The sequence below is a fragment of the Equus caballus genome, chromosome 25 (assembly GCF_041296265.1).
Source record: "Equus caballus isolate H_3958 breed thoroughbred chromosome 25, TB-T2T, whole genome shotgun sequence".
Taxonomy (NCBI): Eukaryota; Metazoa; Chordata; class Mammalia; order Perissodactyla; family Equidae; genus Equus; species Equus caballus.
In genome coordinates, this window is record NC_091708.1 from 7,702,496 (window position 1) to 7,774,584 (window position 72,089).

The following is a 72,089-nucleotide window of genomic DNA, read 5'->3' on the forward strand; positions in this document are numbered from 1 at the left end:
AGAGCTAGATTTTTATTAGTTTTATTCAAGCTTTTTTAACTCATGCGCTTCTTAAATAAGTTAATTTTTTAATTTATAAATCTCAGAATTTTCAAATGACTTCAAAAATAACTTATAATAAGTTTAAGTGAAAAAGAAAAATCTAATGTCCAATGCATACTGTGGTTATGTTATGTTCATAATAATTAATCTGAAATATACAGATCATCAGATTTCCTGTCATTTCTTTTGTCCCAGGAATCATGTTTAAATCCACCCACTCTCCAGAATTGTATCCTTTAATAATTACACTAGCATATTACTTTGCACCCAAAATATATGTATATTGACCGTTTATTTCATTTGTTAATAAAGTTATAAGTGACGTTTGTCTACACAGACCTATCATTATAATGATCATTATATTGGTCCTATTCAATAACTTAACTATGCTACAATTTTTGTAAAATTTTCAAAAGTAAACTATAAAATGTCCCTGGAAATGCATCTCTTAATGGTATTGATTGAGATGAATTTCACTTTTTTATTTCAATTTAAAATTATCCATGGATAAGTATTTTTACTACTAAAATAATACAGATTTCAGTATACATAAATCTGATCATCTTACAAAAAGAAGGATGGGAACACAGTTGTGGTTTTTTGAGTAATAGGGCTGTCACTCTATATTTTTTAACATCACACACATATTAAGTCAAAAGACTTCTAAACCCTTATCATTAATGATCACTATAACAATTTACTAAATATAATTATATCCATTTCATTTGTCATTTAAGGTGCATCTGTTAATATTCTAGTTTTGAAATGGAATTGTGCACTCATTAGAGAAATTCACTTGTTTAGTTTCTCAGAAATTTATGAAAAAGCCTTTAGTATGATTTATTAAAGAACAATTTTTAAAAACATGTTACTGTTTCACTTGGTTGAATTTTTCTTAAGTCAATATTATTAGGCTTTTGGCTTAAGTGTAGGAGGTAGCAAGCCAGAAAGAGATTTGCTCTCAATATTACAGTACAAAAAGCTAGATATTCTGAAAATTGAAAACATTTTTGAAACCCATTGGATAGCTTGGGTCACTGTGCAACTAACCAACACAACCATAGAGTTACCAGTAATAGCATTCCATTGGTATGGGAGGGGGAAACATCAGGAGACAGAGCCTCTCTCTGGTATATGTGCAAAGAGAAGTCTTACAGCTTAAAGTTAATTAGATATTAAACATATCTTGTAGGCCAAGCCCCATCCTAAGTATAAGGTAACACTAGAGGAATTTGGATATTTTGGTACATTGAGGTACCCATTGTATCAACAACACTGAAGCCCAGCTCAACTCCCACACTTAATGTTATGCAAAAAGTGAGTTAATTTCCAGGCATAACTATCATTTACTTCAGTATCTATTGTTCTAAAAACCATATCCATTCTTAAGCAAAAATTATCTGGCACAGAAATAAGTGGAAGAAAATAACTCACTACAAAAAGACAAAGATATTAACAGAATTAGATTCAGCTATGACCTAGACATTAGAAGTAACAGACAGGCAATCTAAAATACATATGACTCCTGTGGGCTCTAGTGGAAAGGTAGACAACACGAATGGATAGACAGGGATTTCAGCAACATCATGGAACTATGAAACTGAATCAAATAAAGGTGCTAGAAAAAAATGAAAAATAACAGAGATAAAGGATATTTTTTAAAATTTTTATTGAGATTATGATAGTGTACAAGCTTGTGAAATTTCAGTTGTACATTATTGTTTGTCGGTCGTGTTTTAGGTGCACCATGTCACCCTTTGTGCTGATCCTGCACCTCTCTTTCCCCTGGTAACCACTTATCTGTTCTCTTTGTCTGCATGTTTAACTTCACTTATGAGTGGAGTCATACAGAGATTGTCTTTCTCTATCTGGCTTATTTCACTTAACATAAGACCCGTAAGGTCCATCCATGTTGTTGCAAATGGGACAATTTTATCCTTTTTCATGGCTGAGTAGTATTCCATTGTGTGCATATACCATATCTTCTTTATCCAATCGTCACTTGATGGGCACTTAGGTTGCTTCCATGACTAGGCTATTGTAAATAACACTGCAATGAACATAGGGGTGCATGGGACTTTTGGCATTGCTGATTTCAAGTTCTTTGGATAGATAACCAGTAGTGGGATGGCTGGGTCACATGGGATTTCTATTTTTAATTTTTTGAGAAATCTTCATAATGTTTTCCATCGTGGCTTCACGAGTTTGCATTCCCATCAGCAGTGTAGGAAGGTTCAATAAAGGGTATCTTTAAGGGGCACAAAAACTGCTTCAACCTAGATGAGGAAAGAACTAGTGAAATGAAAGCTAGAACAATAGAAAACACACAAAATTACATGCAAAGAATAAAAAGGATCAAAGAAAGCATCAAAGAGTTGGGCACCAATATCAAATAGTAAAAAATACTATAATTTGAAACTCAGAAGCAAAAGAGAAGGAGGTTAGGGAAGAGGGAATATGTGTAGAGATAATGGCTAAGAACATTCTGAAATTAAAATAGATACCCAAAACAAATCAAGAAAGCTCAGAAAATACAAAGCAAAAAGAAAACACACATACACACACAATAAAACACAAAAGAACAAAAGTAAAAGAAAAAATATTGACTACAAGAAGCATTATATATTGAACAGGGCTTTTCAACCTCAGGAATATTGGCATTTTGCACTGGGTGATTTTTGTTGTGAGGCACATTCCTGTGCATTGTATGCTGCTTCGCAGTGTCTGTGCCCTCTTCACCATAGATGCCAGCAGTACTCCCTTGCAGTTGGGAAAATTAAAGACATTCCATGTGTTGTCAAATGTCCTCTTTGTGCCTGTTGGGATGGGGAGGATGCAATTGGGTATAAAACCAATTCTATTTTAGAACAGCTGATCTAAAGGAAAAAGTTAAGCATTATAGCACATTTCATTGCAGAAAATGTGAAAGTCAGAATAAATGGACAGAAAGTTGAAAATGTTAAAGGGGAAACAACAAAAAATCAGTCACTCCAGAATGGTATACACGTGAAAATATCTTTCACAAATGGCAGACAAAACAACTTTTTTTCAGACTAACAGAAACTGACAGAATTTATTACCTGTAGGCATGTATTACTAGAAATATTAAAATAAGTTATTCAGGGAGAAGGAAAATACTACCAGACAGAAAATTCAAGCTACACAAGGAAATGAACACTGGTAATTGCACAATGAATAAATGTATTTTTTTCATATTTTTATTGCTCTAAAAGGCATCTGATTGTCTGAAGGGAAAAAGTAGCATAAAATGACATTTACAGAGTCTGTACAAGTAAAATATATAATAGTAGCATGATAAGAGAACCTGTAAGTTTACTGTTCTTTAAGTCCATAGAAGACCTACAATTTATTTTAAAAGGGTCTTTGTAAACTCTTAGAAAACCATTTTTATTTTAAAGAAATAAAAATATGAAGTCAATAGAGGAGGGAAAATAAGGGTAATCATAGAAAAATTCTTTCCAAAGAAGACAACAATGAAAGACACAGGATAGATTAAACACATAGAGATAAGGTATAAAGATGGTAGATTTAATTCAGCCATGTAAGTAATTACATTAACCATAATAGACTAGACACCCAATTTAAAGATGGAGGTTGTCATACTGGACACATAAAAACTCCGGACTATCTAAATAAATCTTCTTAATTGTAAAGACATATTGTGTTAAATATAAAAAGATATAAAATATATCATTCATGAATATATTAATATAAAACAAAGTAGACTTTAGAACAAGAAATATTACTAAGGATAAGGAGGGCATAAAATAAGGAAGAAGTCAATTCACCATTATTCATAGCAATCTTAAATGTATTGATTGAAAGAATACATATTGTTAAGATAGTAAGACTCCCTAAATTGATTAATAGATTCAATGAAATCCCAGCCAAGATCTCAATAAGACTTTTTTAATTAATTGACCAGCTGATTCATCATTTATATAGTCAAAACTAGAAAAAACAAACAATATTGAAATTCACGAAATCATTGAAAGAATCTCACTACCTGATTTCTTAATTCTTTTAAAGATTTTTTATTTTTATTTTTTTCTCCCCAAAGCCCCGTGGTACATAGTCGTATATCTTAGTTGCAGGTCCTTCTAGGTGTGGCATGTGGTACATCACCTTCATGTGGCCTGATGAGCAGTGCCATGTCTGCACCCAGAATGCGAACTGGCGACACCCTGGGCTGCCGAAGCAAAGGACACGAACTTAACCACTCAACCACGGGGCCGGTCCCTCACTACCTGATTTCTAAACTTACTATAAAACAAAGTAACTAAGGCAATGTGGTATTCAAAGTATAAACATATAGACCGATGGAACAGAGCAGAGGATCCAAATACAGACACATATCTAAATGATCAGATCATTTTCCACAGATGCAAAGTGTGTACAATGGAGAAAAGACAGTCTTTTAACAAAAGATGCTAGATCCCTTAAATATCCATGTGCAAAAGATGGGCTTCAGTTGGTAAATCATACCACATAAAATAATTAACTCAAATCGTCATATAACTAAATGTAAAATCAAATTTTAAAGCTTCCAGAAGAAAACATGAGAAAAATTCCTTGTAATTTTACATTAGACAAACATTTCTTAGATATAAATCCCAAATCATAATCGATAAAAGAAAAATGGTAAGTGAGATGACATCAAAATTAAAAACTTTGCTCCTCAAAAGCCACTGTTGAAAGAATGGAAAAGTTAGACATACAATAGAAGAACGTCTTTCCAAGCACACATCTGATAAAGAATTTGTATGCAGAATATAGACAAGACTCTCAAAATTAAACAACACACTTCTGTATAAGCCAAAGGTCAAACAAGAGAAATTGTAGAAAATTTTGAATTGAATGAAAATAAAAACACAATCCATAAAATTTTAAAAGATATTTCTAAAGTACTTAGAGGGAAATCTAGGTCTTAAATACCTATATTAGAAAAGAAGAAATATCTCAAAACTAGAACTTTAGCTTCCACATTTAGAAGCTAGAAAAAAGAATGATGAACTAAAAACAAACAAACAAAAAGGAAAAGGAAGCATATTATAAAGACTGGCACGCGCACCAATAATAGAAAGATGAAAAACAATGGAGAAAATCAGAGTTTGAACTTGAAAAGATCAGTAAAATTTATAAAATTTTATCTAGAATTTAACAAAACCAGATAAGATACAAATTAATATAATCAGGAAGCATATTGACCTTGTAGAAATTAAAACGACTATAGCAAATATTATAAACAACATATGCAAACACATTAGTCAACTTAGATGATAAGGACAAATTCCTAAAAGGAAAAATTACCAAAACTGACAAAAGAAGAAATAGAAATCTGAATAGACATATAAAAATAAATAAATTGAATTTGTAATTAAAATATTTTTCACTCCTACCAATATCTAGACACAGATAGCTTCACTACCTAAATTTGCTAAACATCTATATAAAAAATAATAGCAACTGTTGATTAACTCATGTAAGAGATCTTCTTTTCAATTTATTTATCAAGCCAGTATTACCCTGATAACAAAGTCAAAAAAGAAACATGAGGAAACAAAACACAATATGATATCTCTCACATTTGTAGATACAAATATTCTCAGCAAAAATATTAGCAAAATAAATCCAATAATGCGCTTAAAGAGTAATAAATCACAACCAAGTAAGATCTATCCCAGGAATGCAAGGTGGGTTTAACAAACGAAAAGCAATTACTGTAACACATCAATTCTGTAAAATAAAACACAAAAACCATATAGCCACCTCAATAATTGCAGAAAAAGTGTTTGAGACAATCCAACACCGATTTAAGATTAAAAAAATGTCTGAGCAAAGTAGAAATAGAGAAAGTTACTTCAATCTACCAAACATTCTTCTTGCAGCACACTTAATGTTTAAGGAGTGAGTGATTTCCCCTTGAAGTAAAAAAATAATGCTGGATGTCCACTCTCAGTACTGATGATAGATAGACAGATATTTAGAAAGGTAGATAGATGCATAGATGACATATAGATAGATGGATAGATAGATGATAGATTAATAAATCACCCAGTCATCTGAAGTTGAAGTAAAACTGATTTTATTCACAGACTTCATGATCTTATAAGTAGAAAATCGTAAGCATTCCACATACACACACAAAAACCACTAGAATAACTGAGTTCATCACAGTCACAAGATACAAAATCATTATACAAAAAACAATTTTATTTCTAAATAGTAGCAAAATAATATCTGAATGTGAAATTAAGAAAACTATGTGATTCATGATAACATAAAAATACTTAGAATTGAATTTAATGAAAGAACAGTACTTAATCCTGAAAATTACAAAACATGTTAATTGGTACTGGTATAACGTAGACAAATATATCAATGTAAAAAAATCAGTGATCCAATAATAAACACATAATGGCTGATTGCTTTTTGTCAAAGCTACCAAAGCTATTTATTAGGGAAGGATACTCTTCGCAATAAATAGTAAAAATTAATTGACTACTCACATGCAAAAAAGATGAACTAAAACCTATACTTCAGACCAAACACATCATTAACTCAAAATGGATCATAGACCTAAATTTACAAACAAAAAGTACAAATTATATATCTGATGATAGTTTCACATCAATAACATATAAAGAATACTTACAACTAAGGTACAGTCATTCACTGCATAGTGATGTTTCCTTCAATGATGGACCCCATATTCATTAGACAGTGGTCCCGTAAGATGAGTACCATGTAGCCTAGGTATGTAGCAGGCTGTACCATCTAGGTTTGTGTAAGTACACTCTATGATGTTTGCACAATGACCAATTGCCTAGTGATGCATTTCTCAGAATTTATCCCCTTCATTAAGTGTTGCATGACTGTATAGAAAAGCAAATGCAATCATTAAAATAGACAAACTACTTGAATACACATTTTAACAGAGAAGATACAATCTAAAAGGAATATTATGAGTTGGAAAGAGGCAGAATGACGTGCTATGAGTTTGAGGTTCCTCGTTTAAGGCATAAAAAACCAAAGCCTTAAGAACGAAAATATTCTAAGTTAAACCTTTTTATGATATTGATACGTTTCTAATCCTAATTTCTACATCCTGTCTAATTGTCACCCTAATGCTGAGAGTTGAATCAATATACCTGTGAGCTGATCCTGGGGAATCAAGACAGTGAATCATCTCTGCTCAGTATATAAGGTGATACTTTTGGATTTGTTTTGGGTTTACCATAAATTAGTTCTTCTTATCAGCCTAGAACAATAGGAAGAGAATTTTCCTGTTTTAACTATGAAGTAGGTAAATAACTCAGTTTTTTTTTGTTCTGGTCAGGTAATACAAAAACAGCAAGTTCAGGAAAGTGATATTTTGACTTAAAAATTAGTTCAAGAAATGGAGAAAACATCAGATTATGTTTCCAGTCTAGAATCTCTTCACTCAGTGTCATTGTATGTGAGTATGTGAAGGTGTGTTTATATTCCTCCTGATGTCCTGGAAGGAGGGCAGAAAATAAAATTCCTCAACTTCCATCTTCCTTTTCTTTAGGGACAGCCCTGAAAAGAAGACCCCACTTAGATGGAATACACAGCACAACCACTTTCTCCAACCAACAACTTGGGAAAAGTTTTCACTTACCTCCTTTTTATTCCCCTTTCATTCTGGCTTACCCCTCCAGTTTGAAAATCTGTGTTGCTGTCTCTCCAGGGTTTTAAACCACTCTGTCCTTGGATCTGTATTGTGAAAATAGAATTTTCTGGTATAGCTCTGGGAACTCTTCTTTTGAAAAACTACCTTCATGGACAACACACTGATTTAGACATAACTCTTCTTTTTCCTTTTTCACACTACTCTAGGCCTTGGGGAGCTAGACTAGACAGATGTTTGGTTCTAAAGCAATGTTTCTACCCACCACTGTACCTGTACTATTTTCATAATTATCATGTTAATCTAATTCCAGAATTGGCAAAATAAACAACTACTTTGAAAAAGTACTGTAAACTTTATGTGGTGCATAGTACCAATAGGTTTCACAACAATCACTTAATGTACATCTGAAAACAGTATTTAAAAGTTATGATTGGGGCTGGCCCCATAGCCAAGTGGTTAAGTTCATGCACTCTGCTTTGGCAACCCAGGGTTTTGCTAGTTCTGATCCTGGGCACAGACATGGCACCACTCATCAAGCCATCCTGAGGTGGTGTGTCACATAGCACAACCAGAGGCACTCACAACTAGAATGTACAACTATGTACTGGGGGGACTGGGGAGAAGAAGAAGGAAAAAAAGAGAAGAAGATTGGGAACAGATTATAGTGCAGGTGCCAATCTTTAAAAAAAATTACGATCGCTATCAATGGTAGATTGATTTAAAAATATTATAATGAAAAATGTAAGAGTCAGATAATTAACCACCTAAATGTTTAATTTATGCATCCAAATATCCAGACTACATATTAAGTCTGTTATCAAAGATACAAGTTCATAAGTGGTTGGCTTTTATTTTTCTCTTTTCATGGTGTTTTGTCTTCATGTAGACTTAAGGAAGGAGTTAAAAAATTAAAGATGAGTGCTATAAGTTAACTGATGTATGGTTAAGTGATGTGAAATAATTGGGTTGTTGGCAAGATCTGCTAATGCTGGTGAAATACCCTGAGGTCTAATTAGCCATAGCTAAGAAACTTCACAGAATTTACCTACTAATAGGATATATGTTAGCACTTGTAAGGCTGAAGAGAAGGATCGTATCCAGAGGTGCAATTTATAAATCAACTAAGATGCTTATTTTAGCTCAGCTATTTGGCATTTTATTTATTTATTTATTTTTAAAGATTGGCACCTGTGCTAACATCTGTTGCCAATCTTCTTTTTTTTTTAATTCTTCTCCCCAAAGCCTCCCAGTACATAGTTGTATACTCTAGTTGTGAGTGCCTCTGGTTTTGCTATGTGGAACGTGGCCTCAGCATGGCCTGATGAGCGGTGCCATGTCTACGCCCAGGATCCAAACCAGCAACAAAACACTCGGCCGCTGATGTGGAGTGTCCTAACTTAACCACTCAGCCATGGGGCCGGCCCCTAATTGGCATTTTAATCTTACAACTTTACTTTGTTCTTGGTGAAGTAACAGCTCCCTGGGGCCCTGGCCATGAAGCTACATCAAACAAGTTCATAGTGAGGTTATTTTTTCCAGGAGGTTATTTAATTATAGAATCTGAGATTTCAATGGATCTTACAAGTCATATAATTACCCCTCACCCCCACCAATCTGAGGTTTAAATCTCTTCTTCAGCATGTCAGGTATCAAGAAAGATAGAATAAATGACAGTACTACCAACTTAGGAGTAAAAATATTTTGAGGTCTTTTGTGCCTATTGATATATATTTAAAATAGTTAGAATCGTATTACCTATTCAAGTTTGCATCCAAGTTTTTCCCCACTTAATATTACAATATAAAAATTTTGCTGTGATATCTCATAATTTTTAAAAAATCTCTATTGAAAACTACATATTATTCAAATATATTCACTATATTTTACTTATCCATTTCTCTAATGTTGGAATTTCCATGTAGTTTCTCATTTTCCACAGCTTTTAATCATTGTATTTAAAATATTTATACATAATTTTTTTCTCTTTTAAAAATATTTTCCTTTAAGGTTTATTCCTAGAAAGGTTATTGTGGAGTCAAAGAAAAAGGAGAAAGTAATTTGTATTTCTTCATAGTTATTTCTAAATCACTTTTATTAATTATATCTTATTTTTAATTTATGTCACTATACTCTTTTCTGATCTGTTGGAGAGTTCACCTCAGAATAAGAAAATGCAGCAAAGCTATGCACTTTGTTCTCATATAAGTATAAGATCTCTATTTTGGATAATTAAATAGTAATGTTCTTTTCCACTATCTTTGAAAGGAAAAGAAACATTTTTGCAGAGTACAATTTCTTATATTTATGTTTCCTCTTTTCTTTCCTTTGGGAAATTTATGTCCCCAAAGCTCCTCATTCTATTAGTAAAGTGATTTCCTATAACCAGGAATGATGGATGATGGATGTTATGGAGGTTGGGAGAAGATGATGTGAGAATGCATATGGCAGACACACAAAGGAGTGAGAGGATCTCATGGATGGATGACCTGCTGCCATTTGTAATAAAATGTTGGGGGGGATTTCCAAAGGTATTTAACAGGAACACTTTTTAAGACTTTGTGTGGACATATATAGGTTAATATACATAGCAAGTGTCCAATAAATTGACTGAGTGGACATGTAATAGGTACTTATAGTAAGTAATAGATTTTAAATGTGTTTGTGTCTGTGTGTATATATGTAGAGAACTTTATTTAGCAGACTCTTTCTTTCTGTTCTCCACACTAAGTTTCTATTTTTACAGGTTTAAAAATAAGGGTGTCCTTTGCTTGATAGATCCTTATGTATTGAACACCTACCCAAGAATTTTTTTATCCCTGTCTACTGAAGCTGGAAATTTCCTGAATGCCACTATGTTAAATTGTATTTGGAACAGAATTTTGAAGAATAAAAACTATTAATTAACAAACACTATAGTTATCTTAAAAGTAAAATGACCCAATAACATACTCTTTCCTTAAGGCAATTAATATTTTCCTACTTACCCTATAAAGTGTGTCAGAAACTATTAAACTGGAAGGCAGCTTCCTTTCAAAAGTTTGTTTCTCATAAAGTAGAGAGTAGTGATAAATAGAGTGGGAGGATGATAAGGCTGGAATTCCTAGGTTTATAGCTGGGGAAGAATGCATATTTTTACAAATGAAGATGTAGGAAGTGTGATAATTCACCCAGCATTTATTCATTACCCAATAGGTGCCAGGCATTGCAGATGTTACGACAGGCACTGTGGTAGGCACAGCAAGAAAACACACGTGAATAGCATAGTGTTTTGGTAGGTACTAGGGAGTGTGTGTCACCCATGACTTATTTGTTTCCCTGATCTGTCTACTTCTGACAAATAGTTATTGACCACATCTTTCTTTCCACAGTTAGAGCCGTGGGTTCAAATGTAAATTCTCCTGGAAGTGGGAATGACTTTTACCTTATAAAATCTATCTGAGATTTGTGATTTGTAAGCTCACAGACACAGAGGAGGGTTTGGAAGCACAGCACATCAAAATAACTAAGCAAAGTCACAAAGTTGGAGGGGGCCAGTCCCATGGCCAAGTGGTTAAAATTCCACGCATTCTACTTTGGAGGCCTGGGTTCTCAGGTTCAGATCCCAAGTGCAGAGGTATTCCATTCATTTGCCATGCTCTGGAGGCACCCCACATACATAATAGAGGAAGATCAGCACAGACGTTAGCTCAGGGCTAATCTTCCTCAAGGGGAAAAAAAATAGAGGAGAATTCACAACAGATGTTAGCTCAGGGCAAAATCTCCTCACACAAAAAACGGTCATAGAGCTGGAACCAGGAGAATCTAGATGTCAGATATATAGCATTTTCTCAGTAAACCACATGTCAAATGTTTCCCTATAGAGGTTTTATAGCTGACAGGTACTAGGTGTCTGAATAGATTGAAAGCAACATGGAGGTAATGAGGAAGAAGTGAAACAGTTACTGGGGCAAAGAGTGCCAAGGACATGCTCCATGTTTACAGTGACTACTCTATTTTTGTACTGTGAAATACAGACTACAACCCCTTCATGATTATTAGGGATTTTTTTTCATCCCTTTGTAGGTAATGTAGGTGGTAGGAAGGTGTTACTTCCTGAGTGGATCATCTCACACCTCCCAACAATATGACTGAATTTATTCTCTTAGGACTCACACAGAATCCAGACTTGCAGAAAATACTCTTCATTGTCTTTTTGTTCATTTTTCTATTTACCGTGCTGGCCCATTTGCTCATTGTCATCACCATCTCCCTCAGCATCACACTTTCAGCTCCCATGTACTTCTCTCTTACTTACTTGTCCTTTATAGATGCCTCCTATCCCTCTGTCACCACTCCAAAGATGAACACCCACCGGCTGTGCCAGAGAAGAACCATTTTCATCAGGGGCTGCCTGATTCAGCTCTTTGTAGAGCACTTTCTTGGAGGATCAGAAATCCTCCTCCTCATTGTCGTGGTCTATGATAGCTATGTGGCCATCTGCAGGCCTCTGTACCATATGACCTCGTGCAACAGGGGCTGTGCCACCTCCTGGTGGTAGTGGCCTAGATCAGGGGGTTCCTGCACCCTACTGTGCAGATTCTTTTCATGCTTGACTTGCCCTTCTGTGGTCCCAATGTCATTGACCACTTCATGTGCAATCTCTTCCCGTTGCTGAAACTTGCCTGCAGGGACTCCTACAGGCTCGGAATGGTTGTGGTAACCAACAGTGGGGCAGTGTGCTTGCTTATTTTTTCCATGCTGCTCATCTCTTTCATAGCCATCCTGACCTCCCTCAGGTCCTATGGCTCCAAAGGATGAAACAAATACCTCCCACCTTGTGGCTCCCACTTTACTGTAGCTGTACTCTTTCTGTGCCTTGGATATTCACCTGCATGTGTCCTGTGGCCACATACCCTGTGGTCAAGTTAGTGACTGTATTCTTTGCAATCCTCATTCCCGTATTAAATCCTATCATTTAGAGAATGAGAAACACGGAGGTAAAACATGACATAAGGGGAGACAAGTACCATATGATTACACTCATTTGTGGAAGGTAATCAAACACATACATAACAAGAACAGACTATTGATTACTAGAGGAGTGGGGAATGAGGGAGGGTGAAAGTGGTAAAGGGGCACACATGTATGGTGATGTATAAAAACTAGACTATTGGTGGTGAATATGATGCAGCCAATAAAGAAAATGAAATATAATAATGTACACCTGTAACTTACATAATATTATAAGCCAATATATCCCCAACAAAATAAATTAAAAAAAAAAAAAGAGAGAGGCAAAGGGAGAATTGATGATAGAAGGAAAAAGCAATGTCACAACAGCAGCAGAAGGAGAACACGTGATGTGATGCTGGGCTATGAGCCAAGAATGCAGGTGGCCTTTAAAAGGTGGAAAAGGTAAGGAAAGGAATTCTTTCCCCGAGGCTTCAGAATAATCAGCTCTGTCAATGTCTTGGTTTTAGCCCCATAAGACTCATTTCTGATTTCTGAAGAGAACTATAAGAGAATAAATTTGTATTGTTTTAAGGCAAAAAGAAAAAAATGCCCCAAGGATTTTGTTGAAGATGAGAATAACTTAGGCTGTTCACCCCAAGAAGGTGATGATGTATATAAATAGGGAGGATTACATCTGTCATGAACTGTGCAAGAACATCAACAAATTTTAAAGATCACTGACAGAAAAAGAAGTCCCAGATACTAATGTTCATTGAGTAATTAATAGTGGCCAAGCCCTCTGACAGGTGCTTTAATGTACGTTACCATGGCACCAATGCTCATGTGCATAGGTTCAGGCGATGTAGCAGAAGAACAACCATAAACACATAGTGTGATGATCCTAGAGGATGCTTCCTCCAGGCTCGCTGCTCCTTTACTGAATGTTCACATGTATGTGACTGGGATGGAGTTGGCTTTTCCATAGAATCTTCATCTCAGAACTTCTTTTCTTTTGGCTTAGCCTTTGGTAAAGCAAAAAAGAGGATAGATATTCTTTGATAGATGTACAGGGACTGCTGGGAAGTGAAAGAATCACTGAAGATTTTTTTTGACACTATGAATTTATCAAAAGCAAAAAGAGGGCCACACAAAAGGAAGAAGGGTAATTTATAATGGATCTCTGCTATTTTTCCTTGGCACAAAAATTAAGCCAGAAATTTTGAAATTAATCTTAATTTGGTCTTATTTTCTTAAATATCCTTATGACTCACCGTTGTTCTTGAATATAAAAGTTTTTTTTTTTCCCCTTACCAAGACTTGAGAAGCCATTTGAAGGAACAAGGATAAACATTCTTTTACTTAATCTGAGCAAAAAGGCATATGGCCAGGATCCAAAGCTATTGCTTTGTAGATGTGATACATATATTTACATTAAATGAGCACTTTATTATCTATCAGGCATATTCACTTCATTTAGGTGACTTATCCCTGTAGTAAATTGGTAGTCCCATTATTACTGTCCCCATTTTACAGAGTAGCAAATTGAAGTCGAGAGAGATTTACTAATTTATTTGCCTCAAGTCACACATCCAGGAGTTTCAACTACAAAATTTGAATCCAAGTCTTCTAAATCTCAGTCCTACTTTCTTTCACATAAAGCACAGTTGTCTGTGGTATGTTGTTGTATATAGGAAAGGAACTTTTCTGCAGTCTTAATGATTCACTTTATCCTTCAAGAAAGATGGTGTAAAATTTGTTGTAGCCTTATGTCAAATGTAGCAATATCTTTAAGTGGTAATGCTGCTCTATGCATGTGGGACATATCAGGTCATTTTACATTAATATATAATATTTTATAAATCAAAGCTTCTATAACTATAAGAGTCAAACTTGTGTTAGTTCTCACAAATGTCCTTTTTTTCAAATTCACTAGTCATACGGAGCTATGTAATTTGACTATACAGTGATGCCAGAGCATGGTATACCTGTTCTTTGGGGTGATTGTGTGTTCTAACTTATACCTGACTGTCTAAAGTTCATAAGATATAGAACATTTTCTCACAAAGTCTAAGCCTGGAAGATAATATAAACAGCACTTAATCTATTAAAAATGATCAAGTTTGCAATCGCTGATGAAAATTAAACATTTCAACAGAACCTAGATTAAATGACATGGTTCATTTTGACTGTCAGGAGATGAATATAAGCCAGGTGTAAGGATAGGAAAAAGTGTCATTTCTACTCTAAGACAAAAGAGATGACTTGAAGAGAAAAACTAAGGCCAATGATTTGTCTTAGGGGTGACCGTGAGTGCTCAGTGGAGGCGTGACAAGATTAACAAGACACAGACTATAAATTGTCAAGGCAAACCCAGAAGGTGTAAGAACTGAATGAGGAAATGTGAGGCAGTTATATATTCTCAGTAGGTGGAATCTTGCTGGTTTGTGAACAATTTTAAGGAATGTTAAGATGTTTCTTTGCACTCATCATCAGGACTCTCTCATGAAAGCCAACTGCTATCTGATTTTTTTCTCATACTTAAAACAACACATGAGGAAATGAGTATATTTAATCCAAAAATAATAAGAAAAATTAAATTTAGATCTATTGTATAGGGATACTTTGGTTTTTATGACATTTTCATTCAATGAAAATATTAGGCATTAAGGGAGGGCAGTGAGCTAATGCTTGTTGAAGGCCAACTATGAGGTACACATTTTGATAGATTCTCTACATGCTTTAACTCTCTTAGTGTAGCAACAAGTTTTATTAGAAAGTAAAAGGCTTTACTTTCTTTATTAGAAAGGACTTTTCTCCATTTTATACAAGAAGAAAATGAGAGTTAATGAGGTTAAGCAACAATATCAAATCTTTTAGACTCTGCCTTGTCTACTCTTCTCACTTCGCAGTACTCCTTGCTAGCATGATGTGAAAATATCAAAACACAGAACCAATCCTTGACCACATTGTGCAGACTGCCCTTGAGGCATTATTTGCTCATTTTGGGGGCCACTTTCTTCCTTCATCCATACCTTGACCTCTGTTTCCTAGGTTACTTGCACTCTCTTGATTCTTCTTATGCCGGAGAAAAGCCATCTGATGATCTCATTTCCAAAGATATATTCCCTTTTATGTGCATCATGAAAAGTGTGATCCAATGAGCTAAAGAAATGAAATTCAAATGGGTGAATTTCAAAGAAAGCGACACATGAGTGAGAGAGATGTTTGGGGAAAGAATAAACAGCTCAGTCACTCAGGAGAGTGATACTCTGTTTGGGCAGGAGTGTAGCACCCTAAAGAGCTAAATGTTGTTTCTATAGGGCTTTTCCCATTGTTTTCCCATAGTGTTAATATTTATTACTTGAAAACTGGCTCCACAGTCATTTAAGTTCAGGAAATTTTCACTGATTTCTTTTATCCAAAAAATATTCTTCAATAACTACAATGTACTAGAGAGTTCTGGGGACTGGGAATACAATGTTGAATACTACAGACTAGTGTTGCATTTGTATGAAACTTAAATTCCAGTGGGGAATATGTGGATAATAAGGTGACAAATGAAAAATGTAATTGTGTTACTAATAAGAATGATAAACACGTTTTATCAAGGGGGTGATGCAGAAGAGAAGAATTGTGTAGTTGTTTGAAGTACAGCTAGAATTTTAGTTAGGCCCAAGTTTATATAACTTCATTGTGTACCCTCCTTTCTTTTTATGAGTAAATTACTCTAACACATGCATTTGCAATGGGGATGCTATCTCTCCCTGGTAGGTAAAAACAGTTTCTTGAGAGATGAAAATATCACACTTTTTAATATATAAATCACAGAAATACATTAAGTACATAAATAATATATCTATGATGTTAAAATTTTAGGGTGGGTGATTACAGGAATGAAGTGTCTAAAACAGAGGCTTAAGGGGGCAATAATGACAAGAAAAGATTGAGGAGAACTGCCTAGCCCATGGTTAGATAAGAACATGGAGTGATGTCAGCACGTTGGTAAAGACAATCCAAGCACAGATCTTGGACCTGTGAGGATCATATCTGGGAAAATCGAGAGGCTGTTTTCTTCTCAGGAGACTTCCCAGGTATATGGTCAAATACGTTAATGAAACAGTTATAATCTCCAAAGTACATTGCATATGTAGGATATTGATAATTTTACTATTAAAGGTGGAAAAAGAAATGAAGACTATAACCCCAACCGTTTCTGAATTGAAAACTAGTCATTTGAGAAAACTAATTGTTAAGGAATGAGAAAAAATTTTGTCCTTATTTTTTCTGGCTGAAGTGCACTTTTTAATACTTAGTAATAGCAACTGTCCTGCAGTTAGATGTGACACAATTTTAATAATAGTCTCAAAAGATGAAAGAGCTTGGGGCTGTCCCCGTGGCTGAGTGGTTAAGTTTGCTCGCTCCGCTTCCACGGCCGAGGGTTTCACTGGTTCGGATCCTGGTCACGGACATGGCGCTGCTCATCAGGCCGTGTGGAGGTGGTATCCCACATGCCATAACTAGAAGGACCCACAACTAAAAATGTACAACTATGTACTGGGGGGATTTGGTGAGACAAAAGAAGGGAAAAAAAAGAACATTGGCAACAGTTGTTAGTTCAGGTGCCAATCTTCAGGAAAAAAAAAAAAGATGAAAGGATCTCAGATTAGTTGATAGAAAAATTTGGACCTGCTACTTGTTAGGTGGCCAAGAATACATCCTATTGACTTTTCTTCATTTATATTATCAGGACAGTTGGGTCATTGTGTGGCCATTCTGTTATTGAAGGAGAGAGATTAGCTGTGGAGCAAATAATTGAATGGCATATACCATGATCTGGTTTTGTGTTTGTGGTGCAACACCTTGTCCAGGCTCCAGTGATGTTCTGTGCCTTGTAAAAGTGGATCATTGCAGGGGTAGATGGGAATTCACTGGTATGGTGATTAGCTCCTCAGTCAATAGAGACCAGCCTTAAAAAGATGCAGTTGGAATGATGCAAGTGATCAAAATGATGCACACTGAAATTCTGTGTCATTTGAAAATGGCACTCTGTCCTCTTTTGGCTCAGGTCTATTACCCAAAGGGGAATGCCTTATTATTTTTCTTCTAAAATGTGGATTGGAAAATGTTTACAAATTAAGCTCCAAGTGCAGCCAAATGGCAGAAACATTTCTGTAAATGATTTTGTGAACAGCTTAGTGGCTGTCTTTTTTAGCAACCTTTCTTATTTTGATGACATTTAAATTCCTTTGCCAACCACAAGTGTTGTTTTCTATTTAAGTCCTTGAATACTTAGAGAATGTGTTTTAAATCTTTCTGTAAAATCAATAGAAACTCTAGTCCTATTAAAATTACTTCCCAGTGACTGGTTGGATGATTTATTTCCAGTGCATGTCTTCTTGCATCCACACTTGGATTTGCTACATTGAAACTCTAATGTGTCATGATTTCCTGCTCTTTTGAAGATAAAAGTCTGTGTGAGTACATCCTGGATGGGGCCAGAGCTTTTGGTGACCCTGCTGATCCCAGAAACTGTACTTACACAATATCCACCTTCTACTTCCTGGGACCATCAGGTAACCGGCTTTTGGAGGTCACGGAGAAATCATCAGACTAAGTTTTGCAGGTGATTTTAAAAACTTGAGCATTAAACATGTTCTTTTAATTTAAACTACTATTTTGAAATCATTGAAATAACTGAATCACCTACATGTGAATAATTATATTATACCTAAAATATGTCAGTAGTTCACCTATTTTATCTATATACACAAATTATGCTCTCAGAATGGAGAGCTTTGAGCTAACAACAATTTTTAGCTTCTTTTCCTTTAATTTATTTTGATAAATTATCAAAATGTAGGTGTCTACCTTTTGGCCTCTCTCCAGATCATGAGATTTGCAAATAAAACAATGTGTTTATGTTTCAGAGATGTTCCCTTAGGACGGGGAGGAATGGGACTCACTGGCATGTCTAGGACAGTTTCAGGGAGATTTCTATTTCCCTTTTTTCATGCAACATTTTTGTGTGTGTGTTTATTATACAGATGCATTGCATCTATATGTTTCTGCTTTCCTCTTGTACTAGTTTCCTTTAACCTTTATTTTTCTACTAATCACTTTTGAGAAAAAAAGTATGTAGTATTTTCTCTCTGTTTTGATTAGTTAATGATACTTCATGTTTCCCCAGACAAAAGCACAAACATTATTTGTGCGTGGCTCTGCCCACAAGGATGGTTTTGGTGCTGGTGCTGAGGGTGATGCTGATGATTTGCTCAGGGAAGGGGAGGTGAAATCAAGAAAGGTTGCTCAGGGATTAAGCCCCCTCTCTCCAGAAGCATTCCAAGAAAACAATGATTTTTTTTTATCTACAATGATATAGTAATTTTGACCCTATAAAAGTGCTACTACAGATAATTCCGTATCCACATATTTCTCAAGGAAAGGCAAGTGAATTAGGAAGGCTACAAACATAAAAAGTCCTTTAAGTGCCTTTAATTAGAGATGTACACTACTGATGATGTGTGTGCCCAGGACACAGATCTTCTGAAGAGCACAGGGCCACTGATTGTTCATTAAAAACACTGACCCAGAGGAGCTCACTGGACACACTATCACGTCTTGTTATCCAGGATTTTATTGAGGAAATTATTTTGATCCATAAGAAATTCAGACACAAGAAACAGCTATCAGCTGTAAAGTCAGCTTCTTGGATTCAAATTCAGGTTCTATCACTTACTAACTGTATAGCCTTCAGATAATTAAATATTCTGCTTTTTCTCAGCCATAAAAGTTGTGCAAACATAGCCAGATGTGAAGATTAAATGAGAAAACATGTATAAAGTACTAATAAAGTTTCTGGTAGAGAGCATATACTAAATTATTTATTATTATTATTAGTGAGATATGGAAATCAATGCATAGGCCATATAGATATTACATTGCATGTAATTTAGCTTCATCGGATACTGATCATATCTTTATTGCTTATGTTGTCAATGAAACTATCGATGGAAATGAAACTGTTCAGGATTTTGAGAGACTAACGTTACAGAATCTATCAAAGTTAAACATAGACATGTCTTTTGACGTGATGGTGACATAAATTTCTCCAACAGAAATATTCAAACCAGTAAGTAAAGAGTCCGTAAGTGATGTTCATTGAAGCATTGTGCGAAAGGTAGAATATTAGAAATAATATAAATTTCAAGCAAAAATGGGCTGATTAAAGGAATTATGGTGTAACCATAAAATGGAGTAACATATAGAAATTAAAATGAAGGAAAATTCATAGATAACTGACACAATGCACATACAAACCAAGTTAAAATTCTAGTATATTATTGTACTTTTATATACTTTTATCTAGAGTAAAACAAATACAAGACTGTGCATACACAGCATACCTACCTACAGGTGCACATATGAAAACCATGCACTAACTTGTTATTGGAGGTCAAGTGAGTACTTGTTGTTGGGAGTGATCCTGTGACTTTAAACTTTCTATCACTCTATCTGCCTATACAGAATATTTTCCAAGGGCCATGTTTAACTTTTATAATTTATAAAAATAAATTATTTTTGTTTAAACTATTCTGTATTTGGTAAGAACTGCGGACTATTTTAGAAAATGGTTTTGGGAAACATTTCTTTTAATGTCAATGCAAAAACTTACATCCCGCCTAGTGTTGAGGAGTCCTTGAGCTGATTTCCTGCCACCCAACTGAGGATTTAATAGAAGCAAATGCAAACCCACATGTGTTGAAAATAAAAAGGCAGGTAATCTATTTTAAAATGATTTGTGGTCAGTATCATTCGCTTCATCCTGGGAAAGAAATGGGGATGCTCATCTAAGCCCTTTATGTTGTAAAATCCTTTAATCTTTACGACAAACCTTTGGGATGGGTAACATTGCTTTCCTCTTTTATAGAGGATGAAACTGAGGCACAGAAAGTTTGTCTGGCACGTTATAGGAACTCAGAAGGAACAATTAACTGTACATAGAAAATGAGGAATTTTATGTGTGTTTCTTTAATCTTGTAGCTCTTACAACTCAATTCCCAATTGAACTCCAGTCCACCTAATCACATATGTTCAAGGAACTTGTGCCTTGTGCTAGTCAGGGTAAATAAGTTTTATGAGGCACACAACCAAACCAAGCATTATAATGTTTACTAAACATTTAAACTATAATTTAAGTTAATATTTCTATCACATTTTAATGTTTATAAGTTTAAAAATTAAAATTTAAATTATAATGCTAGGAACTTAATATGTTTAATACAACAACTCTGCAAAAAGCACCTAAGATTTAGAGAGAATATATAACTTCTGGTTAATTACACCCCTGAAAGGTCCATAATAAAATCCGGTTTTGTAATGTCAAAGTCCATATATTTCACTCTGTAAACTATGTTTTTCTTTTCTTTCTTTAGGTCTTGCTCACGCTGATGTCATTCTTGTTCACTTTCTAAATTACAAGTTTATAAATTTAGAATTTTCTAAATTCTCATGTCAAGGACTAAGTCATTTCATCATCTTTGAAATCTATAGATCATACTATACTGATAGTTTCCCTCCAGAACTTATACCAACATGCACTGTTTCATGAGTGCTCATTCTTTCTCCCTCTTTATAGACAGGGTATTTCCTTGTATCCCTCAGACTAAGGGATACGCTATTACATGAGAAATATGTACTATCTAGGTAATAATTAGATAATTGAAGAAATGTAATTTCTCACTTCTTTATATGAACAATCTCTTGAGTGATGGTATTTCACAGGAATACTGGAAAGAAAAAGATACTATTACAAAAAGTATCTGATGGGAGTGATTCATACTGAACTGGAAGTCCAAGGTGTGGTTCAGCTCTTGGGTTTGGCTAAAGCATGTCTAGGAGTAGAAATGATAAAGATGAAGGATCGTAAATGGGATATTTGATCCTGAATGCCAAAGGAATAGCAGCCAGGCTCTGACAACAAAGTTCTCTCATTTCTGGAGGCGGAGACTGGCACCAGCATTGCTTGGTCCCCATGGTTCAATGCAGTTTTCTTTGGTTGAATTCAATATCATGGATTTAATTAAATTTAATTCAATGACAAGAGTGTACATAGCACACCATTAGAAATTTGGTGGAAAGAGAATAAATTAGCTATCCTTAAGCATCCACCTAAGGAGATAAAACCAACATAAAATTTTTAAAAAATTATAAGATGATTGAATTATTGCTGATATGCAACCTATTAAAATGTAGGGAACAAATATTCAGGATGGCAGTGGTGAAGGGAGCACTGGGGAGGAAGAGAGGTATGAAGGAGAAGTGGTAATGGATGTGTTGATATCAGACTACATAGACAGAGGTAGCAAAAAATCAGAAGCTTATAGGAATGGAAAATAAGCATGACGGATATTTGAATAGTACTCCCCAAACATTCTCCTGCCTGTTACTTCCCTTGATCCTCATGGAAGTGTTGTGAGGCAGGACATACAATTCTTAAAGGGGTTGTAGAACATGGTGGTTAAATATATGAACCACGGTGCCATTAACTCAATCACATACACACCAAAAGGCTTTGAGCAACTTGCACAAGGTCTCTAAACCTTATCCAATGCTTCAGAAAATCAGGATAATACTCGTTCCCCTCTCATATGGCTTTTGTTAGAATTATAAGAGAAAATCCTGCAGCTCTTAACATAGTACCCTCAAATAATAACTACTTGAAACATGTTGACTTTAATTTCTATTGTATTCTTTTATTTTTGCAGGATTTGAAGGTTATATAGTCAGTCAGTGGCCTGACTGAGATGGAGAACTAAAATTGCTCATTCTAAACCTATGGCCTTTCCCACTGTACTAAAGAGATTGAGATGTGTGTTCTGGCAGCAAGAGGTAGATTTGTCTGCAGTGGGAAGGAGATATAAAATTATGAAGTTTATTACATGGGGGACGGTCTCGAATATCAGATTGAGAAGTTGAGAAGTGTAGTAGTAGTCAAAAGAAATTTGTGAGGAATTCACAGATTTTAAGACAGAAGGGGATTATTATCCTTTCTAGTGCATTTGGTTTTGGAATATTTTAAGTCATGAGATGGTTCAAAGGAAATCTTACTTGGAAGTGTAAGCATTTAATCTAGATAAGAGCCATGTTGCTGTGTTTGAAAGGGAGAGAGTCCCTGATATGGCTTATTTGAAGCCCTAGCATTTTTCTCATTTATTACAACTGTCTCATTCTCCAGATGAGGAAACTGAGACCCAGAGTAGTGAGCAATGTAACAGCATATCCTGGCAGTTAGAGGGAAACCTGGAATAAAACCTAGTTACTTTGATATCTAAGAATGTGTTCCTTCTCCTTCATTAATGCTGTTAAAGAACTTTCGAAGTTCTTGGGCTGGAGATGGGAGAGAGGGTTAATCCATATGGTAGATTTGCAAAGAGTGTCAGGAAGCTGTAGACTTCACTTAGTAAGAAGGATAATTCTAAGAATGCGTCTTTGAATATTTAGGTGAGTCTTAGAGAATGCATAGTTTACATCCCCATTTGAAGTGGTAGTCTCTAATATATTCTCACCAAGGGACAGACAGCCTCTGCTTAAGTACCCTATGCTCCTGAAACAGTTCTTTTACCATATCATTTGGTGGCAGCAACAATTGTGTTTAGCTAGTGAACCCATTGTTCACATCTTCAGTGGTATAGTGTAATGGGTAAGAACTCATGTTATGAAATGAGATTACCTGGATTCCTAATCCTCAATTATTTTAGATGAGATGTTTAATGTCTCCAAGTCTCAGTTTCCTCATCCTCAAGATAGCATTTGTGATAGTACATATCTCATGTGATACAAAAAATAAATGCAATCATGCATGCAACATACCTAGCACTTTGATGGTACACGGTGTAAATTAACTGAGTTGTTTTATTGATATTTTGATTATTCTTTAGAATTCTTTATTTCATCTGTGAGCACCCCTTCACAAGGAAAAATGGAATAAATTATTGACTCTGATTCAGACTCATGTGCAGAGACTGTCAGATAAGTTGGATCTGGGTCTTCCTGGAGCAAAGAGACTTAAGGTTTTATTTACTTTAATCAGCATATATGAAAAATGATAGAACCTTGGAAGCTTAGTTAATGGTTGTAACTTCTAGTTTCAGATTGGATTTATATATGTGTATATATAACTGGAACATCCTCTTTATCGTGGAATTGTTCTTGAATTTTATTGTAGAGTTGTTTAGCGTAACAACCACAGAAAGTATAAATCTATCTCAAGGGATTGTTATAAAAACGAAATTGTCACGAGTCACAGTGGCTCTTTCACATTGAACACTAGATATTGTCAACAGAGAAGTAGTATAGTTTGTTATTGGTATTGAATCTGAATCAGAAAAAGCTGGATTTGAATTTGGCTTCAATGTTTACTAGTCGTGAGAACTTAGTGTCAGCTTGTTCATTCCTTTAAGTCTCAGGATCTTATCTCTAAAATAAAGAAAATGTCTCATAAGATAATCCACTGGCTGAGACAGTAGGGAGTTACTGAATATTAGCAATATGTAACAATAATAATAATCCAGCTTAAGAAGGAAGAGGAATAGATGGAAAGAGTACAGTTGTTAGTAAATGGAGAGTCCTTGGGACATGACCTGTCTTACAGGTTCTTCAACTAGCCAGTGCTCAACAAGTATGTGGAATAAATTAATGAGAATTTACTCAAAATGCTCCAGGTTCTTGGGTGTGCCCAGTGATAAGTGGAGGTAGTCTTCCTAGTCTGAGGTTTCCAGAAAGCAGAAGGTAAGAGAAGGGCTTGCATGTAGATACTTTATTTTGGAAAACATACAGGAGGCAGTAAATGGGGAGAGTGTAACAGGGGAGGGAAGAAAGTTAATCCAAGATTGTGTTAAGCTGGTCATCATTTATCCACTGGCTTCTATCTACTAATGATCCAAGGTTTCCTTAAGGTGGGTTAATTCCTTCATCTTTCCAGGTGTACGTACACATCAGAATAATGAAGCAGGGTCTTCTAAGTGTCTAAGGCAGCAAGTATCAAGAGAGAAAGCAAGAGACATACTGGTGCGAAGAGGTGTTTTCAGGGGAGCAGTAGGATCAAGTTGTTTAGGCTATAATTGTTAGCAGCTGGTTGCTGTATCAATGGCTGGAGAAAAAGGTAGGTTAAATGGGTGTGATAGGGGCCGCCCTGCTGGCATAGTGGTTAAGTTCATGTGCTCCACTTTGGTGGCCTGAGGTTTACAGGTTCAGATCCTGGGCACAGACCTAGCACTGCTGGTCAAGCCACCCTGTGGCGATATCCCACATAACAGAGGAAGATCAGCACAGATGTTAGCTCCGCAACAATCTTACTCAAACAAAAAGAGGATATTGGCTCAGGGCCAATCTTACTCACACAAACAAAAAAGAGGTGTGGCAAAGAGTGCAAAAATGTGCAATACACTCAGTGACTACTAATTAAAGATATGATACTTTTGTAGATTTTCAAGCTCAGAACAATGTTCTTGTATAAGCCCACAATAAATGGAGACTCCTAATAATGTGACAGAATTCATTCTTTTGCACATTACAAAGAATCCAGAGCAGCAGAATATACTCTGTTGTGCTTCTCATCATGTGCGTGTCCACAGTTTTGGAAAACCTATACATTCTGGCCACCATGGTCACAAGTCAGAGTCTGAGATCACCTATGAGTTTTTCCTTACTTCCTTGTCCCTCATGGATGCCACCTCCTCTTCTGTCATTGCCCCCAAAATGATTGTAGACTCCTTCTCTGAGGGCACTACCATCTCCCTCAAAGGCTGCATGGCCCAGCTCTTTGCAGAGCATTTCTTTGGTGGTGTGGGGATCACCCTTCTCATTGTGATGGCCTGTGACCACTATGTGGCCATCTGTAGGCCCCTGCACTACATGACCATCATTAGCTCTCGGGTCTGCTGTCTGCTCCTGGGTGGGGCCTTGGTAGGATGATCCATGCACAGAGAGATACAGCTTTTCTTCATGTACCAAATAAATTCTGTGGCCTCAATATCATTGATCACTTTATGTGGGATTTGTTTCCATTATTGAAATGGGCCTGCATAAACACCCACATCCTATGCCTCTTAGTCATCCTCAACAGTGGGGTGATGTGTGTGACCATCTTCCTTGTCCTCATCACATCCTATGTGGTCGTCCTCTGCCCCCTGGATTCTTGCAGTTCTAAATGGTGGCATAAAGTTCTCTCCACCTGTGGCTCCCACCTTACAGTGGTTGCCTTGTTCTTTGTGTTGTGCATTGTCATGTACATGAGGCCTGTGGCCCCTTAGCCCATAGAAAAGACAACGGCTGAGTCCATTTCCATCATCATGCCCGAGTTAAATCCTTTGATCTATACCTTGAGGAACACAGAGATGAAAAATTTCATGAGAAAATGGATAAAACTAGGGACCCTGGGCAGTCACTAGCTTATATGCTGAGGACAAAGCTTTCCAACAAGGGCAATGAGGTCTTACTCTCCACATTCATTCAACCCATTGGGCACACAGCTGCCAGGGGCATGTTTTAAGCATGCAAATCAGGTTAAGATACAACAGTCAGGTGGCTGCCCACCTCTCCAGTGCATTTTGTACTCCATCTTTTTCTCACAAGGCTCTAGCCACTCTCTCTCTCTTTAAACTGTCTTTTGAATAATTCAAGACTTTCCCAGCTTTTATTCTTTCTCTGATCACTGCTGGAATTCTCTTTCCCAGAGATTTTGCTTGGCTGACTCCACTTCAATTTTTCCATTTTCAGATGAACTCCCACCTCCTTAGACAAGTCCTTCCTCTTGACTCTTTCTAATCATCCCCTCAGTTATTCTCTAGCTCTTCAACCAGTTATATCCGTAATATCAATGATCACAAAATGTACTTTAATAAATTATTTCTTGACTTTTATTTTGTCTGTTTTCCCTACAAGATTGTAATTCCTGTAAGGGAAAAGATTGTGTTTATTCACTCATGCTGTTGGTAGAACACTGCCAGTGACCTAGTAGGCACTTATAAATATTGTTGAATGAATATAAGTTTAAAAGAGACTTTTTTTATACTTGCAATTTCATAGGTTGGGTAAGAAGGTAAGGGAGAATAAATAGATAGAAACAATTTAGGAGGTAAAATTTTCCCAGTTTGTCTGCTGTCAAAATTCTACTTGGAAGCAAGTACAATCTCAGATAAGTAATTTGCTATTTAACATGGAGGCTGCCATTTTACCAAAATTCTCCACCATCTTTTTTATCCTTTTGTGAAGCGGAATAAGAATTTATCATGCTGGAGTCAAGATACTTTAGAAGCTGATGTCTATATCTTGACATTATATATTCTTTATAAAAAAAGTGCAACTCTATAGATATATATTTTTTTAACTGTGGGAGAATGGTTCTCGCTGTTACATTATGGATATGGATTTCTAAATCCAAAGGATATTTACTTCCTCCCAGATCCATGATTCTTGCTGTTACATTATAGATTTTGGTTTCTGAATCCAAAGGATATTTATTTTCTCCCTGATCCTTTTGTTGCTGTCACTAGAGAGACACTAATGCCTTTTTAAACTGCCTCCCTTGACTAGGTATATGGGAAGCCTAAGGTCATAGCATGATTCAGCATTCTGTTATGGTTTTCTTGTTTTTAAAAATATGATATATATTATGGCAATAGTTAAAATATTAGTTACAGTATTTCAAACAAACTATTTAAATCAATATTTTTATTTATTTATTTACTTACAGGGAAAGATTCACCCTGACATAACATCTGTTGCCAGTATTCCTCTTTTTGTTTTCATCTCCAGAGTCCCCGTGTATGGTTGCATATCCTAGTTGTAAATTGTTCTAGTTCTTCTATGTGGGCCACCACCACAGCAGGGCAGCTGACAGATGGGTAGTGTGGTTCAATAACTGGGAAACAAACCTGGGCTGCTGAAGTGGTGAGCACTGAATGTTAACCACGAGGCCATCAGGGCTGGCTCCAATATCTTTACTTTTAAATGAAAACTGTATATGTGCAATATAAATCTAGCATTAATTACCACCAGCTGTTTTCATTAAGTATGAGGATCATTTACTCATTGAAAAATATTTGCTGAGTTTTACAAAGTGTCAGATACTCTTCTAGGATCTGGGTATACAGTGATGACTAAGAAAATAAGTTTCCCTTTGTCCTGAAGCTTACATTCTAATGCAGAAGATAAACAATATATACAAATGAAAATAAAGTCATAGAGGATAACTGATTCTCAGAAAATTGTAATAGAGGGGTGCATGTGTGACAAGGTAACTCTAGTTAGGTGACGTGGAGGCTTTTCTGAGAAGTGATTTCTGAATGATGAGATAGAATGATCCTTAAGCATATCAATAGAAAGAAGATCTAAGGCAAAAGAGAAAAGCTTGTGCAGAAACACTAAGGTAGGATGTAGTCTCAAGTGAAGAAGGTCAGGGTAATCAGTGCACAGTGGACTGGGGCAATGCGGTCCAAGTAGAGATGTGGAAGATAGGCAGGGTGTTGATCAGGGAACGCTACATTTTTAAACACTCAAGTTCCAAAAGAACATGTAAATCAAAATGCCTCTATTAATATAACAATTAGAAATCAAATCCTTCATGAGCTTTTAGATGACAATTTGGCATCAAAATCCCTGACAACTTCCATTTAACTTTTGCTATGTTGATATTAGTAGGACACAATGTTTACTGCATGCTTACAGTAATTTACAATTAAATTCCTGAATTCATGCAATTCTTCGCCCTCCCTCATGTCAAAGAAGAAGAAAACGTCTATGACAGTGTAATAACATTGATCTCTGTAAGAAGTTTCTAATGATTATTTTGTATTTTAATTATAGAGTTAAAGAACTAGAAGGATCATAATGAGATCCCTAAACTTAAATATTTGTAATATTTTGGGTAACTTTCCTAGTGTCAAAGTAGGTCCAGAACCTACATCTTCTATTGCATAAGGAAGAGCTATTCTGACCATCCATGGTGAAATTATAACCTGTCAGCTAGATTCCACAAATTTCTCCTGTGTCAAGAACCTCAGTTCTAATAGGGCAGTGTCAAGCAAATGGCTTTCACAGGTTGGTGCATTATTTCTTTTGTACTCTTGTACTAAGTTGATTCCTAGAATGGTGTTTACGTGCTGATTTTGGGAGACACTGAACAAGTTCAAGACATGAGCTATAAATGGCCCTGTGCTGACCCTTGGCTTGGGCCAGGGGTGTAGGCCGTTCTCAGCTCACATTTATGCATGGTCTGACTGCAGTGCAAAATCTATAGCACTGACGATGGTGGAGGTGGTGGCAGGCATTCTATATTCTGTCTTCCCTCCTGCTAACACCCAAAGAAGTCACTAGAGCCCTTCCACAGGCTCTGTGCCAGGTGTCAGACAGTTCCTCAGAGGTGAATATACTTATTTCCTTCAAGGTCTTTTAAAACCTTTGCTCCTCAATCCCAACTGGCCTTTCTGATTAATGCTGTCTCTTGCCTCCCCTGGATGTGGTAGCATTGTACTCTCCAGTCTTAAACCACGTGTAATGAGGGGCCTAACTTGCATGAACAGGACCACTTTTCTTTGTCTGGGCTCAGGTCTTTCATCTCTTCTCCCAGCTGGTGGTGGTGTGTGGAAGGCAGGGCTGTGGGACATCACATTCCTGAAATGCCTTTATTATGGCCTAAAGAGCTCATGGGTAGACATGATTGGAAGGTATCTAGTTTTAAACTTATAGTACAAAATTCCAATCAATTTAACGTGACTGGGAAATGAATTATTGTCCACATCTTCTTGCAAACTCTGCTCATCAGATTTGTATTTGCACTCATTATCAAGGAAACGTTGAGAGAGATCGGAAGACAGTATTCACAGACAGTCTGATAAATGATGCAGCATCATTAGTTATGATGTAAAACAACATTAAATAGATGGTATCAAAGAACATTACAGGCATTTTTCCAACATAGAAATGTTCTGAATTGAACAAGAAGAGATGGATTCTGGACCTGGACAGGAAGAGAGATGCTTGGACACCGGGAAGAATCTTTCTGTGCTCTGACTGGACAATAAACAAATATGTAAGTACCTGCTCTCTACCTGTGATCCTAAACCTCCACTAATAAAGCACTATATCTTACACTGAGTCATGAATTTTGTAATATACTCTTTAGTCACATTGTTTATAATTATTAATTCTTTTTACATCAAACTATTTGTATAATTAGAGATTCTGTAAAAAATATTTGGGTGGTTCTGCACACCCTAGGGAGAGGAATTGCTTTTAGAGATATCAATTTTGTGATGAATTAATAACACCTTCCCCCAATGACAAAGCATATTTTCATGGAAATTGATAAACTAGTTCTAAAGTTTATATGGATGTGTGCCTGAGTTTCAATAGAGTTGGTAATATAAACAAATTGAGAAGAACAGAGATAGGTGATTGTATCTACTAGATGTCAAAACATAACATAAAGCTCTGGTTTGTAAATATTTTGTTATATGCCCAGGAATAAAGAATCCTAAAGAATGGAAGAAATGGCCTAGAAATAGAAGCATCTATCTTTAGAGATATAGTATAAATTTTATAATTTGATAAATGATGAAGGTGAAATTTTAAATCTGTGGAGAAGAATGGATTATTGGATAAATTCCAGAAGGACAAATTGCTATTTATCTCCCTCATGCTCATTCCCCCATTTCACACATTTCTTTGTCCCTGTCTCTGTCTCTGTCCTTCTCTCTCTTTTCTGATTTGTAAACTTTTTTGAATTCACCCAACTTTTGCACCAATAACGTGCTTGTTGTATTATCTGTTGCATTCCATCTTCACACTAATATTTTAGTGTTATCCCTCTCATGTCCTCTAATGGAAGCAAATAATAAAGGATTAAGCAAAGCAGGGCATGGAATAAAGTACAAGATGGTAAGTGTGGTCCAACGTAGGAACGAGGGTTCCAGGACTCATTCCTGGAGTCCTGCTGTTGAGTCATACTTTAATAATAGGATCCCCTCCAGGAATGTGATCCATGTCAGATGGTGTTTCTGGGTCAGGAAACCATCTAAAATTTCAATAGAAAACTGAAAATAACCCTCCACTGCCCCCCAAAAGAAAATAACACTTATCCTTTAATACCATAGGCAATTGAAGTGAAGGTGCTTTGGGCCTTTACTTTCTGATGAGTCCCTTCACTTCTGCTTCTTTCTGTGAGGGGTGATAGACATAAAAACAGGTTGGATGCAAGAGTTTATAGACCAACAGATTCCTTGGTATGGATCCTCTCTGAAGGGACCTTATGAGCTTACATTCAAGTTTTCACTCATGCTTCCATCCCATTGCCACATTCCATCACAGAGATCTGACATTCCTTCTTTTCAAAAAAAGAAAAAGTAAACAATCCTTTATAATGAGAAATTGTGCTTTTGGTTTTAAAGTCATGGCATATCAAGATCAGGTACTGATAGGAAAAAAGAACGTTTTAGATTAATCTGTACATCTTTGTACACTTATAAATAAAATTTGTTATTCATTAACAAGCACTTATTGCTGATCTAGTCCCCCAAAATTCCATGTCCTTATGGATTGATGCTGTGCCTGATTCCAGCACTAGGCTCTTGCATTTAAGGCATTTACCCAAAACCTGCCCAGAGACACTACATTCCATCTGAGTACCCACAGTGTTCTTCTCCTGAATATGAAGGAAAATGAAAGCATCTTCAAATAGAAACCCAGGAGCAGTTAAAAAGGAGAAAAACTTAGAAAAACCTCTAATTGGTTGGGGACAAACACTTGAGTAAGTCAAACCACAGATAACTGTGTCTTGGAAAGTCATACTGATGGGAAATTTCCAAATCCTGAGGGGGAACTGAGAGGCAATTCTACAGGCTCATGACCTCTCAGAGAAACCTCTTTAAATTCCAGTTGGAAATCAAGGAGGAAACTCTTGCTTCTTTATTTTTTTCTCCATGAGACTGTGTTGGAGACAGTACTTGAGAAGGAGTGGGCAACGTTCTCTACCTCATCTGCCAGAGATGCTCTTCCTCTCTCCTTTAGATGTAGAAATAAGAGTTGGAAACGTATGTCACGCTTTGGCCAGCCACTGAATGCACTCTTCTCCCTTAAGAATAGAAGATTGCTGTCACCAGAATTTTCAAGGAACCAACACATGGTGAGATTTGTAATTCACATTTCTGCATTTGCAGAGAGGATTTTAAATTGTGATATTGTATGCAAAATTATGGGTGTTGTGGTGTGGGCTCTCAAGTTTAATACAACGCATGTGTCTATCACTTAACTGTGAATACCTGAGCTAGTACATATCATTTCTGGCCTCATAATCTTCATTTTTAATGGGAATTATAATATTATCAAGTTCAAAGGATTTCGAAACTTAAATCAATACATGTAGAGTCAATAGGACAGAACTTGACACATAATATGTGCTCAATGAATAACAGCTATTAGAATGTAAACTTTTTTTGGAGGAGTTAGGAGTCCCTATTATTTCAAGTCTAATTAAATTAGACCTATCTTCAGTTTTTCATCTCGGAGTTAAATCTAAATAACTATGAAATGCAATGGGTGCACATTTTTGTCTTTGCTCTCCAATAGCATTTCATTTATTCTTTCTATATATGTTCTAACTTATCATTCATCCTCTAATGCTGTACCCTTCCTGATGTTTTATATTAAAAAATGGGATTTTTTGAGGCTGTATACAGAATACTGAGGTAGGAGCATGGTAATTCAAGTGCTGTTTACCTTTACAGAGCTATTGATATATAGTATAGCAGTTAATATTCCCACAACAAAGCCCCAACAAATGGTACAGGGAAGGACATTCAAGGTAAGAAAGAGTGACTTAAGTCACAGACCAGAGTCTTCTAATTTTATTTTATTTTATTTATTTAAATTTTTTTTAAAGATTGGCACCTGTGCTAACAGCTGTTGCCAATCTTTTTTTTTTTTCTGCTTTATTTCCCAACCCACCCCCCCACCCCCGGTACATAGTTGTATATCTTAGTTGCAGGTCCTTCTAGTTGTGGGATGTGGGGCGCCACCTCAACATGGCCTGACGAGCGGTGCCATGTCCGCGCCCAGGATTCGAACCCTGGGCGGCCGCAGCGGAGCGCACGAACTTAACCACTTGGCCACAGAGCCGGCCCTAAGTCTCTAATTTTAAATGCTGGTTAAACTAAAGTTAATTTTCTCTGAGTGTATTTGATGTCATAGATGGTCTTAGATATCTACATCAGAATTGTTCAGAATATTTGAATGGCCAAAATTCTGGCCTGGTTTAGTGCTGGTTGTTGGGGCTTTACCTCTCTCTTAAGATGAGCTGAATAGCTAGGAGGACAGGCAAGAGAAGGTCAGGCATCTATCAGGAGTGACACAAGTGGAAACAGAGAAAGGTTATTTTTCCCCCAATTACAGAAATAGTAAGAGTATAAAACTTAAGATATTTAGGGATATCAGCGAGTAATATTGAGGGGAGCAAAGAAGATGTGAAAACTGAAGAGAACATATTTTCCAGATTGTCGTGGAAATAAACATGTTTAACTAGATAGACAAAGAAAAAAACTCTTATTGCACAGGTAAATAATAATCCTAGATCTAAACTATAGTACACTGAATAACTTGACAAGGAGAGTAATTAAGAATGGCATTTTAGGGCCAGCCCCTGGCCGAGTGGTTAAATTCATGTGCTCCACTTCAGTGGCCCAGGGTTTTGCTGGTTCAGATCCTGGGCATGGACCTGACACCACTCATCAAGCCATGCTGAGGTGGGCCCCACACAGCAGAACTAGAAGGACCTACAACTTCAATATACAGCTATGTATTGGGGGGCTTTGGGGAGAAGAAGAGAAATAGATTGACAACAGGTGGCTCAGGGCCAATCTTAAAAAAAAAAAAAGTAAAACCAAAACCCCAAAATGGCTGATTTATATATAAAAAAAGAAAGAATGAGATTTTAATGTATTCTTTTAATTTTTAATAAATATATTTATTTATGAAACTATATGCAGATGTGACTGTTATGTGGAGATAGGTACATATAAATGCATCTAAAATTTACTGCTTGAAATATAACTACAAAACACTAGTTAATAATCTTACAACTAATTCCTCATATAAGTTTGAACGTTATACACACTTCAAAGTTGAAATTTCTATTATTTTCAAAAGGATAGATACTAGAACTACTTTGTTACCAAAATGAATAGGAAAGAAATAGTGGACATTGTGGATATTAGGGAGACAAAATTCCCAAGGTCACAGCCCCACAGGATGGCCCAGAGCCCACAGTTCAGGCTGTGAGGGGTCCTGAGCAATCTTTGCTGCAGCTTCAGCATATTAAAGAGTAAGCTATCAGGAGAGGAAAGACCATGGAATCTTCCAGGAGAAATGTGAACAGAATAAATTGCTTCCTATCGGAGAATATGCCGTTAAAACTGATCAAAGTGAGAGATGGGAAGGCTGGGTCCATGATACAACTACTTATGGAAGGTTTACAATAGTTTAAAGTTTTAGTACAAGATTCTACGTTATGTTAGGATATTAGTTCCTCCTATGCAAGTTAATTATACAAGATAGATAATAAAATTCTCCTCAAACCCCATCTCCGTTTTCTGATCAGTTCAGATGATGGAAAATACGATGTTGTTGGTTTTAAATGTTAAAAGATTTTAGTGTTAAATCTTGTAATTAGATCAAGGTACGAATTGAAAATAAATTCTCTACCATTTTCATATGTTCTGTTCTTGATTTTAAAATTATACTAAAATGTTCAAATAGATAAAGTTATCACAATTTTTCTTGTTTTTCTCATTTACCATATTGTAAAAATGCTTTACCATCTATGTCCTCATATTATTAATTAGTATTTTGTTCACAGAACACTGTGCTATTAATTCGTAGTAGTCCAATTCACATAAACACCTTTCTATTATTGAACATTTCAGATATTTCTAAATTTTCACTATTGTAAATGACATTTATCATCTTCCATTATAAAACTTACACCTTATTTCACTTTTAGAACAATTTTTAGGATTGGGATTACTAGTATGATGAGTGTAAACGTGTTTATGATTCTGGAAATATTTGCTAAAATGTTTTCCAAAAGAATTACATGCATGAAGTAGTTTCATTGCAATTTTATGATTGATATAATTAAAAAAACATGATTTTAAAAATATGTGTTCTATTTTTATGATGGATTTAATTTTCTAGCTCACTTTGTGTGTGTAGACACTGTTTAAAAATAATGCTGAAATCAATATTTCAAATTTTCCTTTTGAATTATACATCACAGAGCATATTCATAACTGTCTTATTGACTCCTATGGGCCGGGCAGCTTGGACAAGTGTTACTGCGTCTATCTTGTGGAAGAGAACTCGGAGGCTTAGCAATCTCTTCAATGACACATGTCTGTTAAGTGATGAAGATGGGATTGCTAGCCTTTTCATAGCAGAAACTGAACAATTATTGTATTATTTTTCATTAAATTTTTATTTTGGACTAATTTAAGGCTAATAGGAAAATTACCAAGATAGTACAGAGAATTCTTGTATACTCTTCCCTTTACTTCCCATAATATTATCATCTTACATCACCATGACTATATTTGTCAAAAGTATATAATGCACATTGATATATTACTCTTAATGAAACACGAGGTTTTATTCATATTTTATTAATTTTCCCACTACTACCCTTTTCCTGTTTTATGGTTTGATCCAGCACAACACATTCCATTTAGGATAATTACCTTTTAAATGACCTAAAGTCATAAATTTGTGATCATAAACTATGAGGACACTGTACTCTCCATTGTCAAGGTTTTAACATTAATTTTGGAAATTTATTTTATCAGAAAATAGAGAGGGTTGATTTGTTTATACCTAATAAACATTTTAATTCTGAAATGGTACTATTGTTGGAAATTCTTCAGAAAAGGAAAGTGGAGAGCCTAAGAATTATTTTATTATTAGATTAATTTAGAGCTTTGGTCTTCCTCTCCACCTCACTACCCAACTTGGCTTTCTTTGTACAATGAAGCTACCTGAAGGAGAAGCAGACACATGTGGGCCTGAGGGCTCCTATAATTTATTCAGGGATTATTAAGGACATTTGCAAGTGTTGCATATTTAAACAACACTGTATCTGCACCGTGACCATAAAATATTTTATATTTGTGAATAAATAAAAGGATTATTAAAAAAAAAGTACCAACATCAGTCATGGTGGAGCAGGAATTAGTAGTGAAAACGTTGTCATTTCTGCTCTATGTCAATGGCTCTGCAGGCTGTTCTCACTGTCTATAGTCGTGTTCTCCTGTGCTTCTAACTACATAAACATTTTTATGAGCATTGCCATATCTGATTCTCGCAAGAACTTTCTCAATATGCATTCTTATTTTCACCCAGTTACAGAAGTAGAACCTGAGTCTTTGAGAATTTATGTTACTTTTCTTCGACACCTCAACATAATATAACTAAGTAGAAGAGCTTGGATTTGAACCTCGGTCTGTATGAGTCTGGAGCTAATGTTCCTACTCATTTCATTTGGTTGTCTTTTCTGCTTTGACCCTAGGATAAGCTAATAACTGCTAGATCATTTATTGTATTCTTTACTTTTTAATAAATGGTTGTTGATTGATTCATGACCTTATGGGGTTTGTTTTATGCTCTTGTTTTCTTTATGGCAGCTTGTAGCTGGATGTGAGTTTATAGTGCTGGCACTAAGAATGCCTGCTACCCTGGAAACATGATGGAAATGGTTATTTTAAAGTAAGCAAATAGATAGAGGTTAGTACATGCAATTGTATTTTTGTTAGTTTTATCAACATTGAAAATTGTTTTTGTTAGCTCTAGGTGGCATTTATAAAAATCAACTTATTTTTAATTCTCACAGTAAGCCTCATTATGCTTTCATTCACCTATTTAACAAACAATAATTACATATACATGTACACACACAGACAAGCACTGTCTGGCTGATAAGTTTCTGTTATATACATGTAGGTGAGGACACAATCATTCTCTGAAGTTGTGTCTTGCTATGGAAAATGAAGTCAAAAGTTGAAGTAATTGTCTGGATGACTCATGGAAAAACTTTCTGTGGGTAAGGTGGCTGGCTTTTTAAGTGAGAGTGTAGTTACCACAATTTGTAAAACCATTTTATCAAAAGCGATTTTTTTGCATTTTCCAATTTGACCCTCATCATGATCCTGTGAGATAAGTGGATAGGCTACACATGAACATCCCTACTTTACAATATAGTCATAAATTCAAAACAGATATACTTTGGCAAGTTGTACTTGATCAATTGAGCCACATTGTATACATAATTAGCAAGTAATTAATAAAGCCTCAAGACTCTGACTATATGTGACACATTGTTTCTATTTCTTACCTGTGTGATTGTTGACAATCTGTCATTTGCTCTTTGACTTTCATTAAGGGGCTGCATTTAAACAGAGCAAAGGACTCACAAGGCTTTACCTTCTACAGGTGGATGGAGACTGTAGAAAGGCCAATCCTGCTCTAAAGTTCTTCTTATAAAAGAAGCATCTTTTCTTCTTTCCATGTTGATCCAGTGGGAGGGACTTGGGTGTCGAAACCAGCCTGTGTTACAATTCCAGATGCAGCATCTATTATTTGTTTGGCCTTATCTCTTTAAGCATGAGTTACCTCCCAGTAAGATAGGGATAAGACCTACCATGGGCTGTTTCCCATGCACTACGCCATGAATAATTGCTTTCCTCGTATTATTGAACTTAGTCATAAGGAAAACACTCTTCGTTAGGTATTGTTATTTTTTTTATAAACCTCTGTTCTTATTTTTAAATGATGAATGAAGGAAAACACCAACTCAACACATGCGTACTTGTTATCTGTTAGTATTGAGCTAGGCACCTTACCATAGAGCTTTCTCTTTTATAAAAAAACAAATTAATTAATCTTAAAGTCCCAATTCAGTTCAGACATTTAAAGAAATAATTAGGGAAGTTGTCATGATTTTCAACTGCTTCTTTAACTGGGTGTCATTTCTTCTTCTATTTGTAGATATGAGTCTCCTGATCAGGGATGGTGTGCCAGTCATTGTGCTCCGACTCCATGCAATGAAAGGCACCACTATTTAACTGGCAGCCCTCCTTTCTTCAGAACTTGGATACGACTTTAGAATCCTCAACAATTCACTCCAGGAAACCACTATTAAGTGATCAGAGTTGGTGGTTGAGATGAAAACTATTTCTCCTCTCTTCCACATGTGAATACCTCCATTACCCCAAACTGAAACTCTGGCTATTTTAAAGTATTTAATAACTTATCTCTACCTCAATTCTGCCTAACTTCCCAAACCACCTTCCACAATTTTATAATTTTGTTTTCTCAATGATGACAGAAGCACATAAGATAATTTTTCATATGGATGCCTCCACTTGTAGATGACTATGATACCATAAACTGGTCTGAAGTAACTTTCTCTTCATTTGTGGTAGCTTTCAACTTTCCCTTGGAAATCATGCAAACCCAAAGCTTTGTAACTGAGTTTGTCCTCCTGGGTCTTTCAAAGAATCCAAATGTTCAGAAAATAGTATTGTATTTTCATTGGGCTACATTGCAGCTGTTGGGGGCAACTTGCTAATTGTGGTGACTGTCATGATCAACCTGGCACTCCTGGGCTCCCCTATGTACTTCTTCCTGGATTTCCTATCCTTCCTGGATGCATGTTTTTCCTCTGCCATTGCCCCAGAGATGATTGTGGACTCTCTCTGTGAAAGGAAAACCATCTCCTTTGAAGGCTGCATGACCCAGCTTTTTGCTGAGCATCTTTTTGCTGGGGTGCAGGTCATTGTCCTCACTGCCATGGACTATGACCGCTATGTGGCTATCTGCAAACCCTTGCATTACTCTTCTATCATGAACTGGAGGCTCTGTGGCATTTTAATGGGGGTAGCCTAGATAGGGGACTTCCAGCATTCCATGATACAAATTCTCTTTACTTTCCAGCTGCCCTTCTGTGGCCCCAATGTCATCGATCATTTCATGTGTGACTTGTACACATTACTGGAGCTTGCCTGCACTGATACTTACATCTTTGGCCTTTTGGTGGCTGCCAACAGTGGGTTTATCTGCATAATAATCTTCTGCTTATTGCTTCTTTCCTATGGTGTCATCTTGCTCTCTCTGAGAACCCATAGTACTGAAGGGCAGAGGAAGGCTCTCTCCACCTGTGGATCTCATATAGCTGTTATGGTTTTGTTCTTTGTCCCATGCATACTTGTGTATGCACGACCTCCAACTGCTTTCTCCTTTGACAAAATGGTGGCAATATTTTACACCATCCTAACTCCCTTGCTCCATCCTTTGATTTACACTTTCAGGAATAAGGAAGTGAAAAATGCCATGAGGAAAGTGTGGTACAGAATAACGATGTTTTCCAATGAAAAATAAAATATTTAACTTTGAAAAAATTTTTTAGTCAAGAGTAAAAAAGTCAACTTTTCTTATACAAAAACTTTATGTGAATAGGTCTTTTTGATAGGAGGTAATGTAATGAAATAAAAAAAAGCACTAACATGAGAGTCAAGAAATAAGGTTTTCATCCATAGATCACTTATCAACTCTAATTTGGTTACTCACTATCCTCATATGTAAATTAGAAAGAGCTGAATTTTATGCTTACTTAGAATCCAATAACCAAAAAAGAATGAAAAGAGAAATCAGACTCAAGAAGGGCAGAGACTGGAGCATTCTCAGAACCTAACTGTAGGTGTACCTGTGTCACATGACCCCATCATTTGACATGGTCCATGACCATCTGCTACAGAATTTGCATCATTTGGTGAATTTCTTGAGAGACAAAACCTGATTGGCCCAGGCTTGCTTATGGATGAGTTTCTCTTGGGTCAGGTAACCACCCCATACCTATCAGCTATGGGAGAGGAAGAGGAGCCAGATTCCATAAGGGAGTCAGCAATGAGCATCTCTTACACAAGTACAATCAAAGGTCACTATTGAGGGAAGCTGTTATGAGTGAAACCAGTACTAAAGCTGCATATACAGTGAGCTGAGTTTCCTCCCCTACAGGAGGATCAGAAACCAGAGACATTCGAGTCAACAATAGGTTTCAAGAGAGGGTACTACTTTAATTTACTTGGTTATTTGAATTTCCTTGCCTTTGTCTTCTACCTAGGTCAAAATAATTCTATTTGAATAACAACCAATAAAAAAATCATTCAAATTCAGACACATCTTTCATGTCATTCCCATAATTAAGGTTTGTTTGTCTCAGATCACCAAATGGCCTCTGGAATAAATTATTTACAGAAAACTATTTCAGTCCTCAACACATTAACAGTAATAAAATGCTTATTTATTGAGTATTATAGACAAAAATACTAAATAATCATTTTTTTCTTTACTTAATCTTCCATTTCAGACCCAAAGAAGAACATATGATATTAATTTTCTGCCAGAGTCTCTGAGTTATTCACTGGAACCCTTATCTTAGTAAGATGCAACTTTAAATGAGCAGAGTTTAAATTAAGGTCCTAATTCATCCTAAAACTAGAGGTGAGACAGAGGTGGGTCAAACTTAAAATAATACAAACCTCAGTTATCATCTCATCCCATTTCGACAGTTTCCATGAATGAATGACTGTAGTCAACTGCCTTCAGTAAAACCCTGGCATTGATTTGACAGAAGATGGAGTCCAGTTAGGTAATCCAGTCATTCAGGGTACAGTGAATTTTAATGAGCCCTCAGGGTCAGTTCACTTCAGAGCTGGAAGAACATCAAGAGATCATTGACTCAGCTTCTTGCCTTTGGCCAGTTTAATGGTCTCCTTTGAAACTAGCTTCTGCAAAGTGTTTTCACCAGAACTGGGAAGGCTAATTATTCCCTCAAACATAGGGAGTTAATTTAGGGCTTTTTGACTGGGAAGTTTAATGCATGGACTCATTCATTGGCTGTTCTTGTTTTCCAGGCCAAGAAATCTTATGACATTACTGTATATCTTATTAAAATAAAAAGTGATTTGGACTTGTACTTAAGAGATTTGGATTCTAGGCTTAGTTCTGTTACTAATTAGCAACATGACCTTAGGCGAGTTATTTCATTTCTTTAGTCTTCAGCTTCTTGTGTCTAAGGAAGGTTAACAAAAGCACAAATATTTCCTCTGCACTTTCTCTGAGGCAGGGATTCTTTCCTTTCATATGTTATATATTTCAGTATTTATAGAGTCTTTTTTTAAAGTAGGTCTTCAGGGTCAGCTCCAATGACCTAGTGGTTCAGTTCAGTGCACTCCACTTCAGTGGCCAAGGTTCAGTTCTGAGGTGTAGACCTACGCCATTCATCTATCAGTGGCCATGCTGTGATGGTGCCTCACCTATAAAATAGAGGAAGACTGCAACGCATGTTAGCTCAGGGCAAATCTTCCTCAGCAATATATATATATATATATATATATATATATATATGAGTAGGTTTTCATATTCTCATTTAATTGATGGAGAATCTGAGGCTCAAAGACTTTAAGCAACATCCTAAAAACCTTCTTCAGGATTCTTCTAGTCCATTTGTAACTAAAAAGGCCAGATGTTGGGATATGATTTTCTCTGAGACACATGGGCTTGTTGGTTGCCACTAGACACTTCAGCAAAGTGCAGAGCAAGGTATCCTCTATTCATGGCATTCTTCCACCTCAGTATCCATCGCCCATCTTTCTCCTTCCATGCCTACTCTGGACCTCTCACTTCATCCTCATTTAAGGCACCTAGCTTGTAATGTCATATCTTGCAGGTAATTCTTACACCAGAGGGCTGGGTAGTAATATGGTTTTCCAGGTAACAAAGTAATTTTGTAATGTAATCTACCCAATCTTTAATAGGTTGCAACAATTTAAAAGTAAACACATGTCTTCCCTGTAAGTGGAAGGGCATACATCTTTAAAAAGAAAAAGGAAAAACATAAGAAGCATTCAAGAATTACTTTCCCTTTTCCTTCTTTCATGTCCTCTTCTGTACACTGATTCATAAGCAAAGATAGGATTAGAAATGGGAGAACATAACATTAAAAATGTTAAAATAAATAAATAAAGATTATTACTTGTAGCCTTTTATAAAGAGAAAATATGAATTTAAAGAGGTTGAGAAACACTTAAATTCACATAGCAGATAAGTAGTGAGACCCAGACTCATGTTTACCTTACATATTTCATTTATCTAGCCGTACCTGAGTTCAGGGACTTCCATGCCTCTAGAGGAGATGGGCTGAGCAAATCACATGGAGAAGGGAACAGAGGTTCCTCATCTGCAAGTCATAGTGAGTTGAAGTTTAACTAATTGTTCCCAAAGTCTACTTTTGCCCTTGGACTGTCTGAGCTAAGTATCTCATTGGACATCCTTTGGGACAAAGTTGGGAGTAATGGTTTCCTTGGAGCTCCTGAGGCTAAAAGCCTGCCTTAAGCATTTGCAAACTTTTGTGGGAATTACTATAAATATCCAGTGCAATATAAAGAAAACACTTAACTCATGTTTTTCCAAAAGAGAAACTGTGGGAAGCTAGCTCTTCAGAGGCATTTATCTCTCAAAGCACAAGAAGGGTTTTCTCCAAAACTTTCCAAGAACCAAATTAAGCAACTTCCCCTGTTTTTCACGATCCTCTCCCCTGCTCCAGTAGAAGTGTGGTTTTGTCTCACCTAGTGCATCTGCTCAGGAACCATGTGAAGCATGGCTATGTGCAGCAGCCCCTTTCCCCATAAACTCCCTACACCCCATAACCTCTAGAATAGAAAGCATTGTAAATCTCAATAAAGTATAGGTTGCATGTTTCATTCAGGCTTCATATGGTTCACTGTCTAAGGAAATTAAAGTGGTAGATATGAAAAATATACTTTATTGCAAGTTATCTCTTTGCTTATAAGAAAAGAGGTAAGTTTTTCACCCATCTGAAATATTTTCTTTATGTGCTTCCTTTAGACTACCTGATGGAATCTATTCTCAGTGTGTCACCCAACAAATAGTGGGGGTACTGGAGAGTATTTCCCCTAATGAAGTGTTATCATGGTCCAGAGCTCCTAATCCTTCCCCGGCCTCTGGACAAAGCTACACTACCTCTCAAAAGCATCTGTGCTCACAAAGGTTGCAGCAAACAGCACCATGGCCCTGAGGACTGCGTGGCAGAAGTTTCTTTCTCGGGGGTCTGCTCATTTGAAGAGTTTTCGGTCAGTGCTGATATTTGTCGGACAGAGGATAACATAGGGCTGCACTTTATACACACCTGGTCTTTCAAGATCCTTGACAATGCTTTCTCGTGACCTACAACTGCACCCCCTCTCTGGTTTGGGGGCAAGTGATAGTGCAGTGTTAAGGAAGAAAGAAGCTGAATTCTTGGATCAAAGCTTGGGTCAAACTAACTTTTCTAATATTTTTATTAAAAATAATAACTCCAATTCTCTCCGCTCTATATGGCTATCTATTTACCTGACTCTCTCTGCTGTCTGCTCACTATGACTCTCCTCTCTCCTACTCTGACTTCATTCAGTCTCTGCTCTTTCCTTCTCTTCACTATTATTCACTTAGGTTTCTAGTTTTCTGCTTTGATGTTTGTCTCATCATGAAGTTTACAGAGCTTGATTTGGAGTCAGAACAGGGAATTAAGGTATCATTTGGCATCTTTCTCTGATGGCTCGGGATTTGTCTTCTCTGGGATGCAATCTACATGATGAGTGGGATTTGATGTTTTATATGACATAGAAGGTGAATGCTAGAGAGAGATACTATCCAGTAACATCTCACTCTAGTTGTAGCCTAACTGTACCAGGTAAAACTTTCCATATCAGAGCTCAAACTCTGTACACAGAAAAAAAAAACAAGGCAAATGGCCACACTTATTTTGTGAGAAAATGCACAGATCAAATGAAATTTAAAAAATGAAAATCCGTTTAAAAGATTAGATTATAGAACAAGAACAATATATAATATAAGCTTGTCTTTTTGAATTAAATGTATATGTTTAATAAAGCATATAGCAGTATAGCAGCATAGGAGATAGAACCAGACATCTATTTATAAGAAAGAGAAGAACTGTGGTACAAAATATAAGTGAACTGGTTAACATTTCAGAAGGTAAAGGAAAAAAATAAGGAATAAAGCAGGGAAAACAGCATGCTTCACTACTGTGATGACCCCAAAATCAGAGAGGTAGGCTTGTCCAGGAGTGTTAGGAAATAGTAACTGAATTGAATGATCATATTCTGAGGTGGGGTTGATCTGACTTAATGCATACACTTTGTCAAGTGCTGCTTCTCTGTACTCACGTCCCCAAATGCTTTCTCTTTACTTATTTAAAATAAAACAAAATAGAACTATGTGACCTCACTTTCATGTTTGTCCATTATCTGCCCACAAATATACCTCCTACAACTTTAAATTAATGAGAGTGGAGTTTTACAGAGATCATCTTTATGTTTACCTGAAGCAATTGCTGTTTCTCCTCTTCTTATGATTGTTTTTTACTCACTCTTCTCACCCAAAACTCATTGGAATATACAGCTTAACACATTTGAAGCCATAACTCCACTTCTTTCTCATTTTTGAATCTTCACTGACCAAACAGGTTATTCTCTAGGGATCTTTCTACCTTTGGAATCAAAACTGATTTGGTATTATCACATATAGTTGTGTGTAATTCTTATGTAAGTAACTATCTTATCTACAGGCATGTTACTCTTCCAACTTGAATGTAAAGAGGTTGAGGACATCTTTCAATGCCACACTACAGTGACTGCAGATGTGAGTAGGTTCTTAGTACATATATGATGACTTGATGGTGTTACTGATTCATTGATGGATTGGTGATTCGTGAGAAGGAGGAAAAGTTTCTCAAAATTCATGCTAAAATAAATTCTAGATCATTTGTCGTTAATATTTAAAAAAAATCATGGAAATATTATGAGACATAGTAAAGATGATAACTCCCCAACTGAAGTAATAGACTAAACTGGAAAGGAGAGAAAACTTGATAGATTGACTATATAAAAATGAAACAAAAACTAAAGAGCTCAAAATTTTAAAATATCAAAAACTTAACTACAGGGGCTTGCCCCATAGCATAGCAGTTGGGTTTGGAGCGCTCCACTTTGCCAGCCCAGGTTTGTGGTTTCAGATCCCTGGTGCAGACCTATGCCACTCATCAGGCATGCTGTGGCAGCAACTCGCATACAAAAAATAGAAGATTGGCACAGATGTTAGCCCAAGGACAATCTTCCTCAAGCAAAAGGAGGAAGATTGGCAACAGATGTTAGCTCAGGGTGACTCTTGCTTGGAAAAAAAAGGAAAAAAAACTACAAAAGATATATATAATTCAGAAAAGATGAAATACAAGAAATAAAAATATAAAATGTATAAAGTGTTATACCATATCATTAATCAAAGAAATATATAGCATGATTTTAATGTTACTAACCAAGTAAATAAGATAATGCCCCAAGTCAAATTTTTATTAGGAATCTGTTCCATATTTCTATAATCTTAGAAATAATGGAAAATGATCCAGTCTTTACATAAGAGGGGATATTTAACCAGACAAATATAACACTGAGAAACCTGGAAGAATGGGTAAGAAAGTAAGTTAATTGTGAAGTGTGGAATTGGTTAATTATACATTTTTCAAGGGTACTTTTTTTACCCTGTAATCTACTGTTAACTTTGGATATTTTGTTATGAAAATATTTTTGTTTTATAATTAAAATTTCTCTAATAAATATTGAAACAAATAAAAAGGACATTAATAATTATGAAAATTTTCATATTTCATGTCAGCAACCTCCTGGAAATTTAATCTGAATAAAATATTAAAAATAAGCAAAGGCTATAAGTGAGAAGAGGCTTATTCAAAAGCTTTTTATTAGAGTGAACAGTTGAAAAGAAGTAACGCAAAAATAAATTATAAAATTTATATTATGAAATGTTGATATGTTAACTTACAGTTGCTAAAATGGACAATTGTGTTATAGATACTCTTTAACTGCATGCAGAAAGACTTTTAACAATCAAAAATGAAAATAAAAAGTATAACATTACAGGATGATTAGAATTCTATAGATATGTATGTATATAAACAAAGAATACAGTAGAATAATGGGAAATATCTGTGTGTTAAAATTTTGAAACAGTTTTTGAATTATGTTTTCAGAGAGATAAAAATTGGAAGAATACAAATCTCTGAAATATAGTGGTAGGAGAATCATATATGAGTAAAGACATTGTTCAATTTATAGAAATATAAGAAGTGGCACATCACTTTGGATCCATGGGATGTGGAACTTGATACCGTGCATCCTCTATGAGTAATATATTATGTTAAATATATAGTAATTTTCCTCAATAATGTCAACCTCAGTGATTTACTCAAATATTTTATGTGCCATGACTGACACTGAAGGTAAAATTATGGCCACTAAAAACCTAAAATTGGAGGAATAATTTCCTCTTAAAAAATAATCCACCCAAGATATTTAAGAGTCACGAATAGTGGATGCAAACTGGTGTCCAAATCAAGAAATGTGTTTTCTTAAGAGGGATTCTCTAAATGAATTATTTCAAAAATATATAGGGATGTTATTTTTCAGTAATTGAGATGTGTATATATATATTATATGCTCATATACATCATATACATATACTTAATAAAATGTCTATTACAATTTCTAATTTTCATATGAAGAAAGTTTTAAGACATTAAAGTGATTTGATCAAGATCATGCAGCACAGTCATTAGTCCTCAGACATTGGCAGAGGGCACAATCACTGGTAGGCTTATTATTTTCCCCCCAAAATCATGATCCACATAGGAAAACCTTGAATAAATACCCATGGTTAAAGCATGGACAATAGCATTAAAAAGAAAAGTTTCCCAAGCAATTATAATGCATGAAAAACTTTGAGGACCACTGAGTTATATGTGTTAATGGAATCAGAACTATAAAGTTGGAATTCAGAGTCCAAGTCCATTGCTATTGCCAAGTCACCATTTTCCTCATGTTCTTCGCAGATGAACAATTTCTCATCTGCGTCCTGTCTATGTTCACTGTAACCGTGGAGCTGAAATAGTCTGAATGAGTTCATTCTGCTTGGGTTAACACAGGAGGTACTAAAGGAGAAAACAATGTTTGTGGTCTTCTTGTTTCTCTACCTCACAATTCTGTCAGTCAATTTAGTTATTGTGATGACCAAGACATTGCCAGATGCTTGGAAGCCCCATGTACTTCTTCCTTTTCTACTTATCCTTTGCTGATATGTGTTTCCTACCAACTGCTGCTCCTAGGCTGCTTATAGATTCTGTGTCTGAGAAGGAAGTCATCTCCTCCAATGACTGCATGACCCAGATCTTTGCAGTTCACTTCTTTGGGTGCATGCAGATCTTGGTGCTCATCTTCATGTCCTTTGGTTACTATGTGGCCATTTCTAAGCCCTGCGATACACAACTATCATGAGCCAGCGTGTCTGTGGTGCATTGGTGAACATGGCATGGGTGGGGTCTTGTATCCATTCCTCAGCACAGAGTCTCTTAGCTTTGAAATTACCCTTCTGTGGTCTCAATGTTATGATCAGTATTTCCGTGATATGCAACGTTTGTTGAAAGTTGTATGTCATCAATCAACATAGTGCTTAATTGTGTTGCTATATGCATGGTGACTTTTGTGATCCTGCTTATCTCCTATATTTATATCTTATATTCTCTAAGTAACCACAGTGCATACAGCAGAAGGAAAGCCCTCTCCACTTGCACCTACCACATTATTGTTGTCATCTTGTTCTTCACTCCATGTATATTCACATACTCTCACCCTCTAACCACATTTCCAGTGGAAAAAGTGGTGGCTGTGCTTTACACTATTGGGGCATCTTTGCTGAAGCCCCTCATTTACATTCTGAGGAATGAAGAAGTTAAAAATACCAAGAGAAAGTTATGGTGCAAAAACTGACTCGAGGTGGCAAAAACAGAAGACTCCAATTGCCTATTATGTAAAAGTTTAAATAAAATTGGATTAATAGAAAAGAGAAAATGTTGTCATTCCAATGTAGGCAATCTAATCCTCTTCCAGGGGGGTGTTTGGAGAAATATGAAAAATGATCACAGAGCACAGACACATTTCATTTTGAGTCAATATCACAGAGCGTCAGCATATTGAGAACAACAGTATTTGTGGGAGGATCAACCCACTCCTCACTTCTGCTTTCCGCATTGCAGCTCATGAGCCAGATCCTGTTGTATCTATGGCTTTACCTCCCTCTGTACATTATTCTAGTTTGTGTTTCTTTTCTCTGTGTTTCTGATCTAAGTTGAAAAATTGGTCCCAATTTTGACTCATTCATTTTGTTGGCGAATCAGTTCCGGATTCTACTAAATCTGGATCTTATCTCTTCCAGCTCAATGGTGAATAACCCAGAAACTTATGATCCCAAGGGAGCATATATATATATATCAGCTAATTAATTATGTCCCTAATTGATGCCTGTCTTCCCTCTGTAACAGCCATAATACTGGCCTTTCCTTTGCCTGTTGAACACATACGAGGATAAAATTCATGGTCTTCTATTCAAATAAGGACAATTCTAGTTAGAACAAATATATGCATTGTATTGATTCATAATTTTTCTTCATGTACTGTAACAAATTTTCTGTTTATCATGTTAATTTTTTTGTGCATACTATTTAGTTTTATATACATACCTATTTTTGTAATTTAAGTCTGTGGAAACTTCCTTAATCTTTGATTGATGGACTGGCAACAATTTGAGAATTATCTCTCCAACACCTCATGGATGAGATCATGCATATAAAAAAGGCAACAACTGACATAATAAATAGAGCTAATGTTATAATAATCCATCCAAAAGGAGAAGATGTCCACAGAAGTGAGTTTTCCAGCTTGGATATACAGAGAACAATAGATTAAGGAAGCAAAATCCCTCATTAGGTATCAGGTATAGTCCCAGTGCAGAGAAGTGTTTCACTGACTTGTGTGTAAGACTTGCCAGTTGGCCGGCAGGTACACTTCTGGGTTAGGAGAAATGTCTCAGGCTATGGCTACTTGAGTTCTAGCTTTAGCAAACAAACTTTGTATGTCAACTGGTCTTCCTATGGAGATTTTCCTTCCTGGAGAGAAAGATATTGACCAGTGACTGGGATAAGCACTTTGGTGTTTTGATTTATACTTTTTAATGTATCTCATTAAATTTACATTCCTGTTCAGGTTCTGTTAACCAATGAGTATGGAGAACAGGAGCCTGAGGGAGTGACTAATGGATCTATCACTGAGAATAAATATAATCAAGACTATTTTTCTACAGATCTGAAGACTGGACCCTAAATTGTGGCAAATGAACTCATATAATGCCTCTTTGAGAAATTTTGTATGAGCACCTCTCCTGGGGATAATGACATTGATGGACCTTCACACTCTGATAATAAAAGTTTGGAAGATTTATTTATATCTCTTACTCTTTACTGGAGACTCTTTCAAGTATAAGTCCTGAAAATGATGAGGCAGGATTTTCCTGAATTGTAACATAAGGCATTGATAAGCTACTTGCCTTGCCAGTTTTGTCACAAATTTAGCATTGCTATTAATTGCTATTGTTTAACATTATATAAACAGAAAAGAAAAAAGAGAAAAGGAGAAAGGGGAAGTAGTAATGGAGATGAGGTTAAGGAGGGGAGAAATATTTTCATCTTGAGTTTTGCCCAAATACTCTGGGTAAAAGTTTTTGTGGAAGGTCATTGGTTATGAGGAAGCTTTTTTCTTTTTCCATTAATTGAGATTCGCTGAGATTTCTCTGAAGATGCATGTGTTTAGGACACTAAAGCTCAGAGAAGTTTCATTAAAATGTTATATTAAAACTCTAAAATAAAATCAAGGGTTATTGTGACTTTAAATACCATCTTTATGCTGATGACTTTCACATTTACATCTCCATCTCACACTTCTCACTTGAATGCCAGACTTGTATATTCAACTACTTGCTCAACATCTTTCTCTGTATATCTAATAGATATTTTCACATTTAATCACTGTTTTCACCCTAAATATACTCTATCTGTAGCCTTCCCCAGAAATTCCATCTTTCCAATTTCCTAGGCCAAAAACATGGAGTCCCAAAAGTTGATATCAGAGCTCACACCTAACCTATTAAAAAAAGTTTGCCTTTAAACTATTTGCAGTATATGATATATTTTCCCATTAATTCTCCTGTCATCCTGGCCTTAGCGGCCACTCTCTCTCACTGAGACCACAGCCATAAACTCTAAGAATGCTGACTACTTCTACTCTTGTTCTGCTAAGTCCACTTCCAGGACAGCAGACTGAAACTCCTTTTGAAACTAGAGGCAAATCAGGACTTCTCTGCTTAACACTCTGCAATGGTCCCATTTCACTCTGACAAAAGGGAGAAATCTCTGCAATTATTTAGCCTTCTCTTGCCTCCTTGGCCTCTTCTGGTAATTCCACAGTAGCTCCCTTGGTTCCAGCCACCCTGGCTTCCTTGCAACCTTGACCACAGCAGGTAGGCTTCACTTTGGGGCATTTGCCTCAGCTGTTTTCTTTGTTTAGAATTCTTTTCCAGTAAGGTGCCTGGTGAACAGCTTCACTTGATTATTCTAGTCTCTCCTCAATAAGGCTTCCCTTATGCCATATTAAATACAGCACTCCCATCAGTGCTCCTGATCTCTTATCTTACTCTATTTTTTTCCTTCTTAATAGCATTTATCATCTAACATACTACTTAATTCACTTATTGTATTTATTGTCTCTTGTCTTTCCCCACTAGAATGTAAGCTCCAAGAAGGCATGAGTTTTTGTCCATTTTATCAGGATTATATACCAAGCCAGTTGTAGAGCACTTTCATCATAGCAGAAATTCATTAACTATGTGTGATAGTTGTTGTAATTGAGTGCTTAGAACTTGATGAGTTTAAACCAGAGAGATCCTTATACTAAGACTTGCTGGTTTCTATAAGAATGCTTCATTTCGTATTTTCATTTAAATGATAATATTGAAACTCATATGAGTAAACTCTGGGTCATCTTATGACCAACTTATATACAGTTGTAACCACAGAATTTCCATGCCAGAGTGTGATTACTGTTATGCTGGCTCCAAATACTGCTACATTGTGACTGAAGGCTAAGAAGTGAGCAGAGGTGAGCCTGAGGAAATTCTTAAGCTCACATTCTGGTTTACATCACAAGTGCTCTTGTGTTTGGTCAAAATGAGCCAGTCCATGACAGCCTGCCCATCTCTGGGTATTAACAGAGTTCAGAGTTGCCTGTAAGTCTAAAAGTCAGACTCTGACTCATAGCTCCTCCAGAGTGGGGTGATGGATGTGTTAACTGATGTTGTGGTATATATTTCATAATATATACATGGATCCAATCATCACATTGTACACTTTAAACTTACACAATGTTATATGTCAAGTATATATCTCAATAATGCTGGAACAACAACAAGAAAAGAAAATGCAACTCTAGTAGGTACTCTTTGAGATTTTCTTCCTATATATTGAATAAAGATAGATTTCCATAAAAGAGAGACCCAGTGCTTTAAACTATAGGAAGTTTATTCTATTTGATATAACAATTGCAGGTAGATGGTCCAGGTTGGCAGAGGGGTGCATCTCCTCCTTTTTATTCAGGAAGTCAGGTTTCTCCCAAGCAGCTGATTGGTCATCTCCTAAGGTCTTCATGTTCAAAATATGATGCAAATATTAGTATCACTGGCATCACTGGGAGCTTGTTAGAAATGCAGAATCCTAAAGTTCATCCTACACCTAATGAATCATGCTTTGAATTTAACTCTAGGAGTTTCATATGCAGATTATAGTTTGAGAAGCATTGCCATAAAGCACTGTTACCTACAGTTGTGACACTAACAGCTTAGTTTCACATGTCAAAAAGGGGAAATCTACTTGAGGAGTACAGTGCAATATTTAGATTTCTGCCTAGAAATTAACATATCCCTTCTCCTCGCATCCAATTGACAAAAACATAGTCACAGAGCTGCACCTAGATGCAAAGGGGCTGGAGAATGTCAGCTGTGCTCAGGTCGCCATGAACACAGGTGCCCTCTGTTACTGCAGAAGAAGGGAGAATGGGTTTTGGTGGACAACTAGCAGCCTCTACCATGGGCACTTGGCACCTGGCACATCCACAGAAACATCTTTTACTGAAAATTTAATTTGAAGTGACAAATATTTTTTGACTTCCTATTATTGCTCAGTACTATTCTAGGTAGCCATGAAAAAAAGAAAATCCCTGTCTTCAGAACTCATGTTCTTGTGGATTATGCTATTTCAAAAAGCCGAATAGCAAGTCCAGGAGTCTTGAGTTCACAGGATTTGAAGAGATTGCATGAATGCTTCTTAAACTAAAGACTGGTGATTTTTTAATGATAATGATTAAAATTTACATTTTAATTCTCCTATGGCACTATAGACTCCCTTTTTACATCAAAACTCACATAACACTGAATCTCCTTTCATTAAATCTTATGTATGTTAGGTAAACAACAAGCAGAATCTCCTACATGTTCAATCTCTTATGTGAATATTTTCTTGCTTTCCTAGTTCTTCTCTCTATATGCATTTCCACTTAAGTAAAGATTGTTTCTTTTCCCACATCTTTCGTGTCAAAGCCCTCGAGATGAGATTTTGTTATGAGTACCTCTCATTGCTACTTTTAGTTTCTACTCTCTCTTTACTCCATGATTATCCTTAGCTTTCAATCTCCGTCAGATGATGCTACAAGCCACTTTTCTTTTTTTTTTTTTATAAAAGTCATCTACTGCTTCTAGGGTCTTTGCACCAACATGCACAAAGATGATCCTTCCAATATGCTGGCTTCTAAACCTACCAATTGGCCATTTTTTCCCCAGGAATCTTGTCCTTTAATGTATCTCGGTTGTTCATGCCCATAGTCATACCTTAGACTCTGTAATTACCAATAATTCAAAACCTTCTAAAATCTCAATTTCGACTCACAAATTTTCAAACCATCTTATTACTATTTCCAGCTTCTATTTCTTGCTCTTTCTTTCTTCTTCTTTTTTTATTTTTTTGGTGAAGAAGATTCACCCTGAGCTAACATCTCTGCCAATCTCCCTCTATTTTTTATGTGGGTCACTAACATAGCATGGCTGCTGATGAGTGGTGTAGGAACTGAGCCTGGGCTGCCAAAGTGGAGCATCCCAAACTTAAACACTAAGCCATGGGGCCAGGTCTTCCAGCTTATTTCTAATTGCAAATTTTAACAATCCCTTGACCCCACTGTAACACATATACGTTTGTTCCTGCCAACTTTTTGCATGACATCAGGCATACTCCTGCCTAAGGACCTTCACACAGGTTGTTTTCTGTGTCTTAATTATTCTTCATTCTGATATATGCATGACTTACCCCCTCACTTCCTTTGGTTTACTATTAAAATGTGTCTTCTCAATAATGACTTTTCTGACTACTTCATAGAAATGCAACTCCCACCAACATTCTGTATCTCCTATTCTTACATCTCTGCTTAATTTTGCTCCTTAGCGCTTACCATTCTCTGACATGTCATACAGTTTAGTTATCTATTTACTTTTGTATATATACTAGAATACAATTTATATAAGAGCAGGGATTTGTGTCTTTTTAAAGATATTTTACTGTTAAATCCCCAGTGCCTAGAATAGCGCCTGGTACATAGTAAGTGGTATCAAAATCAGAAATAGCAAATTGAAAACCACCAAATCAATAAATAGTAATAGTAAGAGTTTATTGTGCATATAAGACAGTTCACAAACTGGGCAATTCCAAATTCAGAGTGATATGAAGCTCACGAGCATGAAGTTATAGGATGGCTTATAAAGTGAAAATTGGGAAGGCGTTAACCTTTACAATGATTGGTTATTACAATGGATGTTTCCAGATGGCAGGAGATAGGTAAAAAGTGATTATGTCATATCATTCTTAGGAAGATGACTTAAGTTTCTTTTATGATTTTCAGAAGCACTTACAAGAAATAACCTAAGTTAAGTTTCACTTACATTCATGAAATAAACTAGACTTAGTCTTGCTTATGTGGCTTAAAAGGTATTGTCTGCTCAGGGAATTCTCAATTGCTGTATCCATTTTGCACTTATTTTTAACAATTTCCTTCGTTTGGCTATTGTCTCAGCAAGCTGAGAGTGTGGCCAAATAGTATACTGTTACCCTGGGTTACTACTGTTGAGGAAGCCAGGATGAAGAATCACATCCTTGTTGATTCTGCTAGTTGTAGTCAGGAGGGATGGTCATGAGGTGACTGTTATCAACAGTTGCATCGTCATCATGGACATGGGTGGTCAGAGCATTGACTTCTTTAAGTTGTTTAATCCTGATGGACATCATTTGATGTGTGAGTGGCTGCAAAAGGCATTTAAAACCCTTTTGAGGATACAATACACTAGAGAGATTGATATGATGACTACAAGGAGAAAAATAGTCAAGGACTGAAAAATTTACCAGAGCAGAGACTCCTGCAAGCCAACATTTAACCAAATAAATAACATAATTGGGTTATAATCAGATTCAGCTTTCACCTTTCGTATAACAGTCTTTTATTAAGACCAGACCAATAATCTAAGAAATTTTCAGGTTTTAACAGAAAATTAAACTCTAATTTTCTATCAGTATATTATTGAGCTCATTTAAAAACCCTCCTAAAAAATCTATTCAATTTTAGCCAGTGTTGACCTCATAACACAGAATTTCTTTTCCTCAAACCTCTTCTGCTTTCTGTATCTATTTAGGTTTTCTCTTATTCTTTTTCCTTTCTTATTCTAGAACAACTGGTCATTTTATTTTAAACAATCTTACTTTCTTTTCATAAAAAAAATCACACCCTATGTTCCTTGTATACTCTTCATATAAAAATACATACCATTTTCTTCCCATACTTTTTATACGAAGTTGTTTCCTTTCCTTCTTATTATTTCCAGTAGTTCTCTTTTTACATATTGATTATAAATTTTACCTATTAGTAATCTTTACTTTCCAGTGAAAACTAGGAAGCAGGCAATTGTGAACTATCTGTCACATATTAGCATTCTGTAGTATAAAGGTAAATTTATAAGTATATAATTATAAAACATTATTTTTGAGACAAGTTTTTCATAGTACAATACTTTAATGTGGTGAAATACATATTTATTAATAGACCCAAATATCTTTTGTCTCTCTATAAAAAATTAAGAAGCCAAAAGTAGATAAATGTAAACTTATGGTTAGCAATCAATATGTCAGTATATTATTTTATTTGCAAATTATCTAGATATTCAGTGAGTATCCCTTATTTAGTTTAACTTCATATAAACTTTTAACTTATTTATATTTACTTAAAGTGTTTATTTTTATCGAGTATGCTTAGATTAAGCATCAAATAACTAACCATCACCTTAAGATATTTTTCTTGGTGACACATTTTGTAACATAGAGATAGCATGAGCTTATTTGTCTAGTAAACACAAGTAGGTAAAATAATATGTTTTCATCACATCTAATATTAACAATTCTGAAGATATGCTTGCTTTTATTGAACTAACAAACTTAAACTAGTTTTTATTTATCAAAGATTATTCTCATCATATGAACTTGAGAAACATTGGGTTTGATTATATATTTCTGAGAGTTTTAGGAATACTTAATTTATATAAGTACTTATTTTTCTTTAACCTAATTAAGTAGAAAGGTTTTAAAATATCACATATGCATAATATGCATAAATACATAGATATACACAAACATATAGACACAAATAGCGATCTTATAGCTTTTATTTTAGAATTTTAGCCATGTCTAGGTTATAATAATATGAAACTCAAAAGAATAGCTGGGTGCAAATTTTGTTTCTGGCAGGTAGACTAATTAAGGTCACTACCTCAGATGGCCCAAGTTTTTAAGATTTTTTATTTGTGCTCTATAAGGATTCCTTTAAAGAAGCTATTTTTGTATTCATTCAGTCTTTTAGAAGCTTCTGCATGCCCATCAAATAATGCATTCTGTGGTCTCCAAGAACTTCGAGATCCTCTTTTCAGGGATGCCCTTTAAGTTAGACTACCTTATCTAAATAAAAACTTCCCTAAGTGGCTGCTACAATTCCAAATTATGCAAAAGTTCACTCATTTTTTTTAGAGAGGCAAATTATCCTGGTCCACAGTGGGTATACATATAAGAGGCAGGAGTCGCTAGGGGAGGAGGAAAAAGAGATTTTGACTAGGTGGAACACATATCAGCCTTTAGATTCCCTGAAAATAATCTATGGAGAGCCCGATAATTCTACTCCTGCCTAATACCTGTGGAATCATGAGTTTCTCCCCTTACAGATAGAAGGGTGACCTAACAAGACACTTTATCAAACAAAATACAGGGATGCACAAAAAAGCCAGGGAGTTCAAAATGCAAGGATAGCAGAGCTTGGATCCAAGAGAGACTTACTCTCAAACTCTGAAGTCACTGAGAAAGCAGTGAACTCAAAGGGCTCTGAGGGCCACAAGACCTGGTTCCTCACAGGCCTCAGAGACGTTGAGGTTCTTCTTCAGATTCCACTTCTGATGCCGTGAACTGTCAAAAATTCAGAAAGAGCAAAATTAAAACCATCAAATCAATAGGTAATATTTAGTAAGAATTTACTGTGCATATAAGACAGTTTGCAAACTGGGAGCTTCATATCAGTCTTTGAAAGGAGAGTGGATCTGTTTGAAGTACAATTTACATGTTGCAAACACACTGCACCTGATTCATCTTCAAAGTAAATCAGAATTGAAAGAGCAAAAACCATGAGGTCTCTTTTGGATATCTTCTCCTTTTTACAAGAAAAAACGTAAGTTTTCAAGCCCCACTGAACTGTTTTCTTCTACTTGCCTCTCTCTTGGGACTGGATTTTAGGGCAGTTGCTCTCATCCAGTCTGTCTTCTAAGAAACCTTAAATTCCAGGAACATACTTCCCACAGTGATGAACAGATTCTGCGATTTCAGAGTTCACAGCTTTTCCTGACCTCTGCTTGACACAGCCCCTTTTTAGGAACAATTCATATCAAAAAAGGGGGTGAATTGAAGGGAGCAATGATATAGGATCCTATACCTGGAGATTTCTCATTAGCAAAGCTTAAGGGCAGGAAAAGGATCCGGATGCATACTGATGATACAATGCTTCTATGATACTGATGGTCCTGAAGTTAACGAAGCTAATGTTGGCTGTCAAGGACCTACTGTCACCCTTGCTAACAACAAACATTAAATTCTGTTTCTGGGGTTGGAGTAAGGGATAATATGAGGAGCAGAGGAGAGAGAAGCAAAACTCCCTTGTGAAATCCTCGGACAAACTACTCTTTATCCCTTAAATGGCCCTTTGCTCACCCTTACACTGTGGGTTTTTCCCTCTCCCATCCCTTGATTCTTTTTCCTATCTGGCTTTTCCTCAAAATCAAATTTTTCTCTTTGGCTATGAAACCTGCCATGATTCCCTAACTTCTCTATCTTCTCCTCCTCATTATTATTTTTCAAAACTACATGTAAAATCCTGACCTCTTCATTTGACCCATCCTGAAGTTTGCATCAATTTGATAGTCAGAACATGTACTGAACATGTTAGTGTCTCCTATTTTATCTATTTATGGTTTCTTGGCATTATGCTGGGTCTGCCCAGATGGTTGGAGACTGATGCTTTGCCTGACACTGTCGGCTTGAGCGTTAGAGAGAGATCACCATGGAGCACGAAGGCTTAGTTTCTGCTTCTGGTTCCACTATGACTACTTTCTGTTAAACTTTGCCTCCCAGCTTCCACTGAAGTGTGCAAAATAGAACAACAAGAACTTGCCTTATGAGATATCAAATGACCAAAATGAAATGAACAAAAGCTAGTAAAGCAAAATGAGAGAAGTCTATAATTAGGGATTGCATGATCCAGTACACACACACGTGTGTGCACACACGCACCCTTTAACTGTGGAAGGCCATTAGCAAGAAAGTTATTTGACTGGGAAAACATGAAAAGCTTTGCTGAGGAGACAGCATTTGAACTGGATACTCTACACACAGGTAGAAATGGATAACAGAAGAAGGTCATTTAGCCACTAAAAAATATGGGAAATTCAGAGAATGAGATGATCTGGGTGCATTTATGAGGGACAATAGCGTAAGGCTTGGTTGGAACATGCATAAGCAGAAGCACTGGGAAGAAAACGTGAAAAACAAAATGATGACACAGAATTAGAAGGCTTTGGAAGCCAAGGTGAGTATTTCAAAAGTTGCATTTGAAAACCGTCATAAGCATTTTATTATATTTATGATTCATCATATTTTTTAAATGGCTACTTTTCCTTTTCAAGTGCTAGCAAGGAGGTAAAACGAGAGAGAAAACACATAAAGAGTGAGAAGAGGGAATATCTGAAATTTTGTCTTTCCTTTCTCTTTAGAAACATAGAATAGGCCTGTGGGAATCCACATTAAGAATTCTAGGATTGAGCATTTGTAATACTGATGTTTATGAAGTATCAGCCTGATGTTGCGGTATGTATGAAATAATAATTCTTACAATGAAAACTCACATTTGTATCTCATTCCAAGTGTTATTATTAATTTAAAAATTACTTTATTGAGGACATATTGCCTTAAAATATTGTGTAAATTTCAGGTGCATATTATTACTTATCAGTTTCTGTTCACCTTGCTTCGTTTTCACACCAATAGTCTAGTTTTTATCTGTCACCATACGTATGTGTCCATTTACTCCTTATGCCCACTTCTCAATCCTCTTTACCTCTGGTAATTACTAATTTGTTCTCCTTATCCATGTGTTTATCTTCCACATATGAGTGAAATCACATGGGATTTGTCTTTTTCTTTCTGGCTTATTTTACTTAGCATATTACCCTCAAGTTCCATCCATGTTGTTCCAAACAACACATTTTTTTTCTTTTTTATGGCTGAGTAGTATTTCATGGTATAGATATACAATGTCTTCTTTATCCATTCATGAGTTGGTGGACATTTGCTTTGCTTCCACATCTTGGCTATTGTGAATAACGCTGCAATGAACAAAGGGGTGCATAACCTCTTTGAATTGTTCATTTCATGTTCTTTGGACAAATATCCAGCAGTGATATGATACATCATATGATATTTCTAATTTTATGAGGAATCTCTAAATTGTTTTCCATAGTGGCTGTACCAGTTTGCATTCCCACCAGCAGTGTATGAGGGTTCCCTTTTATCTACATCCTCTCCAACATTTGTTATTTTTGTCTTGTTAATTATAGCCATTTTGATGGGTGTAAGGTGATATCTCATTGTAGTTTTGATTTGCATTTTGCTAGTAATTAATGATGTTGAACATCTTCTCATGTGCCTGTTGGCCATCTGTATATCTGTATATCTAAATATCTGGAAAAGTGTCTATTGATATCTTCTGTCCAGGTTTTAATTGGATTGTCTGTTTTTCTGCTGTTGAGTTGTATGTATTATTTATACTTGTCGGATACATGATTTGCAAATATTTTCTCCCACTTGCTGGGTTGTCTTTTTGTTTTCTTCATGGTTTCATTTGCCTTGCAGTAGCTTTTTAGTGTGATGTATGCCCTTTTGCCTGTTTTTTTTCCCTTGCCTGAGTAGACATTGTATTTGTAAAGATGCTGCTATGATCAACGTTAAAGAGCATACTGCCTATATTTTATTCTAGGAGTTTTATGGTTTCAGCTCTTACATCCAAGTCTTTAATCAATTTTGAGTTAATTTTTGTGTGTGGTGTAAGATAATGGTCTATTTTCATTCTTTTGTATGCGGCTGTCCTGTTGTGTAGTTAGCTGTCCATGGATGTGTGGTTTTACTTCTGGGCTTTCAATTCTATTCCTTTGATCTGCATGTGTGGTTTTCTGTGAGTGCCGTGCTGTTTGGATTACTACAGCTTTGAGGTATATTTTGAAGTCAGGGATTGTCATAACTCCAGCATTGTTCTTTTTTCTCAGGACATCTTTTGTTATTCAGCGTCTTTTGTCATTCCATACAGATTTTAGGATTCTTTGTTGTATGTCCATGAAGAACGTCATTGTAAATCTGATTGGGATTGCATTGAATCTGTAGATTGTTTTAGTTAATAAGAATATTTTAACTAGTTTATTCTTCTAATCTGTGAGTGTAGAATATCATTCCATTTCTTTGCATCTTCTTTGATTTTTTTCAGTAATGTCTTATAGTTTTCAGTGTGTAGGTATTTCACCTCCTTGGTTAAATTTATTCCTAGGTAATCTATTTTTGTGTGTGTGTGATTACAAATGGCATTGCATTCTTGACGTCTCTTCCTGCTAGTTCATTATTTGTGTATAGAAATACAACTGATTTTTGTATGTTGATTTTGTACCCTGCAACTTTGCTGTACTTGTTGATGATTTCTCATAGTTTTCTGGTGGCTTTAACAGAATTTTCTATGTATAGAATCATGTCACCTGCAACAGTGTTAATTTTACGTCTTCCTTTCCAGTTTGGATCCCTTTTATTTCATTTCTTCCCTAAGAGCTCTGGCTAAATTTCCAGTGCCATTTTGAATAAGAGTGGCAAGAGAGGACACACTTGTCTTATTCCCGTGCTCAGAGGAATGGCTTTCAGTTTTTCACAGTTAACTATGATGTTGGCTGTGGGTTTGTCATATATGGGCTTTATTTTGTTGAGATAATTTCCTTCTATACGCATTTTGTTTAGAGTTTTGTCAAAAATTCACGTTGGATCTTGTCAAATGCTTTCTCTGCATCTATTAAGATAGTCATGTGATTTTTGTTACACATTTTGTTAATGTGGTCCATCACATTGATTGGTTTGTGAATGTAGACCCATCCCTGCATCCCTGGAATATTCCCTCCTTGATCATGGTGTAGGATCCTTTTAATGTATTTTTGTATTCAGTTTGCTAATATTTTGTTGAGAATTTTGGAATCTATGTTCAACAGTGATATTGTCCTGCAATTTTTTCTTTTTGGTGTTGTCCTTCTCTGGCTTTGGTATCAGGGTAATGTTGGCTTCATGGTATGAGTTACAAAGCAGCTCATCTTCTTCAACATTTCAGAATATTCCAAGAAGGATAGGTATTAAATCATCTTTGAATCTTTGGTAGAATTCACCAGAAAAGCCATCTGGTCCTGGACTTCTGTTTTTTGGGAGGTTTTTTTTATTACTGTTTCAATTTCTTGTGATTCATTTATTCAGATTCTCTACTTTTTGTTTATTCAGTTGGGGAGGTTGTATGATTCTAAGAATTTATCCATTTCCTCTAGGTTATCTAATTTGTTGACATATAGCTTCTCATAGTATTCTCCGATAATCCTATGCATTTCTCTGGTATTCAGTGTAATTTCCCCTCTTTCATTTCTAATTTTATTTATTTGAGTCTTCTCTCTTTTTTCTTAGTGCATCTGGCTAACAGTTGGTCAATTTGTTTATCTTCTCAAAGAAGCAGCTCTTAGTTTCATTGATCATTTCTGCTGCTTTTTTAGTCTTTATTTCTTTTATATCTGCTCTGATTTTTACTATTTTCCTCTTTCTACTGACTTTTGGCTTTGTCCTTTTCATAGCTCTCTTAAGTGCAGTTTAAGATTACTTATTTGGGATTTTTCCTTTTACTTGAAGTAGGTCTTTATTGTTATACATTTCCCTCTTAGTACTACTATTGCTACATCCCATAATACTTGGTATGTTTCCAGGTAGTTTTGCATTTCTCCTTTGATTTCTTCATTGATCCAATTGTTGTTCAGTAGCATGTTGTTTGATCGTCACATGTTTGTGAATTTCTTAGTTTTTTTCTTGTGGTTGATTTCCAGTTTCAAAGCATGTGGTTAGTCCGAAAACATGCTTGAAATGATTTGTCTTCTTAAATTTACTGGAGCTTGCCTTGTTTCCAAACATATGATATATCTTTCAGAATGTTCTATGTGCACTTGAGAAGAATGTTTGTTCTGCTGGTCTGAGATAGAATATTGCGTATATATGTATTAAGTCCCTCTGGTCCACTCTTTCACTTAAGGTCACTGTTTCCTCGTTGATATTCTGTCTCAGTGATGTAAGTGAGATGTTGAAGTCCACTACTATTATTGTGTTGCTGCCAATTTCTCCCTTTATTTCTTTACTAGTTAATAGTTGCTTTATATAATTTTGTGCTCCTGTGTTAGGTGCATATATATTCATAAGCATTATGTCATTTTAGGTGAATGTCCCTTTTATCATTATATAATGCCCATTCTTATCTCTCATTAACTTTTTTATCTCAAAGACTACTCTGTCTGATATAAGTGTGGCTACATCTGCTTTTTAGCTTGCCTATTTCTTGGAGTATTCTCTTTCATCCCTTCACTCTGAGCCTATGTTTGTCTTTAGAGCGGAGATAAGCTTCCTGGAGGCAGTATATTGTTGAATATTAGTTCTAAGCCATCCAACCATTCATGTATTTTGATTGGTGAATTCGGTTCATTTACATTTACATTGATTAGTGATATATGGAGGCTTATACTGCCATTTTTTCTCTTGTTTTCTGTTTTTTTCTATAATTACATTCTATCTTTTCCCTTGTATTTCTGACTGCCATTTCAGTTTAGTGGTTTTCTGTGATGGTTTTCTCAATGTTCTCTTTATTTATGATTTGTGACTCTGCTCTGATATTTTGTTTTATGTTTACCATGAAGTAACCACATGAGATCATTTGTATAAATGATCTCATAGATGAGATAGTACTTTTTACTGATAGCCTCTTACCTCCTTTAGCCTAAGTGGGTTACATCCCTCTCCTCTTCCCTTTCTGTGATTTTGTTGTCACATGTTATTCTTTGTTGTGTTGTGAGTTTGTAACTAAATTAAAGCATCTGTAGTTATTTTTGGTGCTTTCATTACCTTTATCTTTTTTGTTATAATTCAATGTTCACTAGCCTATTCTGATAGAGAGCTTCCATTTTCTGATTTTGTCTATCTATTTATCTCCTTGCTGAAAGTTTTGTAAACCTTTGCCTTTTTGTCTCAGGTAGAAGGATTTTCTTTATCATTTCTTATAAGGCCAGTCTAGGGGTGATGAAATCCCTGGGCTTTTGTTTATCTAGTAAAGCTTTTATTTCTCGATCATATCTGAAGGATGATTTCACTGGATAGAGTATTCTTGCCTGATAGGTTTCATCTTTCAATATTTCGAATATTTCATTCCATTATTTCCCAGCCTGTAATGTTTTTGTTGAGAAAGTCTGAAAGTCTGATGGTGATTCCTTTGTAGATTATCTTCTTTTCTCTTGCTGCCTTTAATATTTTTTATTTACCTTTGACTTCTGATGGTTTTAATATTATATGGCTTGGAGATCTTTTCGCATTGAGGTAAATTGGAGTTTTATTACCTTTATGCTGTTGTACATCCATTTGTTTCCCTAGGTTTGGGAACTTCTCAGCTATTAGTTCTTTGAACAAACTCTCTGCACCTTTCCCCCCACTTCTCACTCTGTGATACTTATAATCCTTATATTGCTTTTCCTAATAGAGTTGGATATTTCTCAAAGAATTTCTTCATTTAAAAAAAATCTTAGCTCTCCCTGGGGCTGGCCACATGGCCGAATGGTTAAGTTCGTGCGCTCCGCTGCAGGCAGCCCAGTGTTTCATTGGTTTGAATCCTGGGCACGGACATGACATTGCTCATCAAACCACACTGAGGCAGCGTCCCACATGCCACAACTAGAAGGACCCACAACGAAGAATATGCAACTATGTACTGGGGGGCTTTGGGGAGAAAAGGAAAAAAAAAATCTTAGCTCTCTCTCCTCCACCTGAAGCATTTCTAGGTTTCTCTCTTTGTGACCACTAATTCTCTGCTCCATAAGATCTACTATATGTTTTATTCCTTTAACATTATTTTTTATCTCATTAATTGTATTCTTCATATCCAGAATTTCTGTTTGGATTGTTTTAAGGAGCTTCAACCTTTGGTGAAATATTCCTTCTGGTCATTAATTTTATTCTTGAGCTCATTGAACTGTCTTTCTATGTTTTTTTTTATAGCTCATTGAGTTTCTTTATGACAGCTATTTTGAATTCTCTGTCAGTTAGATTGTACTCCTCTGTGACATCAGGTTTGGTTTATGGAGAGTTTTCGTTTTCCTTCTGTTCCACAGTGTTACTGTAATTCTTCATGGTGTTTGATGAATTGATCCTCTGCTGGTGCATTTTGGTAGTAATCACATTTTCTTACTTGGGTACAGCTTTTGTTACTTTGGTTCTGGTCACCTGGGTCTCATGTTCCTCCACTGACTCTCTGTGGGCTCAGATGCTACTGTAACGTGCACCACCTGCACTACTGTTCTTGGGTTGTCTTGGGGTGCTGGTTGCACTGATACCAGTAATGCCAGCTTCAGGGGTGTCACTGTCACTAGTGGGGGGTTTTGAGCCTGGGGACTTGTATACAGTCCTGTTGCTGGTGGAGCTGGTATCAGAGGTGCCACTACTGGGTGCTGGGTCACTGGTTCTTCTGTGGTTCCTGTTGCTTCTGGTCACAAATTCCTCCTGCCACTGTTGGGAGGGGCAGGAGTTGTTTTTTCTGTTCCCACACAACTCCTCATAGTTTTTCTGGTCATCACTCTGTGTTCATGTGGGCTGGGCCACCATGCTCAGCAAGTGAGCTATACTTGCATGAGCAGGGCTTCCACCCTGGCAGGGCACCTTCATGTGAGCTGAGCTGCCACCACTTGATGTGAAGCTATGCACAGGTGGGGCCACTGCTGCATGATGGGTGCTCCTGCAGGCCTAGCTACCTTCACTCTTCAAGCATTCATATGGGCCAGGCTTCCCTGCCTCCACTAACAGTCATGCTGGCCACACTGTGAGGATCCATGTCCTGGACTGCTGCCTCTGGAGAGAGGGAGGATGCCACTCCCCTAGTTCCACAGCTTGTCCAGAGTCCAGTCCACTCCTTCAGATGTATAGATTCATAGATCTCTCAGGTGTCCTGTTGTGCTGTGTAGGGAATCTCTGCTGGTTAATGGATGTCCATTTAGCTGTAACTTAGACAGGAGAGAAAAAGGAAATAACTCACTCTGCCATTATGCTGATGTCACTCCAAAGTCTTATTTTTCTTCCACTAAATTGTGTGATACATTCTATTTACAATTTAATGAGCATTAAATACTGTGTAAAAGAAATTATTACATTGTATATTTTGGTTATATAAAAATGATCCCATTCTTAAGACAGTGAAAATACTGTGTGATATTATAATGATAGATATGTGTCATTACACATTTATCCCAACCAATAGAATCTACATCACCAAGAGTGAACCCTCAGGTAAGCTGAGGACTTTGAGTGATTCTGGTGTGTCAATAGAGGTTAATCAATTATAACAAATGCAGCACATTGGGGTGGGGTTAATGTTGATAATGGTAGTGGTTATGCATGTATAAGGGTAGGAATATATGGGAAATCTCTGTACCTGTCTCTTAATTTTGCTACAAATCTAAAACTGCCCTAAAAAAAGTTTAAAAACAACCGCAATAACAAATGATCCTGTTAAAGCTGAGGAGAGTTACTTAATTTTGCTATTTTTCACAGACTCTAATTGAGAGTGAACAGTTATAATCTTCTCTAATAAAGGAAATAACAACTCTGAAGTCATCAGTGAGTCATATTTGGGATGCCTGCCAGCCCAGTCTTCATTTGATTGGGGCCACAGTGAATCCGCTTGTATGCTTTCCACTGTGTTTCTAAATGTAGAGAATAGAAGGACAGTGTCTTTAGTGGAATTCTGACACTTTGAAGGTGGTAGGTAGGCTCTTCATTACAGACATCCTCAAAGTTCAATTAAAATAAATTTAGTAAAAAAAAAAAAGACTACATTTTGTTAAACTGTTTTGAGTGATTTTTGTTCTAAGCTACTGAAGAAATATTAATAAAAGTTATTCTCATGGTTTTTATGCCTCCAAATTTTATATTTCACCAATAACATTATATTAAAACTTCATAACCTAGCTATCATGGTCCACAGCCAGGAGGAAAATGTACTTGTACAAGCTTTTCTATTATGAGTTTCAGTCTGTCTGAACTAGAAGTTTCATATTGATCTTCTCTTTATTAGCCTGATAAAGCATTTGCCCCATCTTCTCCATTAAATCTTTGATTTTATTTTTCACATCCAAAATGTCCTCACTCCTCTGATTTTAATATATCTGGGTACTACACTTTTTCACAGCCATGGACCTATTTTATTTCTACTTTCCTCTTGTCATGAGCTCCATATTTTGAAGCTGTTATACAGTTTTTATTTATTTTTAAATATTATTAAAGATATTTGGAATTTTCATTCCTAGCTTCTGATCACCATGAGAAAACTAATATGATCCACAGTGCTGGTAAAATTTCAGCCACTCAGCTAAGGAACCTAAGGTGTTAAAACAGCTGTACCACCTTATTACAGATAAATGAACAATTTAAATTAATATTTTTCAAAAATAAAAAGTACTTCTTGAAAAGCCAATACTAATAATCATAATGAATGTAACCACTCCAAGTGCAGGTGCTGCACATCTGCATCTTCTAGATGCTTTGTACGTAATGAATTCCATAGCATTCAAAGCAACTCTAAAAGGTACAATATTTTATTATTTATGTTTACAAGTGAAGAAAATGACGCACAAAGATGTCAAAGGACTTATTGAATATCACACCCTGGTGGGCAGCTGGGTGTGTGTGAATCTAGTCAGTGTGGCTTCCAATTTTATGCCCTAATCTCTGTGCCAACCCACCTCTCAGCTCTGCTTGTGAATCTTTGCATCTCAAAGAACCTAGTTTGGAACCTGCCTCTTCAGTTACCTTTATATTTCAACTGTTAATATAATTCTGAATTTTTCACCACTACCTATCTTTAGGAATTTTTATTCCTCTCTGCAGACAGTTTCTACTCTTCTACTAGCAATCACATAGTGACATATAATTAATGATCTTATCTGTATTCATCTAAAAACTCATATTAAATTGTTAAGACCAGGAAGTGTTTCCCTCATTCCTCACAATAACTCCAGACAACTTTGATTCTATATTAAAAATGAAAGGTAATTATGGAATTATGGAGGAGAGATAAATAAATATCATGAATTTAAAATATTTTCAGACTAAAGTAAAATGGGGAAATTCATAACTTGGAATATGTAAAATTGAAAAAGTTTGTGGAAATAACAAAGGCTGAAGCTTGTATAGTTCTTACTTATTATGAGCCAAATCTTTTCTAATTTTATCTGAGTAGTAACCGTGATTATGTCTAAAGTGATTTTCCCAAGACATTACAGCTAGTAACGACTGGAACTGGGACTTGAGCTCAGGTCATCTGACTCCCACAACTGTATTCTTTTTTTTGTGAGGAAGATTAGCCCTGAGCTAACATCTGCTGCCAATCTTCCTCCTCTTGCTTGAGGAAGATTGGTCCTGAGCTAACATCTGTGCCAACCTATTTTGTATTTGGGATGCCACCACAGCATTGTTTAATGAGCAGGGTGTAGGTCCATGCCTGGGATCCAAAGCTGTGAAATCCAGGCCTCTGAAGCAGGGCACAGAAATTTAACCACTATGACAGCAGGCTGGCCCCGACAACTTTATTCTTAGCCAAGAGATGTAATTATCTTGCTAGATTAAAATCCATCTTGGATAAAATACCAACATTCCAAAATATGAGCTGATAAAAGATAAAAGATTCTCAGAAAGGAAATATTTTAATGAAAAATGTAGTAAAAATGTGAAACTTGCTTGGTAATAAAAACTTATATGCATATAATAAAAATACAAATTTTCCTATTAACAAAATGAGATAATAAGATAATGTCTTAAGATAATCATTGTTTGTTTGAATGTTCATCAGGCTTTTCTACAAAATCATCAACCTTGATATACTGACAAAAAATAGATACAGAGATACACACATATGCAAACATACTTATGGAACATTTCTGGAAGGACATGCAAGAAACTAAAAGCAGGGGCCAGCCCCATTACCAAGTGGTTATGTTCATGCGCTCCGCTTCAGCAGCCCACGTTTTCACCAGTTCGGCAGTTCGGATCCTGGGTGCAGACATGGCACCACTCATCAAGGCACACTGAGGTGGCGTCCCACATACCACATCTAGAAGGATCCACAAGTAAAAATATACAACTATGTGCTGGGGAGCTTTGGGGAGAAAAAGGAAAAATAAAATCTTAAAAAAAAGAAACTAAAAGTAGCTATTTCTAGAGAGTAGAATTATAGATTCAAAGAATTGGGACAGATATTTTAATTTTACTTGTCACAACCTTCTGTTTACTTTGAATATTGTATGATGATCATGATGCATTCTATAATAAAAATATAGTTAATAAAAGGGTACAAATATTGAAAAAACTTTTAATACCTATCACTTACAATGGTAATCTCTAGCATTTGGTGCAGCAATATTGCACTTTAGAAATTATTCCAAAGTTATATGTAGAATTATTATTTATGAGAATGAAAATTGGAAAAGTATATCTCAATGGTCAAATGGCTAATTAAATACTTTTTATAAAAATGTATACATTATTAGACCATTAAATTGATAATTAAACTATTGAAAGTATAACAGGAGAACTATTACAAGAATTCTAAGTCAAAATCAGAACACAAAATGATATCACATGATGATTTCAGTCACATAAACTATATACGCTATGAACAAGGATGTGAAATAGAAAATTGATAAAAGTATACATTGGACTTATGGGATGTTTTAGAAGAAGTATCTTGGGGAATTTAGGGTAAAGAAGGATATATATGCGAAAAGACACTACTTACATTATAGACATGGCAATTTTATACCAGGTCCAATCATAGGTGAGAGGCTCAATCTTCTAATGGGATAAGCTCAAGAGTACAGTAGAAACATAAAAAGTAGTTCCTCAAATTATGACAAACTCTAAATATTATCCAGATATTTGTTATATCATGACCATCAGTGAAGCTGGCATCTCAAACACAAGAGGCATAGGTAAAGCATTGTCAAATCAAAGCATTTTTTATCCAAGGGATAATGGACACAAAAATAAATCAACTGAACTGAGAATATTTTCTTCAGGTCAGATTCTCCAACAATATTAGTGCTTAATTATATTGCAATAGTGTAGTTCAGATTTCAAAGCACACAGATAAGATGCATAATACATGAAATATGTGTGTGTTTGTGCGTGTGACTCTGTTGGGGAACTTTCTCATTGTAGTGACTATTAGAACAAGCAGGGCCCTTGGGAGTCTCATGTACTTCTTCCTATCTCTCTGTCCTTTGGTGACACCTCCTTCTCTACAACCACAGCTCCCAGATTGATTGTGGATGCCCTTTCTCAGAAGACCATTTCCTACAAGGAGTGCATGACTCAGTTCTTTGGAGCCCATTTCTTTCATTACATGGGAATCTTTGTGCTCAGCCTCGTGGCCTTAGGTCTCATGGCAATTTGTAAGCCATTGTCAGATGCAACCATCACCAGCTGGTGAGTCTATGGTGTGTTGGTGATCTGGCGTGGGCAGGATCTTGTATCCACTGTTCAGCACAGATTTTACTGGCTTTGAGGTTGCCCTTCTGTGACCTTAATGTGATGGACCACTATTTCTGTGGTTTGCAGCCCTTTTTGAAACTTGCCTGCATGGACACTTATGTGATAAGTTTACTAGTTTCTAATAGTGGAATCATATGCATGACAAGTTTCACAATTCTGCTTATCTCTTATATTGTCATCTTATACTTTCTGAGAAATCATAGTGCAGAGGGAAAGTGAAAGCCCTTTCCACATGCACCTCCCATTTTCTTGTTGTTGTTCTCATATTTTTGCTCCATGTATGTTCAGATACATATGACCACCAACCACATTTCCAACAGACAAAATTGTGGCTGTGTTTTATAAAATTGGGACACCCTCGCTCAACCCTCGGATCCATTCACTGAGGACTGCAGAAGTGAAAAATGCCGTGAAAAAGTTATGATGTAGCACAGTAAGTCTTCAGCTCATAAATAGGGATTCTAATGTACACTTTCTTAATACCTTAATTTTGTTTCATGGGCAGAAAAGATAAAATATTCTTGTTGGGAGTGAAATAATTAATAAATCTGGGTGTATATAAATATATATTATAAATATATATGTATAATATATAATATATATTATCCTTATTCTGAGGTGATTGCATTAGAATATGATTACTTAAAGTCCATGATCATTTTGAACAACCTATGATGATCCTTACTTGATTTCTATCAACATTTGGCCATATTCACATGGTAATATATCTTGCTGTACATATTTTTCTTCAGAAAGAAATGCAATAACAAATGACAGAATGTGAGTGTGTGTGCACCCACATCAATTACTTTCTTAGATTTTATTCTAGTCCTTATGAATGTGGTCATAAGAGCTAACCCATATGGCTCTGGACACTTACGGAATCAAGGTTGCTGTCTTCACAACCTGAGCATGAGAGAAGGTGCTCTGAGAAAATGCTGCTCTGTTATTGTGTGCCTGAGCCTGCCTCACTGGGGGCATCTAGATTGATGGACACTCAAACTCCAATAAAAGCTGGAAATATTAGTGAAAACCCAGACTTTCCCTTGAAAACCTGTCCAAAATTCTCTGAATAGTGAGGGAGGAAAGAGTCTCATGTTTGGTTGTGATCGGCAATGTCACCAAACACTTGGGATCTATCACAGCGCTCTTCACAAAGGAGAGGGAAGAGGCTGTAAGAGATTTTGGCAGCAGATATACACAGCAGAGGGGATAAAGGGAAGAAAGGAGAATAGATAACAATGCCTGATGAAGAGAGAGAAAAGATGGAAGAAAAGTGGTAATTTTACTCAGTTGGGATGGAAGGAGCTTTATCTTCGTTATATTTTGAGATTCACTTTTGGGTATATGAATATTTGCAGAAAAAAATGAAGTTTCAATGATATTCCTATATCATTGAAATAGTATGGCTTAGCTTCCTTGGCTGTTATGTTTATTTGGGTATTAGGAAAGAAGCATATATATTTTTTGTTGTTCCTAATAGTATCTCAAAGCTCAAAATTCATTTATCTTGGGAGAAAACTCAGCTCTAGTGCTTTTCAAGTTTGGCCTTTTAGTTTTATATGGTAATATTTTAAAATGTAGATTTCCATTTTGAAGATAATTTAATCTATATGTGTAATGCACACCCACTGCTACCACCACCACTTCAAAATATCACAATCAAATACTGTAATGCTGTTTCAGTATGTAAGCTTATAATTCCCATCAAACTGGCAGCAAGAAGCATTACTTTAAGTCTTGTAGGCTACTGAGAAAAGAACACAGCAAGCTTCATAAATATGTGAAGTATTTCCATTAACTGAAGACAAAATGTTATTATGTCACATCGAAGATTCCAATAGTTCCAATGTAATCAAGTGGTGGCAGAATAAATGTTTAAATCCCAAAGAAGACCTTTTCTGGAGCTCTCAGTACCCTATTCACAAGTGGTACTTTTGTTTCACACTCCCTCCAAATGAACACTTCTAATTTTATACCTTACAGTTCTATTTTTAAAGCATTTGAATCTAGTCCCATGAAGATTATAAAATGAAGTATAATTGGCTCTTAAGTTCCCACAACATAATCAAAATAAAACTTTAATTCTTATCTCTTGTTGCTCCTTCAAATTTAATACAGTGGGAGAAAAATCTGTTTTGTACTGGATGAAAACTCAGAAAGTTTCATGAATTTTCTTTAGATTTTTAGATAGTACAGAGCCCACATTCCCTTATATTTTAGATAAGAGCTCAATTAGAGAGGATCAGAGAAGCTGTCAGGGCACAGAAAGGTCTTAGTTGACCTGATGTCTTAACAAGCTGGTTTACTGTCTCACAGCTTGGCAGGGTTTTTATTTCACTTCCTTTAGAGGGTCTTTGTAGGCCCTCTAATTCTAGCATCTTTGACGTAGGAGGAAATGTCTATGCCTTGTGCTCAGTTGTAACTGCTTACTAAGACCTCAGAAAGCCAGTGGTTACCTTAAAAATTGTGTACCCTTCCGACTGACCTTATTGGAATGGCCCTAGAAAATCATCTTATGTCTCTTCTTTGGCTGTCCATGGAGAAACATGAATCTCTGCCCCTCAGAAATGTTATTAATGTAGAAACACTGTTAATGTGGGCTGATCTTGACCAGGCACCCTCGCCTGACTCCACCAGTAAGTCAGCTAGTCTCTCTTCTTGCCTAGACTTTCTGATCTCAGTCCCTTGAGCCCACCCATATAGATGGTCTCATTCCAAGTTCTCAGAATAATGCTCTGAAGTCCCCCTCCATTATGGACACACACAAATGCACACACATGC

General features: G+C 36.0%; 4 pseudogenes; all 4 read left to right on the plus strand.

Annotated features, from left to right (window-relative positions):
* Nucleotides 1-10,108: 10,108 nt before the first annotated feature.
* On the plus strand, nucleotides 10,109-25,621 carry LOC138920830 (olfactory receptor 4C46-like; annotated as a pseudogene).
* On the plus strand, nucleotides 38,193-39,124 carry OR4C260P (olfactory receptor family 4 subfamily C member 260, pseudogene; annotated as a pseudogene).
* OR4C297P (olfactory receptor family 4 subfamily C member 297, pseudogene) lies at nucleotides 46,785-47,661 on the plus strand (annotated as a pseudogene).
* OR4C228P (olfactory receptor family 4 subfamily C member 228, pseudogene) lies at nucleotides 68,924-69,789 on the plus strand (annotated as a pseudogene).